The following is a 65,890-nucleotide window of genomic DNA, read 5'->3' on the forward strand; positions in this document are numbered from 1 at the left end:
AAAGAGAATTTTGACCCTTCATTATTAATCTAATGAACGTGGGGGCCAAGCCTAAGTGTCCACAATCCCCATCATCACGTATTATAGTATTCACCATGGTGACATCTCCTCCCACTAATTTCAAAGTATCAGGGTCCCTTTATAATTCTGTTGTCGGCTCTTCTTTAATACTTATACCATGTCAATTTATTTGATCCATTTTGATTTGATATGGAGTTTAAAAAATAAAATAAAAATTTTAATTTTATAATCTTAAGTTAGAAATAAATAAAAATGAATCAAAACACTTTTAATCTTATGGTTCTAACCATATCATTTAAAAATTAGAACTAAGAGTTGCAAAAAAAAGAAAAAAGAAAATCTTTGAAATGAATCAAAAAAAGAAAAAAGCAAGACAAAAGAATTAAAGCCCGAGGGTGTAATGATTTTTCTGTTCAATAGTTTTCTTTATGAATTCCCTATTTCTGATGTCGATTGATTTCATGTTTCTCACCAGATGTGGTCTACAACATTGTTAGTTTATATAACTTAAATCTTTATCGTATACATGGATGTATATGTACACAACATTGCATGCATATCCAAGGGCCAGCAGAGAAGAAAAGAAGATGAAGAAGGAAGTACTATATGAGAATGAAGACGATAAGATTAATATGTAAAAGTAGAAGAAAGTGTGTGTGTGTTTTCAAATAGAAATCAAGAAAAGCAAAATATAGTGGACCAATCGATATGGTTGGTATGAAGCCGTAATGTCTTTTTACAGAAGAATAATTTCTAAAGGCAGTGAAGAATGCTTTAGTAAAGGGAAACACAGAAAAAGGCTGCATCATATATCATATCATATACTTAGGAATGAAGTAATTTACTTTACGTCAAAAGCAGAAAAGATTAGATGGAGAAGACAATTAGACCAGGTTAAAGAGATTCACGTTAAAGTTTAATTAATTAGCACTAATAATAATATTCACACGTTGCCCTAGAAGAAGGGACAAAAGGTGATGAACATACAAATAATACAATCCAGTAGTTGGTGAATCTTCCAGCTGAGTTTTACTGAGACTTGATCATGCATATATATCTTCCCAACTAGCAAGGAATATTGCTCCCAAAAAGTTGCAATGACAAATATATATGCCAAAAGATGATTTTAAAGTGTGCTTGACAAGTTAAATAAAATTGCATCATCGTCATACATAAACGCTATAGCTGTGGCTTTCTCAATATAAGATCAACAACTTAACAACAAGGCACTTTTTGGGACATTTAAAAAATTCGAGTGAAATCGTAATGAAGCTTTAACCTTTTTTTCGACAGTAGAACAGATCAACAAAAGCATGGACTAAAATATATACAATGTTGCAGCCGAGATGGAATCCCAGAGCGAGTCCAAATTTAATCAAACTTCAATGTGGATATCAAACACCTGATGCATGTATGTACATGTACGTATGTACATGTAAGTACATGTATTGTGTGTGTGAGAGAGAAATATGCTAATTATATGTATTGGGATTATCAAGGAAGTCGAGCTAGCTTAATTAGAGTATGTGGGTGAGATATGCCTGGCTAGCACCTTAAACATCTCTTAGTTGAGCTCACTTCTAGAATATAATTTGCGATTATATTAGCAACAACATTATGAATCGAGCTGTGCGTAACTCGAAATTTATGTTAATGGAATTATAGATACATAAAAGGTAGTAATGCTACCAAAAGAGAGAAAGTTTTGTTGCTCGACTACTTGAACTAGATAATATAACATCATAAGACATATGTGAATCGAACTATAATTTATGATTGAAGAACTAACATCTTGATCAGATAGCTGGTTGTATATCATCTAAGAATCAAACAACGTGATAGTAATAGTTGGTGGTGATCGCGCTAAAAACACTAGCACCAAAAAATCTGCATAAGGTAAATTAACATAACTTTGGTGTAAGAAGTGCAAGACAGCAAATTAATCCACTCTAGTCTAAATGAGGGGGGAAATTAAAGATAAAATAAAATGGTAATCGAACGATAGGGAATCAAAGTCCCCCCTAGCTAGCTATTAAAGGGTCAAAAAGGAGAAACTAAACCCCACTACAGAACATATCCATTCATAATTCCACTCACAAGGGTTTTAAAAATAGCTAGGTTGAATTCTCTTTATCTATATGATAATATCCCCTCTTTGAAATCCGGACAAAAGTTAAGATACAAAAAAGTGTTTGTTATTTCTAAAGCTGTAGTAGTCAAAACAAACACATAATATCTCCCTTCATCTTTTTTAATTCCCATCATTTGATCTGGAAAGTAAAGCTAACCCCATTAAAGCCAACACACAAACAACTCAAAAACATTCTTTCTTTCTTGTATGTACTAAAGACACACCTCCAACAAACCAGCTCTAAATTAATTTTCTCTCAGCCTTTCTACCTTTTTTTGTTTTTTTTTTTGTCTTCTCAGATTTATGGAGACTACTCAATGGTCGACGCAGGTGGTATATAGAAATTCATTAATTTATCAGCACGTACTTAATTATCTGCATAAGAAAAATATTTGAAGTTTAGTTTCTTGGTTTTAAATTTTTAAACCTTCTAGTTCATGCTATCCTTTTCCAAATTAAAGTGTGTTCGTTCTCTCTTTACACATCAAAGTTCAGTGCACTTTTTTCTTTCTTCCACTTTCCACATGATATCATATAATTAAAGCATAGGAAATAAAGGCGTTCTTCGTTATTATTATTTGTTTGCTTGCTTTTCACTTTCCTCCAATTCAACTTTTGGAGTTAGAAATTATCCAGTTTGTCATTATTGCTTACCAAAAATGAAATCTTGCATATACTATACATCCTCTTTGCATTTTCTTGATCCTTTTTTTTGGTTAATAATTCTTAGGAAATCGGAGCTGTGAAATCATCGATGGGTGCCGAAATAGGTTCAAGGCCAGGTGGAGAAATAATTAATAAGAAGGCGAGGCCAGTGAAGGATGGAGCAATAAATTGTCCTAGGTGCAATTCAACAAATACAAAGTTTTGTTACTACAACAATTACAGCCTGACTCAACCAAGATATTTCTGCAAGACTTGTAGAAGGTATTGGACTGAAGGTGGAACTCTTAGGAATGTTCCTGTTGGTGGTGGTTCTAGGAAAAACAAAAGATCTTCTTCTTCCCAAAAAGTTCTTGATCTGAACCCTAATTTGAATAGTCATGTTCCAGATCATCAGCTTCATCAAAACCCTAATAAGATTAATATTGTTGGAAGTACTAGCCAAGATCTTAGCCTCGGGTTTCGAACTGTGCCACATGATCATCAGACGTCGTTCCATGGTGTCCTCCCTCAGTTTCTTGAATTGCCAAAGATGGATGCCAGCAACAATCATCTAGGTACTCATCTTTTATGTCTTTGTGGAAACAAACAGACACAGAGCATACCTTTACTTAATTATATTTTCAACAATATAATCGTGAGCTAAGCATGTAAAACTCTTTTTAATAATGATAGTTGCGGCTAGAACTCAGGATCTCTAATGCCTACTGTGATTCATGTATATTGAAGCTAAGTCTGACCTTGCCATATTTTTATTTGTTTAATCATATTTTCAACAAGCTTTTTACTTGGGGGGCTTGATTAATAATCTCTTTAATCGTGAGCCAAGCACGTTAAATTCTCTTTTTAATAATGACAGCTTCTTACTTGAATACATGTAATGATCACCTCATCTATTAAACCTTAACTTGTTAAAGTTAATCGAAATACATACTTTTGTTTACTTAATTATGTATCTTTAACGTCATGTTCAACTTCAGGTAGCACACAAATTTCAGCTCTGGAGCTGCTTAGGACTGGAATTGCTTCAAGAGGGTTCACTTCATTCATCTCCTCACCATCAACACCAGATTTGAATGCTTTATACAGTACTTCAGGATTTCCATTTCAAGAATTAAAGCTTAGTGGTGGTAATACTCATGATCATACAGCTTCTTTGAGTAATTATCCAAGTGGAGGGCCAGGGGTTCAAGAAAATGGAGGTGCAAGAATAATGTTCCCTCTAGGAGGATTGAAGCAACTTTCAAGTACAAATGAAGCTGATCATCACCATCATCAGACAAAGGGACAGGAGAATAATAATTCAAATGCTGGATTATATTGGAATGGGATGTTAGGTGCTGGAGGATCCTGGTAAACCAAAGGAATAATAATGTGCACAAATCTCTTTTTTTTTTTTTTTTGGAACAATTTTTTTCACGTGAGATTACGTTGGGTATGTTGTTGTACGATGCTTTGGTTACCAGTAATTTGTTTGGTGATGTTTAATTAGAACGAAGTACTAACATAGAAGATAGTTGATCTCGTTCCATTGTTGTTAATTTGGTCTATGATTACTTTGAGGAATTAAGCTAAGCTTGATTGAAGTTAGCTTCTAGGGTTTCTGTATTAGTATGTATTTATTATATATATGATCATTATAACTACCTTAATCACCGCCTAATTAATGGCTACATTATATTTGTTCAGTTGATGAACTAATTTGTGGTAAACACCCTTTACCGATCTATAGCTAGAACTATTTATATAGAAAAAAAAAAAAAAAGGAAACAAGAGAAGCTGATTAATATTCTTGTTTGAATAATGTGGTTAATTATTTTTATGCTTCATTACAATTGATAGTGAATTATTTTTAACACAATCAGTGACAATGTGTATATGAAAAAGCTGTAATATATATTCGAATAGTCTGTTATATGACAATGCATAATATCGTTTGTTTCTTCTGTTAATATATACCTTGCTTTTAGTTAATCGATTCTAATTGACATGTTGATATATAACTTACTTTTTCTATATTATATATCAATAAATATAGTCACTATAAACATTTATCTAGTATAATTTTTAAATGACTCAATCGCATAAAAGATCTTTGCACTATCAATGTAGAACTTTATTAATTACTATTTTCAAATTTTCATAGTGTTGCAAAGTTAAGTATCTTAGTTTGACGGAACTTTATGGACATCTAGTGCATATAGGATGGAGTCAAGCAGTACTAGGATCCCTTTTATTCAGAAAGTTATAATGGAAAATCGGAAATATATATATATATATATATATATATATATATATATATATATATATATAAAGAGAGTCAAAACTCATCTTTGTTGAAAAATCACACACAAATCCTGTTAAGAAAGAACCTTTCTAGGAAAAAAAGTATTTCTCTTTGGAAACCTTGCAAAATTGTGTAGAGGGCTACCATCTTACCAACAATACAATAGTTTGAAATTATAGAATTAGTAGATGATCCAGCTATTAATTATTGAAATCAATCTAAGTGCTTTGGTCTAAAATTGAAATAATAATAATGATATTTAACAACGCCACTAAACATATTGTAATTTTCAAACGAAAAAGGAACCTACCTGCCACAACCAATACCTAATCCTTTTCTTTTAATTAATTACCTTTTTTTTCAGTTCCTAACATACCCGATTATTAGGATCGAACGGTTAAAAATGATTTAATTATACACATTTCATAATATGCAATTTTTTATCTGTTAGTGCAAAAAGTTAACAAATTGTGACATTACACTACGTGTCTTCTTTTCTAAGTTATTATACCCAAAAGAAAAATCATTTGTAGCTTGTCTTTTACAAGTTAATAGTGTTAAAGCAATTTTACAATGTCTCTAATAAGGTGTTTATGGGTCGCAATTTTACAATGTCCCTAATAAGGTGTTTATGGGTCGGTTTGAGTCGGTTATCGGTAAAAATTATAACCGAATTAATTTAGTTGGTTTTTAAATTTCTAAAATCAAACCAAATCAAACAAAAAAATAACCGTCGGTTTAGTTCGGTTTGGTTCATTTTTTTGGTTTTTATAACTTTAGCTAATGATAAAAATTGAAAATTTTAAAAAACAGATCCAATCTAACATATGAGATATCAACCGAGTGTTGTATCTCAACCTTGAAACTAAGATGTCATCTGAGTGTTATACTTCCACAAAACCAAGAACAACACCATATTAATGCTTCCAAAAAAAATATTTAAAAACTACATTTAACAGAACGATATGATAAACCCCCAAAAGGTGAACACCTAAACTTCTTGCTCAACAAAGTTCAAAAAGAAAGTTAAAACTAATGATTGTCTATAGTCTAATAAATCTTTGTTGTCAGTATACAACAACATATTATTTTCACAATTACTATCATTTATCATTCAAAGTGCCAAATTCATTTAGAATCTCATAAGGTACTGTCAACTGGATGAAGACATGACTGAATGTGTTACGACTAAAGTTAACTCATGATTAAAATATAAAATGTAATAAATATTTATATTGAATTTATGAATAATAAACAAATAATTATATATATATATATATATATATATATATTTTGTCGGATGTAAAATCAAATCAAATTAATATCAATTTTTTAAAATTCAAAATCAAACTTAACCAAATACGATTTTTTTAATCGATTTAGTTTGGATCGCGGTTCGATTTGGTTAAAAACCAAACTGTGAACACCCCCGTGAACAACCCCCGTCTCTATGTAACAACATAACAATAAGCCCAATATAATCTCACAATTGGAGTCTGAAAAGGGTAGTGTATACGCAATCTTAACTCTACCATAAGGTAGAGTCGGTATGTAAAAATTTAAATTGATTAAAAAATATAATTCCATCCATTTTCCAGCATAATAAGCTCAAAAAAGATGTTGAAAATGATAGTATTGTTCAGAGAGGGATTGAACTAATTATAGTGCTCATATAATGCTTGCTGGGAAAATTACACTGTACAGAAAACTTGTTACATTTATTGCTTCACTATCTAGAGAAGCACTCACTTGTAAAAGCCATTAGCACTAAAGCAGTAGCAAGTATTCTTTTCTGTCCTGACTTCTATACAGAGACGAGCTTCGCTTTACGCAGAACAGCAGGAGGATGAGAAAGCTTAAACTCTGAGAAACAGTCAAACTGGACGCAAAAAAAGAAACATTTACGGATCGCTGTTAATTCCAAAGATTCGGACCTTGTGCATATTCGGGAACTTGGCAATAACCAGCACAGTCACAGCAATGGTATTGAAGAAGAGCATTGGATGTTGGTAATCAGTTGTATGTGAGGCTATCAAGTACCTGTCAGTTAAACAAGTTGGCTAAGAAATCTCTCTAACTGAAAAATGTCATCAATAAAGTAGAAAAGAAAAGAGAGGAAAAAACATAAAATAGCTATAAGGAATGTAGGAGGCATCCCTGATATGACTCACAAACAACTCAATCATAAAGCTTAAGTTATTGCCTATCTTCCCTCATAATTACTCACTGAGAGTTCGCAATGCGTTAAAATACTAAAGATCAAGATTTTGGGCTAGAGCCACCTAGTGTGTGGACTGATCTTTTGCTTAGACAAATACTGCCTTTGCTCAAATTACATTCCGAATGACTTTTACATGCATTATTAATTCAAGTTGAGAACTATCACGGGCTTGGCATGCTACGTTGCATGCATATAGAGTCGGCACTTTGTATTCCACATGTCTCGAAAATGTTAACACCATAAATCTCAAAAACAAGGATGTGTGTGTGTACAACAACAACAACAACAACAAACCCAGTATATTCCCACAAAGTGGGCATATACAGAACATATTTGAGGAAATGCGACATTCAAATAATAAGCCGGTAAAATAAAAAAATCAGAAGTTGACAAATACACATTTACTTAATTAAGAAAAGGTATATAAACCACTAAAGTAGTTGTATTATTACAATATTAATAGCTAATCAACATTAACATACTAGGAAAAACCTATAATATTTCATGATTGCTCATTCCGCAGGTTTTTCCATGCAATGATTAAGAAAATTTAAAACTAATATACGAGTTCTTGTTGGGCAATTAAATATGAGTTTATTAGGAGAATGATTTGCTTCAACGTCTTCTTCTTTCTCCTTTTCTAGTTCTGTTCCTCTGTTTTTATATACTTGCTTTCTCTAAAAAGTAGAGCCCTCTTTTTTAAAAGTTGAACTGAGACTCTTTGAATTCCTTTTCTCCTCTTATTCTCTAATTTTAATAGTTACTCACGTACTTTCCAAATATATGACACATACCCCATGTGTGTCTTAAGGACAACTCTTTCTCGAAAAGCATCAGACTATCGATGGAAACACTTGGAGGCAAATGTTATAGATTCTTGAACTATTTCGGAAATATCAATAGTCCCACTTCATTTAGAAGACTCAGACCTACATATTTGGAACAAAATTTCATTTTCTAAGTACTTTTATATCTGGATTAGTCGAATGCTTGGAATATCGCTGTCAGACTCAAGTTACCTACACACCCCTCTTCTAGTGGATTTGTGCAACCTAGTTAACATGCTAGTTGTTGGAGTGTTAAATTTGAAAAAAAAAAAAAAACAAGAAAAAGCAGAGAGCTCTTCCTTCAAAGGAATACATCAGCAAGGCACAGGTCTTGGTTTTAGCCCCCTTATTAGTAGTTGCCTTTCATATTGCCGCTCAAATCTAAGAATGTGATATAATACATAATCTTCGTGTTTGTCCACAGAAAGATCTCTATTGTTCAATAGGAGTATAGGCTCGCCATTGAATCTAGCCTGTCATTTAACTTTGCTACTTTGTCAACTTTTCAATCCTCGAGTGTGTCATGCACCTCTGCTTTTTTTCTCATTATAGTCAGAAGACAGCTGCTCAAAACAACACGCTATCCCTCTATAACCCGATCATAATGCCTCCCATGTCTTTTTTCTCTTTTTAACAAGACTTCTAAATTCACATTTTTTGTCCTTTATTTAAGTTGATAATAATAACAGCCGGTAGGTTTCATTAATAAAAGAAAACAGAGACCTGCTACAGCATGAGCATGAGATTTGCACAAGAAAAAAAATGGGTTGATAACAGTAACTGGTAGGTTTCATTAATAAATAGAAAGCAGTGCCATAGCATGAAATTTGCATTTAAAAAAAAAACATTCTGGTTTAAGTTTCTTTTCAAGGCATAAATTGGGACAATTTATTCAATTAGCTCGGAAAACAAATTAATTTTAGAAATTAAAATCATACAAATTAACCATCCAACACTCTCTTATTGCACCTAAAACGAAAAAAAGGAAAGAACAAGCATTATCTTAGCACGTCTTATTTTCCCCTTACCTCCCTCTGACGTAGAGGTATGAATTGCGCACACTCTGCCCTTATAGGATGTCATGATGATCTTAACGTTTTCCAAACCAAATTTTGAAAGTCAACGGAAAAGAAAGATGAAACTTACAGGACGACAGGCACAACAGTTAAGAATTTTCGGTTACGAGTGAGCTGCTTCCCATTGTCTATTTGCTCCCACCACGTCAATTGATTGTACATTCCCTGATCATCTGCAAATGGAGTTCCTTTCTTCCAATGGAAGAAGTGATATGTGACCTGCATGTTGAAGCATATTCAGTTACATGTGAAGGTATCATTTGCTTTCCTTTTGTGGATAAATCACGTGAACATATCAAAATAAATTAATCAACCTCATATCAACAGTAACTAAAATAAAAATGAAGATGCAGCCGATCAAAGACCAAATTAAAGGAAAATATCTGGAAATTTGAATTTTAAAACCATATTTGCCCAATTCAGTGTAAAAGTTGAGTGGTTAATTCATCCGCTGTTTCCTTAATAGATCACTCATTTCAAATCTCTGTAGAGCATCACGCAGTTTCTGTAGGTTACAAAAATTCAAGAAAAGTACATTTTTTGCTTCCTGTGTTTTTAGTAAATTGAAATTCATTTTATAATAGTTCAAAAACTACATGCTGAAAGTGTTTGTGATTAATTGGTAATAAATTAAATAGATCTTACTCCGCTGCTATGCCTTCTTTTAATATGAGCTCAAGTATTATATCTTCCAAAGATGTCACAGCTAGCTCAGAAAAAAAGAACCAAATCCTGTCCAGTATCATAGCTCAAAGCAAAAGCCTGAGACTTCAAATTTGAAAATTCAAGTTTTCATCCTGATAATCCAATATAATTGGAATTCTTAAGATGCCTAAGAGAGGTACAAGCTCTTCAATGTCATTAGAAGGAACATACTTTGTGATTCCAAAAAGGTTCTAATATTAGTTTGATCTAAATTGGCTTCAACAACAACAACTAGATCTCAATTCCAAACAAGTAACATGTTTCTTCGTCCGTCCAAAGTATCTTATTATACTTCTTGGGTTGTGCAAACGCATGTAGCCGTGTACATTCCTCAAATAGAAAATCCTCACACACTGCAGTAACTTTTGTACATCTTAAGAAATCCAAATAAGTTAGAACGGACCCACTTTAAGAGACCAAACATTTAAGAGGTCATGGGTACAATTTTAATGTGTAATTAGGTTTTTAATTAAGTGTAAGATTTCTGTGGGTATTTGTTTCATTACTAACATGATACTACCTCCGTTTCAATTTGTTTGCCTTACTTTCCTTTTTAGTCCATTTCAAAAAATGCCTCTTTCCTTTTTTGGCAACTCATTAAGTCAAACTTTCCATGTGACATGTTTAAGACCATCAAATTAAAGGACATTTGGTACATTCTACACATCTTCAGTTTAACACCACAAGATACAAAAATCTTCTTTACTTTCTTAAACTCCATGTCAAGTCAAAACAAAACAAACAGATCGATACGGAGCAAGTAATAGTCTTGACTAATGAAAGAAAAAGGGTACTGCAACAAAGTGGAGGAGGCACAAGTGCAAGATGTGCTAAATATCATAGGACCTACTTATTTTCAAGACAAAGCTAAAACTAGTTCCTAGATATAGAGAACTGTCCCAAACTCAGTTACCCTTAAAGTTGCAAAAGGTCACTAAAATGAAGCACATTGATTTGTTCTTAAGTTGTCCAGACAAAAGTATTCCAAGGTCAAACAACCTTGTAAGTAAGACTGCAGCTTGCATAAAGTTTTCCTGCTATCAATTAAAACTGATTATATCTAGAAAAACCATAGCAATGCTACATTGGAATAGTCAGATGTGCATCAGCAGCTTACTTTGTCAAATAGCAAATAAAAACAGACGGCCAAGAACAGGTAAAAAATAGCTGCTGTTAACGACCTAGGACATTCTTAGGCACAAATTGGCAGGTAAACTTAAGGCACACAAGCGCCTCACATATTATATGAAATACTTGGCTTTTCAATTTCGCTACAAGATGCAAATGTAGCGAAATGGACCATCCATCCGGAGCTCTACATCTTAACACTAGATATTATCCTAATGAACAAAACATGAATTCGTAAAGTTTGACCAATCCATAATGGCTTCAAATGTTGCGTTAACAAGCAATCTTTCTCTAAGAAAATGGCAGCAGAGGTTACTTAATTGTAATTTACCATTATGACGGTTGAAAATTGATTTAGTTACTGCAGTAAATTTTAGTTCATAAGTTGTTTAGAATTAAGATAAGTTTGAATTTTAAATTTTAGGTTTGGTTATTTTAGTTGTTGAGAAATTTTAGGTTTTTGAATTTGAAATTATGCAGATTTGTTGTTTCAAGTTGGCTATTTAAAGCCCTCTTATGCTTAATAAAATTACTGGAAAGCCATTGAAAGTTTATTGAAAGCTTGAAAGTCATTTCAATCCAAAGAAAGTCATTTTAACCTTTTTTCGCTGCCCCATCTTTTTTTTTAAAAAAAACTAATAGTGGTATCAAGAGCCTCACTGATCTTACGGGATCTGTGAGTTCTTCCAAAGCGCTACCATATCATTTTTAACCCGTCAGGGCTACCATTTTCAACCCGTGCTTATTTTCAAAGCATAGGGCTATTTTCAACCAAAAATATGTCAAGCAGCAGTCTCTCTTTGAATGCTCCAAAAATTTTCATCTACAAAAACTGTCTAATTTAGTCGATGAAGAAATCATATTTTGAAACCTATCTTTTATGTGATGTTTTGAGGGGTGAAAAAACTTTACAACAGTTTGCAAAGCCTATAAAAGTACTTTCAAACAATACAAGATTGTTGATGGTGTTTCTCCATCAAAGAATCAAAAGAAAAAAGAGAAAGATCAATATCAAAAAGAAAAAGTGCAAGTTCAAAAAAATTGAAAAATTCAGCATGCACTGCCAGAACAAAAATTGAGGAGGAGCAGTTTTTAAATTGCAGTAACTAAACCAAAGGAGGAGTGTTGAAAATTGATTTAGTTACTGCAGTAAATTTTAGTTCATAAGTTGTTTAGAATTAAGATAAGTTTGAATTTTAAATTTTAGGTTAGGTTGTTTTAGTTGTTGAGAAATTTTAGGTTTTTGAATTTGAAATTATGCAGATTTGTTGTTTCAAGTTACCTATTTAAAGCCCTCTTATGCTTAATAAAATTATTGGAAAGCCATTGAAAGCTTGAAAGTCATTTCAATCCAAAGAGAGTCATTTTAACCCTTTTTCACTGCCCCATCTTTTAAAAAACAAAAAAACCAACAATGACTTTGACAAAAAGAGTTGCAAGAAATTTTCTTCCAGTGTCTTAGAACTTATGAGAATGCAAAACCTGGACTTTGGTCACTCCAAGACATTGACTGAATGATTTTCCCATTCAACTTGATTCTAGCAGTACAAACTAGAAACAAAAAGTGTATAGTTCAAAAGCATGCAAATGTTTACCGACAACAAATGCAAAAAAATTGTAAAGCCCCAAAATCTATCAACGATGAATATGCCGAACTAACTATGTCATTCTCTTCGAAAAGGAAGGAGGAATTTCTTAAACAGATAATTGACAACCCATCTCCATTTCATCCTTGAGTACACCCTGTATATTCCAACTCTATTATTTCATTAAACGTTTCTTCTAGATAGAGTCCCTAGAAGTGAAGTGAACATCACTCACTATGAACTAGAAATCCTTGAGGCAGAGTCAGGAATTTGCGAAGGGTGTGCGAATCTTTTTCCTCAGTTGTGTTTAGGGTAAGCAACATTAAATATGCACTCGAAATAGCTAACATTAAACCTTTATACACCACATAATAGTCCAGCTAAGGGTGTGCACTGAACCACCCTTACCCTATGGTGGATCCCCCCCGTACTACTCTAGCTCAAAAGTTCCAAATCCGAAACAATTTGGGCCAATCTTAACCCATTCAATTTCACCAAAAAACAGCCTCGAACCAAGAACTCTCGAGAAAAAGTAAAGTATACAAACGAAAGACAGACGCATAAAAATCAAAACCGTAATAAGGCTGACTTCTAAGCCATTCAATTTCTCCAACGAAATCAATATCCTGAACCAAAACATCAATTCTTCAACATAAAAGGACTCGCAAAACTCTTACTCCTATAACACAAAGTAAAAGATAACACTTCTATACGATAAACAGAAACGCACATAGTTTAAAACCACAATGTGGGGATAAACTTAAACCAGTCTAAATCACGAAAACAATCCAAAATTCTGAAAGAAGGATCAAATCTTTCAACATAAAGGGCTCACTCGCCCTTACTCCTAAAACACAAGGTTAAAAAACACTTAAATGATAAACAGAAGCACACATAGATCGAAACCACAATGAGGGGTTAATCTTTTTTTTTTTTTTCGTGGAACCCCCTTTGTGGTAAAAGGCTCACTGTGCAATAGCTCGCAAACCACACTGAATATGTACACCGTGCGACGAGCTCATGGCTGATCAGCAGACGGAGGGTGGATTCGATCCAGGTCTCCCACATAGTAGACCCACCCGCCTCCCAACCATGCAACCATGCCCTTGCGAACGAGGGGTTAATCTTAAACCACTCAAAATCACAAAAGACAATCCAAAGTCATCAAAGATCAAATCTTTCAACACAAAGAATCAAACAAAAAAAGAAACTCTTTTCAAAAACCCAACACTAAAACCCACACAAAATCGCAAAGAACTGGGTCAATCAACAACAACAACAACATACCAGAAAGTGACCAAGATTAACAACGGTCCACGCCATGCCAGGTGAGCAACCAAAAAGGGAAAGAACAAGAATCCATGAAAAGAAAAGGATGAGTATATAGGTTGTCCATACACCAGGGTACATGAACCAGTCTGTGTTCCGATTCAGATCCGCCGGTGGCACTGCTTTTACATACAAATTCGCCATTTCCCCTTTTTCTCTTTAGCTCAATTGAACAGTGATTTGATCAAATTTTGTTACTAATTTTTATTTTGGGTTCATCAAAGAATTTGATCACTTTTTTCTTCTTCGGTTTGCTTTGCGACTATTGGAAGGACTATTATTTTGGAAGTACTATAGACCAAAGTTCATAATTATCCACTATTCACTAATAATATCTTTCTAGTTAGCATACTTTATCAAGCTTCCTTTTTTTCTTTTTAATAATACTATCTTTATTTTAATTTGTTTATTTCATTTTAATCTTGATGTAGAATTAAAATATATATATATATATATTTTCTGAATTTTTTAAATTTAAAATAAATTTTATCATCTTAAACATGTCACATAAACGTTAATTAAAAATTATCAACAAAAAATATTAGTTTAAATTTTTTTAAAAAAATTAAGATAAATAAATTAAAATAGGGAGTAATAATGTCCCGCAATTTTTCCTAACAAAAATGATGATCTTTTTTGTAAAAAAAATTGTAATTTTTTTAATATTGTGAGATATAAATTAATTAAATTTAATTTTTTTCTTATTTTTTTAATTATCCCTCCTGCTTCTTTTTGATGATTCGAAATCATATCTCAAAATTAGAATTGAAGTTGATTATCATCCAAGCAATCCATCTTGTCCAAATTTGACTAATTGGCATTTCATTGAATTTTTTTCTTTATGGTATTCATAGAAAAGGAAATGTGTATTTGTTCAATATCGGCCGAAATGTCAACATATATATGTTTTTACTAAATAATATAAACCCATTAACTAAGAGGTCGGTGCTTGGTGGTTGGTTGTTGGCTAGAAAGATAACCATTTATGTATAAGTTGGTACAATTGCTTTTTAATTGTTTTGTATAAGATTTAGTAAATAAAGTACAATATTTGATTATTATTTTATAATCTCACATACGAAAAATGTATAAGTTATGATCGAGTTAATTTATGGATTATTTTGTATAGATTTTTAAAAAAATTAATACATGAGTAATTAAAATTTGTGTAGCTAGAATTAATTTGATTATTAATTAAAATTATTTGTCAATTTGATTCAAAATTCTTAACGATTCAAGTTGTTTTTAGATAAAGAGATTAACAAAAATTTTACGAGTTAATGGATTTACGAGGATATTACTATCTAAAAAAAAAGTTACTTTTATAAAGTAACCAATCCAAATAGTAATTTTGTTTGTGAAATTCATTTGCTAATTTTTTTTTTTTTCAATTAAGAAAAGGATCGAGTTTCTTAAATTAAAATATCTTACTGACACTTAACCATCACAAATCATTAGATTGGAAATTGGTTAGTCATGCAACTTTCATGTTAAAATAAGGATCATCTAAAACTTTCAAATAGCGTTCTTTGATCATACTCTAACAAATGTCCAACTTGCTAATAGCAGATGTGGACGAAATAAATTCTATATCGATGACTTGAGCAACACTCATTTATTTGGGCTAGCTTTTGAGATTACATCAAAGCCAGACCTAATCCGATATGATTCTTAGAATTCCAAATAATTGTGGCTCGTAATCAGATCGGACAGTGAACTCCGAATAAAAAAAAGTATAAATGACATAAATACCAACCTTTTTGAAGTAATTACACTCTCTCCCACTTTTTTTTAATAACTTTACTCTCTCTCCCTATTAATATACATAACATAGCCGATATATACATAGCATTCTGTGTATATGTTAAAATTTTTGTAATATATTTAGAGAGTTGAGATTTTTTGTAATATTGTAAATATAAATTGTGTATTTATATAATTTTTAGTAAAAAATATCTAAATCTATGGAACACCAAATAAGGAATGTCCTGATTTGGGCTGATTCTAGAATAAACTCCTTGCATTTTACGGGCTTACACACGTGGCCATGGCCACTTAATTATAATTGGGCCTGCATGACTAATTACCTCTTTCTAACTCTTTATACAAGCCTACAACGATCTACCATAGCATGAATCGAATTACTCCATTCGTTTAAAATAGAATGATTTAATTTAATTTGATATGAAGTTTTAAAAAATAAAAAGATTTTAAAATATTGTGGTCCTAAATTAGGGTTAGGTCAAATGTATCAAAATGCCTTTTAACCTTGTGGTCTTAAATATAACACGTATAAAATTGAAATTAGAGTATTGTAAAAAAAGGAAAGGAGTCATTTTTTTAAAACAATTAAAAAAAAAAGTAGGTCATTCTTTTTTAAACGGAGGGAGTATATGTTTTTTCACATCTAAACGAACATGACTCGTATTTAAATTTGTCATATGTATTTCTAGTTATGTATCTCGGATGTGAATTAATAACTTCAAGCGTTTAACTTATCACTAGGTAAAAAATGTCACTTTGAAGATATTAATTTACAGGTAACTCTCCATAAAAGAGGACGAACTTATAAATGTAAAAAAAAAATATACTACAGCATGCACAGGCGTAATAGTATAAAAATCGTTTGCACTTTTAATGAATATGAGAAACTCTAAACTTAAAATAGAGATCAGTTTCTATGCATTACTAATAGTGAATTAGTGATCACTCTATTAATTAAGTCACCTGTAAATTAGGCATTACTAATAACTTTTTTGTAGTTAAGTTCCCAATATCAGTTTGACTTTGACAAAATAGGGTAACTACTCATGACCAGCTATAATATGTTAATCAATTACAGTACTATATAAACTTACGATATGTTAATCAATTATAGTACTATATAAGTTTACGATATGCTCAGTATATATAACTTAAAAATTAATTTTAAATATCGATACGATACTACACCCGTCAAGTTGCACAAAAGGAGCCTTCATCAACCATCCACATCGAAACCCCAAGCTGTACAGCACTATTAGAATTTCTGCTTGCATGGTGATGTGCGTGGCCACATATTATATGCACTTACTTGTACGTAACAACTTTTACAGAATTAAGTAAAAAAAAATTATCAAGAGCAAAATATTTTAACCTATAGGTCCTCTAAATATCACTTTTGTGTTTGCCCCCTGTGGTTCCAATGAGCATTACGAGACTGATCCACTGATTAATAAAAATTACATACTAACAAATAGATTTGAGTGATTTAGTTAACTAGTTTAGGTGTAGGCAGCTTGAGCGTGTACCTCACTTTAATGAATTCAAACATTACACTAAATAGGATATTTGTTTAAATAACAAAAATAAATATAATAATTAAATTTATATCTTTTGAGTATGTAAAGATGGAAAATTTATTTATTAAACATAATCTTTATTTAAAATATTTTTAAAAATCGATCGACATTTATCTATCATCCGTAAATTTTAATAAAACAATACAATGATAGAGATATCAAAATAATATAATTAAATCTAATCTTTACACATAAAAAATTCTCAAAGTCGTCCGACACTCATCTACCACCTGTAAACAATAACAAAATAATATTATAATAGAGATATTAAAATAATAACTAAACCTAACCTTTACATAAAAAATAATTCAAAGGTGACCAATATTTATCTATAAACTGCAACAAAACAATACAATAAAAGTGATATCAAAACAATACAATTAAACTTAAATTTTACATACAAAAATTTCTCAAAGCCGGTGAGATATTCATCTAAGAACGGTAAACTACCACAAAATAACAAACTAATAGAGATATTACGATAATACAATTAAACCAAACCTTTACCTAGAAAAAATTTCAAAACCGACCGACATCATCTAGCATCTGTAAATTAAAATAAAACAATAAGATAATAAATATATCAAAACAATACAATTAAACCTAACCTTTACACAACAAATTCTTCAAAGTCAACCGACATTCATCTACGATCCGTAAACTATAAAAAAAATAATATAATAGTGATCACAAAGCTTTGATTTTGATCCAACTAATTTTTGTCTGAGCGGAAATTTTGATCCTAAAGAATGATTTTGAATGAAAACAAAGAAGATATATACATACACATGTTGAATTCTATTATGCTGACAAAGACATTGAAGAAGTTGAGGGTTAGAAAATCAAACATCCACCAATAGACATGCAATCGAATATTCTCCCAATAGGCAAACCGGTTTGTTCTCTAGTTTAACGTACATCTCAATATTTATAGAAGTATATCTTAATATAGTCCTATTTTAGAAGTATTTTTCTAATTGAACATTAGAAAGAAAAATACTAATTAATTTTCCTACCATAGATTTTAAGAGTCCCATATATCTTAGGAACTCTAGTAGAAAGAAAAATATTAATTAATTCTTCTACCATATATTTTAGGAAGTCTAGTTAATATAATGAAAAATAATTAAATAATAAATTAAAAAAAATATATTCTTCCATTCCATATATAGAATGAGATATCTGACGGTCGACATAAATAAAAGAATGATTAAATTTTTACACTCGGTGCAATTTAACTTTCTGTAGAAGGTTAGTACTTGTCTTACTTATTTTTGAGAATAATACAGTTAGTTAATTCCTCTTATTGTATTTAATAATACATAATTTTATCTTTTAAGCGACCTGATTAATCATGTTTGAAAAAATGTAAAATGTGAGATTATATAAAGAAATTAAACTAAAAGTATAAAAAGTTGAACTTATGAACCGACTAATATTTGATACGTAGTTAAGATAGCTTTTCAAATTATATGTTGTTGTTCGTGTAACGTGGAGTTATCATCGTAATTAAAATAGTTTAGCAGACTAATAAGGGGGGATATTCATGAAACTCCATGGCCAGTCATACTTCATGACCTAATTTGAATACATAATTAACTTGACTTTACAGACATAATTAATTAGATCATTTTTTTATGTGACGGTGATGTTTATGGGTGTTAGGCATATTTTAATCGTTTATATCAGGGGCGGAGCTAGCATACAATGAGAGGATTCATTCGAATCCCCTTCGACGAAAAGTTACACTATTTATACATAGTTGAATTATTATTTTTATGTATGTATAGTAGATATTAAACCCTCTTCAATTAATTTATATATACATTTTTTGAACCCTCTCAATAAAATTAACTTTTTGGCTCCATCACTGATTTATATATGTTTTTATATAATAAACTGCGCACTTATTATAACTCACGTAGTGAACATGAAATGATCAAATTTAAATATGATGAGTTAAAGGGCTTTTTTAATTTGAGTTAAAAGGCACTAGCTAATAGTAGTAGTGCTGAATTAGGTTTAGGTCATGTTCTTTCCAACACAAAGGCCTAAATTAGGTAGTATTAACTTACGAAGATGATTTCACTTTACTACAAAGTCATTGGAAGACCTTTTTCCAAATACATTTTTTTTTTCCATTTTAGTTCTATTTCTAGACCATTTACTTTTTTAATTTGAGGAATATGCCAGTACTACTAATACAAAGTTTTTTATACTAGCTATCATGTAGTTTAATATGTCATAACAGGTAAGTTATCATTTTAGTTATCACTAATGCTTATTATAGATAGTTATATTTTTATATATGTAGTTACCGATTTGATTGTGCAAAAATCTTTTAAATTATCAAAGAATTAAACTGAAAAGCCGATTAGTACTCAACCGCATAAATTAAAATAACCCGCTGATGTTAATATATGTGTATAGTCATATATAATTAGTGCTTAGTAAATGTATCCGGTTAGAAAAAGTAAAGAATTTTAGACAATTTTTTTTGTGTGAGACCGTTGTTCCCCACCTTTCTTAATTACCTTGTTTTATGGACTTCAAATTCTATAACTTATGTGTAAAGATCCTTTTATTAGTGAATTGATGAACTTAAACTAGATATAACTTTTTTTTTTTTAGAGTTATGCACAAGTTGTGACGATTTACTTATTTGGTTAAGGGCAAGTTGAAACGATTTCCTAATGTAACTCCTATATCTCTAATTTGTCTAGACATAATGCACTAACCAGACATAAGTAGACGTGAAAGCATATATAAACATCGAAAGTAATATTTAATGCGGAACAGAAAGTTTCTTTAATTTTATTTTCCCTTGTTAATTTGTAAAACTATTAGAATTTAATAATACATAAAATCAAATGCATTTTAATCATATTATTAAGTGCTGTACGTAAGAATTTCATTATCGACTCATAATCTTTGACGAACTCTCCTTTTATTAATTTGATATTTTATTAATCGATGTTGGTGTAATATATACCACAAATTACAATAGCTACAGTTGAAATAATAAAATGAACAAAATGAAGAAAAATTAGATAATCACATATGCACTTAATATATTAATTTAATAATAAAATGCATATATACCAACAACAATCGATCATGTGTATCGGCGTGCTGAAGAATAGGAAAATTTCATTTTTTTTTTTAAAAAAGACGTGTATATAGTACATAAAAAAGGATAAGAAGGACAACAAGGAAACTAAATGGAATCCAATTTTTTGGTTTCCATTTTGTTTGTGGTGGACCGTTAATTGCACTAAAAGCAACTTAAGATAGAATTAGGAAGAAATTAAAGGGGGAAAAGGAGTTAATTTGATTGAATGCGAGCTGAGGGAGAATTCATTACTGCAATTTTCATAATTTTTCCACTTATTATTCTTAAAATTCTGATATATGTAATCAGATGGGAAAAAGATCAGGATTGATTATATACAAATTAAAGGATAACATAATTAAGATATGAAGATAATATTAGTCGATAGATAAACAAAACAAATATCAAATTAATGACGTTTTACATTCGGTTCCACTTTAAAAAGTTTTAGTAATATGTTAGTTTTTAGGCACACTCTTAGAACAAGCACTATGAATAAATATGAATATCAAGCACACTCTTAGAACAAGCACTATGAATAAATATGAATATTCAAATCCAATGCCCACTATTTGTTTAAAATAAAAAATGCCTGAGCTTACCTAACTAAAATATAAAGTTTCCCGTACAATCTCTACAAAGGTACAAATTAAATCTTAGAGCATGAGTATATATATATCTATGTGATGTGTGCATTATTATGACATACTTAACCACCAATTCATGATAACTTATAAAGCTCTACTACAAGTCCTCCAATAAACACATGATAATTGGAATTCTCAAACTCCAACAGTCCTCAAACAACCTTAACCAACTCAATCTTAAAGTACAATAGACAAGAAAGAAGTTTGGAACAAGGTGTTTATTTTTAGCAAATATGGTTAAGGAAAATGAGGTGCCTACAAGTTTGGAATGGAGAGTCAACATGCCTGATGGCTCGTCGCGAATTTTAGCGCCAGAGTCCAGGCAAACAAGCAAGTTTATCAGTAGATTGCAAGGCTTAGTTATGGGGATTGTTTTGAACATCAGGGGTTTTCTTGACAAGGCATGGAGTTTGGCTGTAAATGAACCAAAAAAAGTTGTTCATTGCTTCAAAGTGGGATTGGCTCTTTCCCTTGTGTCAGTGTTTTATTACATGAGGCCTCTTTATGATGGTGTTGGAGGGAATGCTATGTGGGCAGTTATGACAGTTGTTGTAGTTTTTGAGTACACAGTAGGTGAGTATTCATGTGTCAAACCTCTGATGATTCTTTCTTTTATTTAATTCATTATGGTGTTGAATTTTAAACAATTACATTCCTATATGGTAGGTTCTACACTTAGCAAGTGTGTAAATAGAGCTATTGGAACATGTCTTGCTGGATCTTTAGGAATTGGTGTTCACTGGGTTGCAAGTCATGCTGGGGATAAATTTGAACCTGTTATTCTCCAAGCTTCAGTTTTTCTCTTGGGTATGCAACAATTTCCTATATATATACATTTATAAAAACTTTGTTACTAGTTATGGACCTAACATGTTTTATGTCTTTTCTTGCAGCTGCTGCAACAACTTTTTCTCGATTTATACCTACCATAAAAGCACGATTTGATTATGGTGCAATGATCTTCATCCTTACCTTCAGCTTAGTGTCGGTCTCAGGCTATCGTGTTGATAAGTTGGTTGAATTGGCTCATGAAAGGATCTCCACTATTGCTATTGGGACCTCCATTTGTGTTTTCATTACCATGGTTCTCTGCCCTGTATGGGCCGGTACTGAGCTGCACCATCTTATTAGTAACAACCTGGAAAAACTTGCTGATTCCTTGGAAGGTAATATACATTTGATAACTGAATAATGGTATCACAAATATATGCTCTCAATGTCAATGATGGAAGAGATTAATAGTTTTTGGACTTGAATATTCAGGATATGCAGCTGAGAACTTCAGAGTAGTTGGCAGTAAAAATGTACATGAGAAAGATTCCAGTAAAAGATTGCAAGGCTACAAATGTGTACTTAATTCTAAGGTTGCTGAAGAAACCATGGTTTGTAATCAGCTTTCTCTGATACTGATTGATCTAGCATGTTCAGATCTCTCTCCTGTTTAGCTAATAAAAGATAAACTAAACCTCTTACAAATATATATATCAGGCCAATTTTGCTAGATGGGAGCCAGCACATGGAAAATTCAGTTTCCGACATCCATGGAAACAGTACCTCAAGATTGGAGCTTCAATGAGAAGCTGTGCCTATTGCATTGAGACTCTCCATGCTGGCATTAACTCCAATAACGAGGTAAAAAGAACTTATATTAAAAAATTCCTAGCTATCGGAATGAGTCATGCTGATATCTTTTCTGCTAAGATAGCATTTGAATTTAATCATTCTTATTTTGCTTGTGCCACAGACTCCTGAGTTCCTTAAGAAGCCTCTCAACGATGCCTGCATGAGATTAGGTACTAGCTCCTCCAAGGTGCTAAAAGAGCTGTCGAGTATGATAAAAACAATGAAAAATTCAACAAAGCTAGATATACTTGTTGATGAAATGAATTCTTCAGTAGAAGGCCTTCAAAAAGCCCTCAAAACCTTCCCAATTCACCAGCATATACCAACCCCAGATCCTGCAACTGCAGAGGTACCTAGTGGTATAGAAGAGCCTAGTGTGACGCCTACTGTTTTATTGCTCATGAAAATTGTTCAAATGGCCACTCTAACATCACTGTTTGTAGAAATAGCATCAAGAATAGAAGGGATTGTAGAAGAGGTAAAAGAACTGGCCACCCAAGCAGAATTTAGAGATGAAAACAGCAAGAAGTCCAAACAAACTCAAACAAATCCAAATGAAAAAGATGGTAATGAGCATGAAGTAACAATGAAGACTCTGCAAAAAGTCTGAGTTAATTACCATTATATGATGAACCAAACATGGTAAGGTTTTGACAGGCTCTCGCTTTTATGAGACATCTGTTACTATAAACTGCATATTGTATAGAAAACAGGTGACTCGATTGGGTCTTTCATTACTATAGCAGGAACATTTGAGGAACTATAGGATGAACTTTCTTTTTCCTCTTTCGCAGCATCTCTCTCTCTTTCTCCATTTTTCCACTCTTGCAGAGACCTATACAGGACCATGTTTTGACATATTCTGGACTTTTTTGTCGTCATAAATGCATTTGTGCAAGCTTAACTAGTTAGTTGAAATACAAATGATAACAAATAAGCTATTTAAGTTTGTTCCTCCATATTAATCTGTCATGACATTACTATTACCATTACTATTTGAGTTTAGATAACCTAATTCTCTTGATGAGAACATAAATATAGGTGGCACAAGTTCAGCCTCTTATTCTTCCTGCGATTGAGCAGAAATGTGATCCAAAGAATATGTAGATCTGGGCAATTAAATTGCCTGACAGCAGCATGCACCAAACTGCCACGTGTATTCCAAGATCACCAAACCTAAATATTACTACAAATCGTTCCTTGCTTTCGCAAGTGGAACTCACTCAGTGGTGGTGGGACCAAAGCCAATGGCCTATTTAGATATCAGACTTTACAAATTATATTCTGAAGCTACGGATACATATTTTTTCCACTTGACAATTATATCTACTTTTAAGTTTTAACCGTATCTCCGACTCGTCACCAGAAGGCATCCAGATAACGAGGCATGAATTTACTGGTTTCACTTTTACCCTGTCAACTCTAGGTCTCAACATATAGAATTATCAGTTATGTGAACTCCATATAATTCAACTCAACCTAAACAAAGTGACCTTACTCATGTCAAAATCAAATAATAATAAAAATAACAAATCATAAGTAGGTAATCATGTGTAACTAGATATGATGTTATATAAAAGTTCTTTGGAAAGGAAAATCTGTTGTAAGCAGAAATGGATATTCTTGCTCATAGATCAAAGGTGAAATTTGTCATTGATATCAGATGGTCATCCTTTCTACTATGGGAAAGGCCAGGCAGTCCAAGAACTACTTCTTGTCTCTAGGTTTCATCCCGGAATTTCCATGAACCTGACAGAGTTCTTGCCTACCAAATTCAAGGAAATGAGTTTCCCAACCATTTAAGGAAAAGGGGTCGACAAAAGAGGAAGTCTGGTAGGGAAGGAGGGCGTTATTCAGCTAATAATCTACAGGAAGTTCATACTTTCGGCTACATGATTAGAATGAATTGTTCAGAAAATGTAAAGACAGCTTTGTACGCAGGATAAGAAATTAATACCAATAACTTATTTTCAACGTACATTAGATATGGTGGCACACATGAACAGCCAAACGGCAGTTCCTAAACCAGAATGCTTATGATAAGAAGTCTACTACAATTTATCACAAATCAGCACAACATCAACCGCATCTCCTGCGCAATACAATGAGAATGAAATTACCTGTGAATTCTGTTATTAGAATCATCATGTTCCACAATAGCTCCTTCATTGCTGCTTCCCCAGCCAAGGTTTACAGCTAAGTCTTCGACTGCAACTTTTATGACATCACTTCGAACACCAATGTCAGTAGCGTATCTGCTCATACAGTACATTCCTGCTGTAACAGTGGCGACGCCAACAGGACTAGGAATTAGCAACTTCAGGGGGGAGGAAAGAAGCGCAGCTAAAGGAGCACCAACAACAGAAGAAGCTTGTCCACTTCTTCCAACTCCCAATCTATCAAGTGTCAAAAGACCTGTTTTGCAATACAACGCAAAATCCTCACAATTGTTTTGGAACACATCATAGTTGCCAAATCCATTCTGGAGAAGATGCATTGCTCGGTGGATAACCATCTCTGGAGGGTCTGACACAGCAGTAGTGCAAGTTCCCCCTCTCACTTTGGAAAGGAACACGGAAGAGCTTACTCCATATTCAAAGTTGTAGAGTGAACCATTGCGGAGAAAGCAATTCAGACAAGAAAGAACAACACCACTGTTAGGAAGCCTAAATCCACAGTCGGGAAAGAATGGACAGGATGATGAAAGGCCTGATATTTCATCAGCTGCATCAGAAGAGCCATCGACCCATGTAAAATGAACCACTTTGCTTCCACCAACGAAAATACCTACAACACCAAATTGCTTAGAAGCTACAATGTGAAATATGATGACCGTCTCTCAACTAGTTTTTGGGAAGAGAAATGCAACTCACCATTTATCACTAGTCCAAACAGTATAATAAGCTGGATCAATATGAAGTATGAACCAGCAGTGACTCAAGGGTGACTTGTGAACATTTAGAATATTTTATTTTTTTAATTATTATAAGATAAATTAAACTTAAGCCTTACATATAAATAAAGGTCTAAGAGCAATCAATTCAGCACTAACAGTACTAAAAAGAATGTTGCTATTACATTTATGGATTTACAACAACAACAACAAACCCAGTAAATTTCCACATCGTGGGGTCTGGGGAGGGTAGAGTGTACGCAGTCCATACCACTACCTCTAAAGCGGTAGAGAGGCTATTTCCGATAGACCTCCGGCTCAAGACAAAGGACAATATATAAAACATCAAAAGCCTGTAACATGATAAAAATAACATAGGTACGTCATCCACACAAAATTGTACATTGCCAAACAAAGGACACCGAGGCCCTTCTACCTACTGACTACTACTCATCCACCCACCTTAGCCCTCTACCCTAATGTTTTTCCTCCATACCTTCCTATCTAGGGTCATGTACTCAGTCAGTTGTAATCGCTCCAAGTCACGTTTAATCACTTCCCTCCAGTATCTCTTCGGTCTACCCCTACCCCGCTTGAAACCATCCAAGGCCAACCTTTCACACCAACGAACTAGGGGATCCGTGCCCCTCCTCATCACATGACCAAACCATCTCAACCTCGCTTCCCGCATTTTATCCTCCACCAATACCACTCCCACCTTTTCCCGAATAATCTCATTCCTAACCCTGTCAGCCCTAGTAAATCCGCACATCCAACACAACATCCTCATTTCCGCCACCTTCAACTTTTGGATATGAGAATTCTTAATCGGCCAACACTCCGCTCCATAAATCATAGTCGTCCGGATTGCAACTTTATAGAATTTGCCTTTCAGCTTATGGGGCACCTTCTTATCGCATAAGATTCACGAAGCGAGCCTCCATTCATCCAACCTGCCCCAATACGATGAGATACATCCTCATCAATCTCTCCGTTCCCCTGAATCGTAGACCCAAGGTACTTAAAACTATCCCTCTTGCAAACCGCCTGGGAATTCAACTTCACTAACACCTCCTCCTCTTACCTCGAGTCACTAAACTTGTACTCCAAGTACTCCGTCTTGGTCTTACTCAACCGGAACCCTTAGACTCCAGGGCTTGTCTCCAAACGTCCAACTTATCATTAACACCTTGACGCGACTCATCAATCAAAACTACATCATCCGCAAAAAGCATACACCAAGGCACCTTGCCTTGTATACTCCGCGTCAACACATCCATCACCAAGGCGAATAAAACCGAACTAAGAGTTGATCCCTGGTGCAATCCTGTCAAGACCGAAAAATGCTCGGAATCTCCTTCCACTGTTCTTACCCCGCGTCTTCGCCCCCTCATACATGTCCTTAATCGCTCTGATGTACACCACCGGGACCCCCTTGTCTCCAAGCATCTCCAAAGAACCTCCCTAGGGACCTTGTCATACGCCTTTTCTAAGTCAATAAACACCATGTGAAGATCCCTCTTCCTCTCTCTATACTGCTCAACCAGTCTCCGCACCAGGTGAATTGCCTCAGTCGTAGAGCGACTAGGCATAAAATCAAAATGATTCTCTGAAATAGACACAATCTTCCTCAACCTCCGCTCCACCACCCTCTCCCAAATCTTCATCGTGTGACTTAACAACTTTATACCCCGGTAGTTGTTGCAACTCTGAATGTCACCGTTGTTCTTATATAAAGGGATCGTCGTGCTCCATCTCCACGCCTTGGGCATCTTTGCGGACTTGAAAATGTTGTTAAACAAGTTGGTCAACCACCTCAACCATGCCCTGCCAGAGAACTTCCAAAAATCCACCGGGATCTCGTCGGGCCCCGTCGCCTTGCCCCTTCGCATCTTGCGAATAGCCTTACTGACCTCCTCTACCTTAAAGCGCCGACAATAGCCGAAATCGCAACACTCCCCGGAGTGCTTCAACTCCCCTAACACAACACCTCTGTCCCCCTCATCATTTAAGAGCCCACGAAAATACGACTGCCATCTTTTCTTAATGAGGGCATCTTCCACCAATACTCTGTCATTCTCCCCCTTAATACACTTCGTTTGGTCTAGATCCTGACCCTTCCGCTCCCTAAACTTAGCAAGCCTAAACAACCTTTTTTCCCCGTCTTTCTCCTCTAACCCCTTATACAGACTCTCAAAAGTTGTTGTCTTAGCAGCCGTAACTGCTAACTTAGCCTCCTTCTTAGCTAACTTGTACTCCTCCCTGCTCACCCGCTTCTCCTCTTCAACCTTACTCTCAATCCACTTAGCATAAGCCGCCTTCTTCGACTCCACCTTCTTCTTAACATTTTCATTCCACCACCAATCCCCCCGATACCGGCCAGACCAGCCCCTCGAGACACCCAACACCTCTCCAGCAGACTCCTTGATGCATCCAGCAGCCCTATCCCACATACTATCCACGTCCCCACATTTATTTATGGATTTGTATTATAAAATAGACAAGCACACCTATCTAATAAAAGCAAACTCTGAATGCAACATCACGTGATTTGGATAGGATGAAATTTGGTGGTAAGAGAACTGGCTGATGGTGTAAGCGACACCTCAATGCCTATTTTAGTCTAATTTGATCAATGTGATCCCACTATATCCGATTGAAACAGATAAGTTTAGAGTATTTGAAATTATTAGATCAAATGGCCTCTCAAAAGTTTATATGTGTTACTTCCATTACTCTTCGACTTTTCCTTCTTTTAAGCATAGTTTAAGTCCAAAATAAAGTAAATGCACACTATTGAAACCATAAGCCAAAAAAGGCAAGAAAAAAACTTAATGCAGGAAATTTATATACAGTTTGAGAGTGAGAAGAGAGAGGACTCAAATTAACAAGTGGAAGTAAACAAAAACTAGTAAGTACTAGATTAAATAATCACACACACATTGGAGAAATTTGATTTCATAGTGAAAAGACAAATCTTGTGTACAGAGCCAAATCAAAGATTTAAGAGACAAAATGAATGAAACAACTAAATGAAGGATTACACTACAACAACAACATTACCCAGTGTAATCCCACAAAGTGGGATCTGGGATGGTAGAGTGTACGCAAATCTAACCTTACCCCCACGTTGGAGGTAGAGAGACTGTTTCGGGTAGACCCTCAGCAAATCAAGGATTACACTATAAGGAACAAAATAATTGGAAAAAACTTAATAAAATCAGCAGACCAAAAGATTCAAACTTTACACAGCAGCGATTTGCACAATGCAAGAAAAAGGAAGAATGCAACCAAATAGTAAATAAATAGTAGTAGCACTAACAATTTACAAGAACCCACATTTCAGTTTTCTAATATGCATCAAAGATCATCACTTTTGGGACAAAAGAGATGACAAAATTCTCATAAACTTCTTGTTTATGTGTGCTAAAGGGAAGGAGACATTGTGAAATTACCATGGTGGGAGTAAGCAAAGACAGCTCTGTAGGTATAAATATGGTCTCCTGGTTTGATCTCACTCCTCTCCACTCTATTTGTCAACAACCCCATCTTCTCTCCTCTGCAGAATGCAAATGTACTTGGAAATAAAGCTGCAATCTTTAGCAATTCCAAGCTAACCCCACTGCAAAAAATTAATTGATTAGAAGAGAAATGTAGTGCATTTCATAATGGAGACAAAAAATGACGTGGTGGAAGGTGATTGGCTCACCGAAGGATCTACTCGACAAACATTACCGATAAAAATTATTACCGTACAATATATGTAGAACAAATGACGATTATGAATGCTGGGGTCAGAATTGAAATCACCGAGCGCAGTCCATGGATGAAAGGGAAATTTTAGTGACCTATCAAATTATTTGTCCTTTATAACCTGTATCCATTTGCGTAGATATTAAATTATTAAAATACATTCGATTTATATTTATACCATTACAATAACATACCATGTAAATACTGGGTCTGATGACTCGGAGGAGCTTCCACACTTTTTGTTTTCTTGATGACTCAAATTCACACTCACTGTCTCACAATTGAGTAGGAGGCCAGCCATGCCTTAGAAAATAAAGTGACCCTCTTAAGACTGCCAATTTGAGGGGACTTATTTTTTTTAGTAGTAATAAATTTATTATATAGTTCTTTTTTAAAAAAATATTTTGTACTATCCTTCTTTTTAAGTCTATTTCAAAAAACAAAAATGTTTTTGTTAATTTTTTATTTTTATTTTTTCACAAGATATGTTTAAAATCATAATATTAAAGAAAATTTTGATATATTCTATATATTTTTAATAAATACAAGATTCGAAGATTTCTTTACCAAATACCGTGTCAAATAAGAAATAAACATACAAATTAATATGGAAGGAGTACTATTTATAGAAAAAAATATAAAAAGAATCATATAAAAAAAATTTTACATCTCAAAATACTTTTGTTAGAAATACATTAACTTTGCCTCTTAAAGAATAAATTTTAAATATAAAAAAACATTAATTGATTTTCAAAATCTTAAGTCCTCCAATTCATTTTTGGCTTTAGGCGACTAATGAGCTTGAGTTGCCCATGGTTGGAGGTGGTGACTGCTTACTATATGAGTCACCTCTCTCTTGTCCGCAAAGATGAGAGTATATTATTTCATAATATATCATATTGTAATATATTATGTGGTATTATATTATTTTAATGAATATGATCTCAGGAGAGATTTTATGGTTTTCTATCATTACGTAATGTCACACATCAATAATTTAAAGAATAAACCTATAAGGGAGTAGAGTATGGAGTAGATCCATTGTAAAAAAAAAAAGGATAAATAATAAATAAAGACAAAATGAAAAAGGAAAAAAAAGAACGACACATCCCAACAAATCGGTCTTACATAAGCTGAGACATATCACATAATGATGAATTTAGCTATATGATATACTACTAAAATTTAGAGTAAAGCATCTAGTACCTCTACTATAACCAAATTTGCTATGACACATTTCAACTTCACGAGGTCTTATTACCGCTGAATTCAATTTTAGCATATTTTTATCATTTTTTTTAATTGATGTAGCACTTTGATCAACCTTTTCAGCTGACGTTTGATGTGGGCCTCATTTTATGCAATAAAGGTGTCACGTAAGTACAAAAAGGTGACAAAAATTACGCTACAATTAAGTTCAGGAGGTAATAGGACCCTTGTGAAGTTGAAATGTGTCGTAGCAATATTAACCATAGTTCTTCATTATTGAATGTTTATCTTTAAAATGTAAATAACAATTAAAACAAGCATGGTATTTAAACCAACAATACAAAGGTAACAACAATCCAAACATGATGGTGCAATTCCTTGCCCCTTTGACACGGCAAGAATAGTTTCAGATGCAACTAAATGAATACTGCCAAACTAGGAAAGGAAGGAATGGATCCCATCAAAAAACAAAGCATCAGTAAGCTTTTGCTTTCCTTCTAAGAATTTGATTCCTTACTCTTACATCACTCTTTTGACTTCTTTAATTAGAACTAAAATGTATATGTCATTAAGAAAGTAAGTTCACTGTTTTATAACTCGCATTTCAATAGCAGTATGACAGTCCAAGAATTCACAATACATAATTTGGCTGGTGCAAGGATACGTGTTTACATCCTCAAATATACAGATCAAAGAATGAGTAGTGTACTAGTAATCTATGTTGCTCAGAGTCTTCCAAATGTCATCGGGTGCGTGTCGGATCCTTCATAAGTAGTTCATTTTTGCAGGATCCGACACAGGTGCGGAACATTTTTGAAGAGTCCGAGCAACTTAGCTAGTAGTAATTAACTCATAGAATTAACTTCGGCTAGTTCTCCAAGAAGATTTTCCAACCATAGATTTTCACATCAAAATCAGAACTATTCGTGAGTGAACTACTCAGTTCCTCAGCTGACTCGGCACTTTTTGCCAATAACAAGGCGAAACCCCCACCACCTGCACCTACAAGCTTGTAACCACAGCAATAGCGATCGCAAAATGCGAAAAGCTTATCAACAAACTCATTGCTGCAGAAAGGATCAAGCTCCTGATGCAATCTCCATGCCTCCAGCATTATGTCCCCAAGGGCATCAATGTCGCAATTCATTAAAGCTTCTCTAGCAATCTTTGCAAGTTCAGCGAGGCGCTTGATACTCGAAACAAGCAGGTTGTCTCTTTGAAGGTAACGAGTAACCACCTTATGCAGCACTTGGTGTGCAAGTCGGACCTGCATATACAGTCATTGACAATTTGTCAACAGATGAAATTGATAAACTCTAGAACAAAAGTAGTAGTAGTTGGTTTGTAAGGGGTGTAAACTTGGACATGAATTAATTACCAAGAAAATCATGAACACCATGATGAATGCAAACTTGAAACACAAAAACTGACAATTCTAATGAATTTAATTACAGTTCACAACTTACTTGACCAGTGAAAACTACAAGGAGCCGTTGCTGCAACTCCTTTATTAACTGCGAAGAAGCCAAGAGGGGAATGACTTGAAGCCGCAGCGGTATTCCAGGAAAACTTGTAGTAAATTTAATGCCAGCATATAGACCTCCAATTTGATCTTGCCAACCACCTCCTGTGCCCATGAGCTGTTCTAGGACTAAAACAAGTCTTGCGACATTTTCGTTACTTTCGTCTCCATCAGTAATACGTAAAAGCCCTTTAACAACGGCTGCTGCTAAGATGCTGGAAGTTCCCAAGCCACTACCCCTAGGAACATTGGCCCAAGTCCTAATTCGCAAGGCCACTGATTGAAGGATCTTTGCATGGATAACATTGGTTACAAGCAATGCAGATTTTACAAGCCGAAATGGATCACTGGTTTCAAATGGAAGGGAAATAGATGATAGATCTTCAATTGATAACTGGTTTCCAACATCATCACTAACAAATATCCCAGTCCCTTTTTCTGTCTCTATGACTGTGCCAACAGGAAGAGAATTTTCTAATGTTATTGCCATGTTCAGAACACAACCAGCACGCTCTAAACTCCAAGGAGGTGTATCACTCCAACCCCCAACAAAATCCACTCGAACTGGTAGTTCAATCTTCACCGTCTTATGGTGGAAAGATTCACCACAACAACCATTAGTATTACCAGGATTTGCTGTGATAGAAAACCAACTGGAAGACCCTGCTAAGTTTTCTGATAAAGAAATAGCATTTCATTAAAAAATTGTATTTACAGCATATGTGTAAACAATTGAAATAAAGGAAAGAAAAAGAATGGGGGGAAGGGGAGAGGAAGAAGAACAAAGAAGCACTAGACTGTCCTGTCAAAAGAGTACCAGCTGGGAAGATAGATCAAGAAAAATAAGTTAACAGGTCATAGAAAAAACAGTTCTTGGATTTAGTTGGTCATTCTTTGTAACAACTTTCAACATGCCATTTTACCTTTGAACCCGTATCTCACAGCAGAAGCAGTTTCATCAGCAACGGAAGCCCATACTTTTTGCTGAGCTTCAAGTGCCATCTCTTCATTGCCGCATGCTCGTAGAAGATCAGCATGAACTTGATATGCCCTGCTCTTAGGAAGGATTGCTGAATTTTGAGCTTGAAGCTTTGGGCAGCGGGATAGAAATCCTTTGCAAACTTCAATTCCAGTTGATTCCTTTTGAAGAATCTCTTGCAATAACTGACTTAAGTTGCGGCCAAGTAAGCCAAAGTTAAGGCAAGCATTGACAATCCCTGAAGCTAAATCAGCCTGATGATTACTCGAACCTAAACAGATCTGTGGAAAGTTGATGGATCTATGCAACTCCTCCAAACTGATCCGCTGGGACCTCTTCCATGATGAACACAGGGTTTCATTTCTTTGGTTGTCCAAGCCCATTAACCATGATGCCAAAGTGAGCATTTCAAAGTACGGAAGAACAGGGAATATTTTGGCATTCCATAAGCATTTTTCCCGAGTTTTCTCTGAGGTCCACAGATCAGTATCTTGAATGCCTAGATCATCTAAAACCTTCCTCCAGGGTTTCCCACAAAAGGTACCATTTGAGAGTAGAATCTTTGGGTTATCATGGATGCCACAGTACACGATAACTCTCTCTGTGCGTTCCACTAAAGGAACCTCCCAAAAGCAGTGGCGGTCTGGAAGCATAAATCTGAATGGAACCTTTTCTGTCATATCACTGGCTGCTGGCACATGAATACCAACAACAATAGACTGGGAACCAATCTGTATACCACCTGAAATGAAGGAATCATAAATGAGAGAGTCTTCTCCTATAGAGACTCCCGGCTCTATTTTACTGGAAAGGATAATAGCTGAGGCAGCAATATCAGAGACATTGGTTGCGGGAATAGAAGACAGGTGCCTCCGACCAACAAGTCCAGCACCAGTTTCACTCATGTGGTCCAGAACTTCACTAGATGTTCCAAAATGTAAGAATAATAGATCATCTGCATCAAACTCAAGAGAAGAAGATTAGTTTAATTCTAAAAATCAATTTATATGTATCACAAGCATGGTAAATGCACAGTTAAATTTTCCATAGAGTGCAACAGTAGATATTTTATATGAATAATACTGTTTTGATCCATAGTTCTTTAATCAAGTTTGATTCAGTGAAACTCCTCTAGCATTTTCAAATAATAGAGTCCTAAAATATATAGTATTCAGATCTACTTAACTAGTAAGTGACTTCTGAACTATAAATGCAAATAATGACATACAGTTGCTTATGCATTCATGGCTTTTAGTATAGGTACATATGAATCGAGCTCCAAGATGGATAAGCAATCCCATATGTTTCAAGAAATTAAGACCTGGACATTCCCATTTGGATAAATTCGCTATATGATTAAGTGATTTCATTAAGACAACTTCTTAATCAACCCACGACTCCTGTATTTCTGGAATGCATTTCAAACGAGTGCTATTCTTTTTTTTTTTTCTTTAAAAAAAAGGATTAGAACTAACCTTAGTAGTTAAGCAAAAGATCAACATAATATTTTTAAGAAAGAACTGAAAAAATATACTTTACATCCGTCGGCTATTTAGTTAAAGGAGATGGGCGGACGGCTATTTAGGTTAATGCTTCTTTACACACAAGAAACAAGGAAGCAGACTTTGAAAATATGCAATGACTTAGGAAATTACTAACATCATCACACAGTCAACAACATTCAACCTACAAGCACAATAGCTGAACATCTCTTGTTCTCCCAATTTGTTTACAAGTTCATCACCCAAAGGGCGGGATCGCAACCATTCGTGCTTTGCTGGTACCCAAGCAGCTACAAGGTCTTCATACAAACTCATCTGCCCAATAACAGAAGTAAAAAAATTAACTCACCTACATAGATCAAAACCCACTTGAATGGAAATAACAAAACCAAAAGATCACTTTTGGTAACAGGAAGAGTAACTTCTTTTCACTGTGCGAATACAAACAAAGTAGAAGTACAGACACTATTGCAAGAAAGACAAGAATTTTCTGCAATGTATGGAGCCAAGGTATGTCAAACTTAAGATTAATTGAGAAACAACAAAATCAACCCCAATAGGTTTACTGAAATGGTTGTATGTCTAAAGCATCCAGATTAGGGAAACAATGCATAAATTAAGATATATGACAAATGTTAAAATGGAGCTCAAGAAGAAAAAGGTCATTAGGGAATTAACAATACATCAGGATGAAGGAAACAAAAAAAAGTACAGGATGATATAATTTCATTCTATATTAAATTTTTGTTGCTTCACAGGCTGAAATAAAAATCGAGTTAGAGGATATGTCCATGCTATATTAAAACATCCATTACTGCATCTTCAGAAACTAGCCACCAAGAAAATATCCAACTTATATGCGAATAATCCTAGGACAAGATATTAAAAGATTCAAATGCCTCTACACGCAGTTGCTTGAAGAGCTTTTGCTAAAACTACAGAACATTTAACAGAGAGAAGAATGAAAAGTTCAATAATTCACTCTTTGGCCTAACGAAAAGCATGCTTTTGTGAAAAATGCACCTCTGTGCATCAAATGAAGAATCAATTATCTAGTCTGATAAACTTGTTGCAATAAGCGTAGAATACTTCTTCTTAGAGAAGAGTAGACATTTCCAAGTATTAGATACTGGTACATGGAAATACAAAAAAGAGTTGAGTAAAGCCACTAATGAATGATCACTAACCTCTTTTTTCTTTTCCAGAAGTTCTGAGATCATTGATTGGCTCGAACACGCAAGTTTTACCAGATTTAACCATGCCTGACCTCTAACTGCTATTATTCCAGTATCAAGCAATGTTCTACCATCATCCAGAATAGCTTGGTGTCTGACAAGCTCATCCAAGCAAGGTTTCTGAAGCAGATTCTCCACCAAGTTGAGGGAATAGGTATCATTTGAAATCCCAGATTTTGCTGCCACTATAACACCATGATTGGAAGCAATGTCCAGAGTAATAGGGACGGTCACAATACAGGACGCATCCTTTGGCAGAACCATAATTGAGGCGTCAAAACAAGGAAGAACATCTCCGGTCATTGTAAGCATTCCACCTGCAAAAATACTTTAACTCTGCTCAAAGCGGTGTCTCATAAAGAATATAGACTATGTTCTTTAAAAGAAAAAGAATATAAGAAAATTAATCAATTATTTTATTGAAAATAAGTATCACTGGTTATGCATATTGATTATTTGATAGGGCTAAGAACCTTCATTCTCAAAAGCTTGTCTTGCACAAGATGCAATAGCAAGGATGTGATCAAAGAGCAGGGGAACTGGTCCGTCTTGGTCATCAGCTGCCAAATAAGGAAGTGGGAGAAACACTTTCCCCATAGGATTTGCCCATGGTACCCTTTTAGAATCACCTCCAGCATGAAGCAATAAGACGTGTTTTTTGGCAATCAAGTAGATATATGATGAAGAAGGTTCTTTCATCTGAGAACTTCCGCACTGTATCAAAGAGAAGCAAGTGATTTAATTACAAAGTTACACCTGCTCCCTGTTGATGTATGCCAAAATCATATCCAAAAAAGATAGGAAGAAACACTTGTGTGATGGTCTTTAATAGTATGAACCTAAAGTCAAATCTTAATAAGATGTCTCAAGTACATTCAATAAAACTAGCTTTTGTGTGCACCACACGTGCATTCTGTGTGTCGCATGTGCATTCCGTGTGCCGCACGTGCATCTCATATCAATTAATTTTTACAAAAAATTAAATTCACATATATTATATTTTTGTTAAACATGCGTGTGAGTTAGACATCTAGAGTAAAAGGAAACTAAAGTAAGCTTAAAATTATGAAGGATGGTCCTATTCAACAGACTTGATAGTTAAACTCAAACTACCAGACATTGTTTAAATGTTGGGACTTTTGTTTCTTGGAATAGTTTGATGAGCATAAGAGACTATTACTATGAAGTAAATGTTTTTGCATTAGTTTTAATTTGTTGAGTTATGCCTTTTTACTACTTAGATTCAAAACTAAAAGTGCCAAATAATATTCTTGGTAAAATTTGGTCCCCCCAAAATTGGGGACCTAAGGCATATGCCTTATCGGCCTTATATGAAATTAGAACTTGGCTTAGTGATCCATTTAAAATCAAGAATTAGCTTGGGAATTCAAACAACGACATCAAGAACAGTGTTCACCCTTTTTTAATTTAATGGAGATACCTGAAAATCTTCTCAAGTGAAAATAAATTTACCTAATTCTCAAAATTCATGTGCTTATCTTGTATAGACTCATGATTTGCATCGAGTTTATATCAAACTAAGCTTTCTCAACCCACATTCCACAGAGTTTCTGGATGAAGATTGGTGGGATAAAGCGTGCAAAAACTGGTGCAGTATGTCCAATGAGGCAATTATAACTTAAGCATTTGGAGGTGTCACTGGTAAATAACAAAAATGTCGCTCTAATTCAAAATTCATTAGTAATAAACTGTGGAGATGGAGGGATTTCGCCCGATGCATCTCAAATATATAGGCTTAGTGATAAGGCCTGAATAGGACAAGTGTTTTCCAACAACTTTGACTAATACCCGCATTCTGCATACAAACAAGTGTATAAATTATCTGAAATTCACACTGATCATGTGAATAAGGAAAAAATTGAACTTTACATATACATACACCATGCCTTTAAAATCCTGGATCCAAATGCATTGCATCAAATATGTTACCTGAGAATCGAGAGAAATTTCTTGATAATGTTTAGCAAGTTCCAAAATGGCATGAAGAGTTGCAGCACCAGAACCGATTCGCTGGCCATCGGGATCAGGAACAGCAAGGGTAACGGTGGAATCAGCAATCCGACCCATGCGTTTAGCTCGCTTAAGCTGCCATTCATAGAGCTGAGCTTGTTCAGGGCTCGCCGCCGTAAGCACGATTGCGTCCCATGTCGGAACCCTCGCCGGATGTCGTACCGACAACCTTAAATGATACCACGATTTCCGTAATATACCGGCTAAGTCTGCTTTCCCTCGGCTTCTGATATTGTACTTCCTTTCCATATCTATTCCTGCCGGAATTTGAACGGAGAAAGGATAAAAGTAGAATCAAATATTAGTTACAGTTGACTTAAAATGGAAACAAAAGATAGTGATGGAGAACGGATAAAAGTAGAATCAAATATCAGTTACAGTTGCTTAAAATGGAAACTAACATGGAATTCAATTCAAAAGATTGTGATGGAGGAAAAAGAAATACTAATATAGATTAAAGCTAAAATGAAATGGCGTCGCCCGGACTCGAACCGGAGACCTTCAGTGTGTTAGACTGACGTGATAACCAACTACACCACGACACCTGTTCGTTGTTTTCAGCTTATAATTATAGAACTATTTGTTAGTTAGTGATGAGATCAAAGATTTGGCATTCTCTGCCTACTCGTGAGACACTTACCGCTTTTGTCACTGTCACATCACAGATATCAATTAAATTATGTTAATATAACGGTGATAAATCTCTAGTCGAACTTTGGTAGCAATAATTTCCGGAAAAAATACATAAAGTAACATATTTAAATATTAAATTATAAAATATAGTAATATTTTTATCAAATTACATTTTGTAATATATATATTTGTATGTATTTGTATTTTTGTAGTAACAGTTTACAAAAATATAAAATACATATCCTACAAAAATATAAAATACATATCGATTATAAGAACACTAAAAATCATATGTATTTGTATTTTTGTAGCAACAGCTTGCAAAAATACAAAATTTAACTTGTTATATTATGTAATTATATAACTGTACATTGTAGCAATAGTTTGCAAAAATACAAAATTCAACTTACTATATTATGTAATTATGAAACTGTTGCTATGAAACTCATAATTAAGGGGATGGGTATGTTATTTCTGAATTTTGCCCATAATTATTTGTCATTTCATTAAGTATATTATCCAGAAAAGATGATCTCGTTATAATGAAATTTAGTGTAGTAGTTTGATTTTTTTCGAAATTGATTTCTTATATTATATTTTATTTTTCTATGACGGCATTCTAGTTTAAAAGTAATGGTGTTTATTATAGTGGTATACTCTTTGTAAATTAGCTCTTTATAATAGCACATTCGAATATTATGTAATCATATTTTGTACGAAATATATTATGTACAAAATAAAATATCAAAATATTTATGGTGATTATCATTAATGTCATGTACATAGTAGAATTCAAGTACGGATATTTAGCTTTAAAAAAATTATATTTACATAACACACATCAGTTATTTCATATTTCATAATGCCCAAACAAATTTCATATTATGACCATTTCATCATTTAAGTCACTTTGGCACAGGTAATTCAGATACAGTTCATATATTACATTGATACACCATATACCATACTGATACAGTTCGTAAAAAAAAATAAAGCAATGAATTTATGCTTAAAAATTATCTCATTGTTATATAAAATATGTATTTTTTAATATGATGTGCATAAAATTTGTATAAAATAGATATATGTATAAGATATATATAGAAATTGTATCTTTATTGTATAGAAACATATTTGTATAAAATATATATCTAATTTGTATGAGGATTGTATAAAGCTGCCAACAAATGATTAGAAAATAAAAATAAAATTCAGTGGTCATTTTTATCTTTTTCCCAAATAAAAGATACATGTGAAATTCTTGCTACAGACTCATTTAAAAGTAGAATTTAGGTACTCTTCGTATATTTAAAATAAAAATATTAGATATTTCCTGCAAAATTCAAAATATTGTTAAAAATTGCAAACTATATTACTTATATATAGTGATCAGTCATATTTAACCCAGCCAAAATCACGTTTACATAAATTGCTAATAGATCCAGCAAACATTAACGGAACAAGTGTTCGTTGGAGCATTATCTTCTCCCATCTTAAACCAAAATTCCACATATCCCTAAACTCAATACATTTTCTCTTTCTCTTTCCTCTTTTGCTAATTAAAAAAAAAAAAAAAAGTTAAAAAGATTTTACCTCCATGTCTATCCTCATATATTAGCGATCTTCTTCTTATCTATAGTTTTATACTTTTTCTTTTTTCCTCCTATCATCTTTAGCCCTTCTTTATCTTATTATTATTAATAAACTTTCATTTGGAAGGGTTAATTAATTATATTCATGCATAGCTGCATGGAATATTTTGCATGAGGAAGATATATATGTATACATATCATCAAGAAGAAGAAGGAGGTGATAATGGAGTAATGTGAAACTCAGGATGACAACAATTTCAGTACTGTCGTTGTAACGAATTTTATTGGATCTCGATGCATTATTAGCTGTTTAGCCTCGAATTTGAATGCCGATCACGTCGAAGATTGTTCCACACGCGATCGGCATTCTCATTTTACGAGGCATTTATCATCGACATGCAAACTTGTGGTCATCATCTTATCTTTGTCTAGGCAGCAGAAACATTATTTGAATATCCTGATTTCCTCCTCCAATTTCTGCCTGCTTTGGGTTGTCTTTGTTCTTCGTGTTTTTACTTTTCCTTATTCTTCCTTCCTTTTTATTGTTTGGTTGATTACCGGAATGAGTTTCGGGGCTGGATCGGGATCTTCTTATCATTCTGGAAATGGAGTTAGAGTTGAAAGCCCTTTGCGACATTCTTCGAGTAACCACGGTGGATTTTTTGGTTCATCTGCTAATGATCGACCCGTTAACCAAGCCGATTATGTAGAGAAAGACCCTACGGGTCGATATGTTCGGGTAATTCACTTTACTCTCTATTAATTATTTTTAGTGTTACTTATTGCTTCATTTCTAGAGTGTTACTGGAATGCAAACGGTCCAAAATTAAGGATTTATATTGTCATCGGATTAAAGCCCATTTGTTTACATTAATTTATGCTTCGATTTCTTTTCCTTGTTCTGTTTCATAAATTATGTCTAGTTGCAAAACTCATTTCCCGTTTTAGCATAGCACATTATACTCAACATAGATGCTTTGAGGTGGTCTTAGCGCAGAGGTGAACAATCACTTCTCACAATTCGTTTCTTCTTAAGTTGATTTGGATTTTTGGTCCTTCTGCATAATTGTTAAGCCATAAACATAATTATGATTTTCTGTTGCAAGATTTCATCTCCGTGAAACACACAAACTCTACCATCTAGTTTTGCTTCTTGATTAGCGTAGCGAACTTTTGAAGTTTGAAGATGGTTCGATCAGTTTGTGTAATCCCATTTCACTAGCATGGCAACACTCCACTAGATGGATTTGAAGATGTTGATCAATTAGTTGAGGCTGAATTCTATCTTTAGCAACTTAAGTAGCCTTTTTGCTTCCAAACAGAAGATTTAAGAAGTCTGAATATCAAGACAAAATTGTAATCTTTTGCTATTTAGCACTGAAAACTTCCGGTTATTTCACTGACAGTCATTTATATTTGTCACCTGCTTATTTTTCCTCTACAGTACAGTGAGGTGTTGGGCAAGGGAGCATTCAAGACTGTGTATGTTCCTAAACTTTATTGCTGATTTTTATCGTTCCTTTCTCTAGCACTAATTGTGTATTCAGAGCATAAAGCATTTTGTCTTTTTTTTTGGTTACTTTTAAATTGTGTTTCAGCTACAAGGCATTTGACTTACTTGATGGTATTGAAGTTGCATGGAGCCGAGTGAAAGTCGAGGATGTTTTGCAATCACCTAACAATTTGGGAAAGTTATATGCGGAGATGCATCTTCTTAGAAAATTGAAGCATGACAATATAATGAAGTTCTGTGATTCATGGGTTGATGGCAAGAAGAGAACAGTTAACATGATCACTGAACTCTTCACATCTGGGAACTTAAGGCAGTGAGTTTCTCATAGTTCCTCATTTTCTTTGCTTACAAATTGTGTTGTCATACAATAAATATGTAAATTATACTTATCAGATACCGCAAGAAGTATAGAAGCGTTGATATGAAGGCAATAAAGAATTGGGCAAGGCAAATACTTCAAGGGTTAGACTATCTTCACAGTCAGAACCCTCCCATCATTCATAGGGACTTGAAGTGTGACAACATATTTGTCAATGGAAATACTGGAGAAATTAAGATTGGGGACCTTGGATTGGCTACCATTATGGAGCAGCCTACTGTTAAGAGTGTCATTGGTACGGGTACTTCTTGTATCGACATACTTTGAAATAATGTTCCCTATTCAAAAATGCTAACTTTATCTATTCCTCTGAAGGGACCCCGGAATTTATGGCCCCGGAGCTTTACGAAGAAGAATACAATGAACTGGTTGACATATATTCCTTCGGCATGTGTATGTTGGAACTAGTAACCTTTGAATATCCTTACAGTGAATGCAAAAATCCTGCTCAAATTTTTAAGAAAGTTAGCTCAGTAAGTTTGATAAAGTTGTTTCTTTAAGTTGTGTAGGCATTACATGTTTTAGTGAATCTAAGGAACTTTATTTATTCTCAGGGTGTTAAACCTGCTTCCCTCGGCAAAGTTACTGATCCCCAAATCAAAGCATTCATCGAGAAATGCCTGGTTCCTGTTTCTCTGAGGTTGCCTGCCAAGGACCTTCTCAAAGATCCGTTTCTTCAGACTGAGAATTTAAGTGAGCCAACGCATAGTCTTTTGCTTTCACCTTACCAAAGTCCAAGATCATTAAGTTCATTGAAATCTGCACCTCATTCAATGGATGTAGATTCCGAGTATAATCAATCAGTTTATACAGACTCCCATTGTGGAAGTCCTTGTGCTCCGACATTGGAATTTCAGAGGTTTCATCAGAATAATGAATTTAAATTGACAGGTAAGAAGAAGGATGAGAACTCAATTTCACTGACCTTGCGAATTAAAAGCCCTTCAGGTACATAGATGCGTTCTAATTCATTACTTATTTTTCTTCTTTTGACATTTCGGAATAAAATTGGCTCTTTGTTTATCTAAAGCCTTCGAATTTTGCAGGCAGAATAAGGAATATACACTTCAACTTTTATCTTTATACTGACACTGCACTCTTAGTTGCAGCGGAGATGGTTGAACATTTGGAACTAGCTGATCATGATGTAGATTTTATTGCTGACTTCATTGACTATCTAATAATGAAAATTTTGCCTAGTTGGAAGCCTTCTGATTATTTTTCTAGTGGAGGGAGAAGCCAAAGAGAAGAATCTATAGAGAACTACCTCACCTTGTCGCCCATCACTACCACATCTAATGCTCAGCAAGATGATATTCCAGTTCTCAATATGAATAACCAAATTGGTAGTACTCATCGAGCTGATGAAGATAAATTGTATGCGAATTCAAATGGCACTTCTTGTCACGTTACTTTTGCTTCCCCGTCACATTTGGAAAATGTGATAGATGGAGAGTGTCAAGGTTCATCTGCTACTGAAGTAATGGAAAAAGATTCTTCTGCAAAGAATTCATTTGGATTTGGGGACTACTTTACATGTGCAGATATAATCTCTAAAGGTTCTAGTGGAAACTTATCAGAGCTAGAGTTCATGGGCGTGTTTCATGACGATGGAAATGGTGGCGATTATGTAGACTGCATATTATCAAATGAATTTGGAAAGAATCTGAATCTGGAGGTGACCTTGACGGATACAGATAGAGATTCTAAACGCATGAGTTTGTCCAGCAATTGTTCATTTTTATCGTTAGTAGAGAAAGATGATCAAGACAACGAGTTAAAGTTAGAGCTTGATACAATTGAATCACAATATCAACAATGCTTTCAAGAACTCGCAAGAATGAAGCTGGAGGCAATAGACGCGTGCAGAAAAAGATGGACCACAAAGAAAAAGTTGGCAGGTAATTAATTGAAAGAGAATATAGTTGATAACTTCATTGACATTTAAGGTTTTTACTTTCTTTTTTTTTTCTTTTTCTTTTCTTAATTTATGGTCACATATTCGAATTCTGTGATGGATTTTGATTTTTTTTTCTTTCAGACTTAACTTCCTTCATACCCCTTTATTTGTGTGGGTAAAGATTATCTGTACTTTGTATAAAGAGTGTATATAGTCGTTTAGTTTTGCTGGTTTTTAACCTTTAGTAATTTGTTCTTCTTTAGCCCATTGTTTTGCAAGTATGCAAAATGTTTTTGATCATTCAGTTGCAAGGATATTAACTAAGTGAGTTAAAGTCAAATTTTAATAGAAATTCTAGTATTATTAAAATGCATTAAATTTTTTAATACTATTATTATTAATATGCTTATTATTATAAAAGTAAGGATTAATTCTAAATAATAAAATGTTAGTCATTATTTGTTTGCAATATATTAACTTGATGTTGTTGTAAAAACTTTATTTTATTAATATGAAGATTTGAGTTATTTAATTCAAAGTTCTAAAATATTTTTTTATAAAAAGTGGATAATTCTTCTTTATATATTTTTTGAACTTTTATGTTTTACGATCTTCAATATTGTTTTGAGTGAAATTAAAAATCATAAAATTTATTATTAAATTTTTTGGGGCATCAAAATTTTAGAGCCTAAAGCAATCACTTTACTATATATATCTTAGTAATTTTTCCTTTTTAACTGTATATGGATACACATCCATAGCCAAGAGCTTACCTTCAGCCTGAGTGAGAATGACCTTATGAAACACCCAGAAGGGTGTGACCTAGTAGTTAACGAAGTAAATTAAGAATCATGAGGTTTCAGGTTTAATTTTCACTGGTTTCAGGTTCGATTTTCAATGGAGGCAAAAACATCACTGATTTCTTATCATTTGTCCAAGTTTTGATGGATAAAATTATTTGGCACCTTAGTCGAGGCAAGGTAAATTAGGTCAGATCGCCGGACCATGATTGTAAAAAAGAATGACCTTCGATGAAGTTCGATGACAAAAATGTACCTATCCTCTGAACGTGACAATTGTTGAGTGACATTTGCATTATTGTCATACTAGTTAATTTATCCGCACTTCACTCGGTTATAATAATAATAATAATAATAATAATAATAATAATAGTAATAGTAATAGTAATAGTAATAGTAATAGTAATAGTAATAGTAATAGTAATAGTAATAATAATAATAATAATAATAATAGATAGATAGATAGATAGATAGATAGATAGATCTTTACAAGAAAAAAAAAAATTACACCGACTCAATCGCTTCTTAAAATAATAGACGTACAATTCATGGAGTAAATATGTTAACAATATGTAATCATCTACTTTAGAAGGTGAAGAGCAAAATATTCATTCTTGTAATTATAATGATTAAAAATAAATCAGATAATACACTATTTCTCAAAGTTAAAAAGAAATTAAAAAAATAAATAAAAAAAAACATAAAGGTTTTTTTTAAGTGTATAAGTTTTTTTAAAAATAAATTAGATAAATACACTATGTTTTAAAATTAAAAAGAAAAAAAAGAAATGAATAAAACATAAATGGTTCTTTTTTTTGTGTATATAGATTTTTTAGAATTAATTACCTCATTTTCCTCCCTCGCCTCCATGTTTCTTTATATTTCTCAAATTTTATGTCATGCATATTTATTGATAGTCCTAAAACATAATTATAACTAAGACCAAATAACGAATATATTTCAATTATTAAAAGTTATTTAGCTATCAATGGATGTTGGTTGCTTTGTATTGTTTTACATATGATTAATGGAAATAAGCTAGTCAGCTAAAAAAGTCAATTATAAATTAAGAAACTTAATTAATAATTAGTAAATTTTCAACTACAAATTATTCATTTGAACCAAAAGGAATTATAGACTTAAAAATTGAATTTAAGAGGCATCATATATAGATACAGAAATAAGAAAATACACGTATTATTATATTTTTAATCATTAATTTAAAAAAAAAAAGACGAAATCAATGCATAATTATCCAAGCTCTTGCCGATATCCACTTCCACAAGTTTTTCATCATTTAAGAGCATCTTCTTCTTTTTCAATTGAAATAAAAACATAAATATCATAGTGAAAATGAAGGATAACCTTGGGTAAAATCGCATGAAATAAAATATATGAACTTTTATAGAAAGAAAAACGAAATGAATACATTAATGTCTAGGTATGTATGAATACATTAATGTCTAGGTATGTACTTCCACAAACCTAAAAAAAAATCAATTATAAATTAAGAAACTTAATAAATATTAGCAAATTTCCAACTACAAAGTTATTCATTTAACCAAAAGAAATTATAGACTTAAAAACTGAACTTAAGAGGCATCATATATAGATATAGAAATAAGACAATACATATATTATTATATTTTTAATCATTAGTTGAAAAATATAAAAGAAAGCTGAAATCAAATATTCTAACTCTTGTCATATCCACTTCTACAAGACTTTCACCATTTAAGAGCATCTTCTTTTTTTAAAAGTGAAATAAAAACATAAACATTATAGTGAAAATAAAGGGTAAAATTGCATGAAATAAAACATATGAACTTCTATAAAAAGAAAAACGGAATGAATACATAAATGTCTCGATATCTACTTTCACAAGCCTAGTCTTCTTCTTCTTTTCAAGAAAAACAAAAGCATGAATAAAATAGTGAAAATGAAGGATAACTTGGATAGCATCTCATGAAACAAAAAATATGAATTTATATACATAAAAATAAAGGAATACCATAAAGTATCATTGACTTTTGTATTAAATATTTAGGGGTTATAAATATAAAATCATGAATAGCTTGAGAGTTACAAATATTATTAGTAAAAATTAAATAGATGAGTTACCTCAAACATTTTTTTTCTTTTATTACATACTCCCTCCGTCCAAAATTTTCTAATTTGATTTCTCATTTTACTTGTCTTTTTTCATTAATCAAGAAGAGACAAATTTTTTTCATGTGTTTACCCTTTGCATTAATTACTTTGTCTTCAAATTAAAATGTAAACATCATTTAATAGGGGTACTATGGTAAACTAGTTATGTTATTAATTATTTTTCTTAATCAATGTGTCATCTCAATTTGGGACGGATGGAGTAGTAAATTGAGTTTAAATGCATGTGGTGACTTTTGATTTTTCTTTGAACATACAAATATTTCAAATAAGGAGAAAACTCAAAAAATATCTAAAAAAACCATAAAAAAAAAAGATAAATAGGATTGACTATTGATCTCTTATATATATATATATATATATGTTATAAATGTATTTACATTATAGTGAGTGTCTATCAAGATCTAATAAGATCTAATTGATATCTATCAAGATTTGAAGTATCTAACTTTTAGTCAGAAATTAGGAGTATTTTCTCTTATAAATAAAGAGGTTTTGTTCATTGTATTCTCAATCTTATGATCTCTCATCCAATAAAGAAGTCTCCCTTTTCTCTTTCTATTTCTTCTTGTTCCTTCTTTATACTTCATAACATGTTATTAGCACGAGATTCTACCAAACAAGCTGAAGTTATTAATCTAAAGGTAATTTATCTAAAAGTAATTTCAAGCACGAGACTCTACCAAACAAGGTGAGATTATTAATCTAAAGGTAATATCAAGGTTAGTAATTTCTTATGTTATTTGTCTTTTGCTACTAAATGATATAGTTATTATTGGATTTGAGGAAAAAAGAATAATTGGTTTGGAACCATTTATATTTTAAATTTATTTATAAAAACAATATTATCAAAAAAGATGATAATATGTTGGGTTCAATTCCCATGAATTTATGCCTAAGACGTCTTTATATGGATAAGACATTGAGTTTGAACCTCAATGCACCATATTGATGATATTATAATGGCTAAGGCAAAATAATAAGTATTTGGTGAAACATGTCCCATCAAATATGTTCCATTCCTTGAATTGAATGTGGTAGCAATAAATTATATGTATGCCTTAATTTGCTTTTATAGTAGCTATCATAATTTGATACGCTTAAGGCATGATTATATTCCATTCCTGGGGAATGAGAAGCTTATTAATGCAAACGTGCACTTGATTGTGATGGTATCACAACTCACCTCCGAAGAGAAAAGTTGTTGTGAAATCTACTTCTGAAGTAGTAAATCTGAAATTTTTTCATATAATAGTAAATCTAAAATTTACTAAAGAAAAAAGGTATATGTCATGGTAAACTTGGAGTTTACTAGTATAAGAATTCATAAATTGATATGAACGATTGTGATATCCCAAAGATGTGCATAATTAAAAAACTCTTCATTACTTTTAATTTTGTTTGTTCTCATAATAAGTTGGTTGGACCAACTAATATTGAGATTGGATCCCTTAAAATCTGAAAAGTATAAAAGGTGAATATGGGTTTGTTCACCAGTCATGTGATCTATTAAGATGCATCAATATAAAATGATCACATGTGCGTTTATTGTCAACCTACAGTTTGACATTCATAAAGTTGTTTGCTCAATAAAATTGAGTTTAAGAGCAAAACTTTCAAATTGTGCAATCAAGACAATTCATCTTGATGATCATAGTTTAACATCGAATGCCTTCAATAAATAGTTAAACCATTGAGAACAAAAGCTTAATGTGTTGGTTTGAAATATTATATAGAAAAGTACTTGTATGCATCAAACCAATAAATTATGATTAATTTCCCCTCAAAGTTGGTTTTAAGTCAGGAATCACACGTTGTCTATCTAATAGTTAATGTGCGGTATACGATTAATGAATATACCATGATACACAAAGATGGATTCCTCAAAGAAGAAGGAGGATGTATGTTAGTTTTCCTAACATAAGGGGGAGATTATAAGCAGCTAAGAAATATGTTAGGAATTATCATCAGATCGTCATTCAAAAGATAATTCTAGTCAAATGCCGAACGCATCTCATATTTAAGCTGCAAGTGTTCCTATTTTGTGTTCATAAAAGACAAAGCCTATGCAAGCGTGAAGCATGGTAGATCAATCGGTTCCAAATAAAATAATTCTTGAAAAGGATAAGGAGCAAATAATCATAATAAGAAGGCAATGTGCTCTTGAAGAATCCACGCATAATACTTCATGAAACCTTATGAGAGGTTCAGGTACCTGAAAATAATAAAGTGATGAGATCTCAAAATGTTATGTCATACTATGAACCGATACGAAATAATATATCATCAATGATATCTTTGATATAATATTGGCACAATATTGTAAAAGATTACGAGGATCCGAATTCTACGTTTACTTAAGCATGCTGACGTAGAAACATTTATCAAGTGACCTGAAAGAATGCATTTTGGTAAGCGTAAAACTTATTTGATTTGCAGTCCAGACACTTGAAGATGTCACACTTGACATGTATGTTGAATATTGTTACTTGAAAAAAAATCATATGAAAATCCCTAAAGGATTCAAAATGCCTGAAGCATATAAAGTTTCTGGAAAACTTTTTATTATCCTTATAAGATATAATTTGATGATTTGAGTATCATTGAAACTCTTGGACAGTTTTCAAAAGCAATAGAGTATTTGCTTAAATGAGAAACATGCAAAAATTGAATAAGGATCCATTCCGATCTCAAGAAAAGAATGAGGAACTCCTTTGTTATGAAGTACCATATCTTAGTGCAATTGATGCACTAATATATCTTGCAAATACTATAAGGCCTGATATAGCCTTTTTTTTTAGTTGATTTGTTAGTAAATTTGCAGTCCCGATCTTATTGGTCATGCTGATTTTGGGTACTTATCTGACCTACATAAAGCTCGGTCTCAAATAGGCTATATGTTCATATGTGGTAGTACTGCAATATCTTGAAGATATACAAAGCAGTCTATCGTAGCCACTTCATTAAATCATGCTGAGATAATAGCTATTCATGAAGCAAGCCGAGAATGTGTATGCTTGAGGTCCATGATACATCTCATTTGAGAAAAATGTGATGTGAAATATGACAATCTACCCACAATTTTATACGGAGATAATGCATCATGCATATCACATCTTAATGGAGGATTCGTAAAAGGAGATAGAATGAAGCACACTTCATCAAAACTTTTCTACATACATGATTTACAAAAGAATGGTGATATCAACGTGCAACATATTCGCTCAAATGACAATGTGGCTGATTTTTTCATCAAGTCTCCTCCAATTGCAACTTTCAAGAAGATGGTGCACAAGTTCAGGATGCAAAGGTTCAAAGATGTTCTCATTAGGGGAGTTAATACGCGTTATACTCTTTTTCTCTTACGAGGTTTTGTCCCACTGGCTTTCCTTGTAAGGTTTTTAATGAGGCAGCCGATATGCGTATTGTTAGAGATGTGTACCCTTTTTCCTTCACTAGATTTTTTTTCTACTGAGTTTTTTTTCTACTAAGGTTTTAACGAGGCACATTATCTATCTAGACATTCAAGGGAGTGTTATAAATGTACTTATATTATAGTGAATGTCTATCAAGATCTAATAAGATCTAGTTGATATGTATCAGGATTTTCCCCTATAAATAAAGGGATTTTATTCATTGTATTCTGTGATCTCTCACCCATCACGAGAAATAAAGAAGTTTCCCTCTTCTCTCTATTTTTGTTGTTCTTTCTTTATATTTCATAACAATATATATATATATTTGCACCCAAACTATTTTAATGATTTGATACATAACCTCTTGCTTTTGTTTCAAATCCGCAAAACATCCGTCAAACACTGCCAAATATTGCTTGAAGTAAAAATGGAAGTGCTAAGTATATAAGATATTCGTAATCTGAAGAAAAAAGAAGTTTATATTTTTCAATACATATAAAAGTATAAGGATAACATAAGTTAATTCAGTTAAACAAAGTAAAATAAGACATAATACCAACATATAAAGAACAAATTAACCTTGTCCATATTTAAGTTACAAAATAGTTTTATTTCATTAAATATCAAAGGAGAGAGATTTGTGTAATATTCGAAACCATATAAGAGGTATGTATTACAAACTGAAACTTCAGGGGAAGCTTCTCAAAAAATAAACATGCGAAAAAATTGCTAATTTAAATATTTTAGGTAAGATTTTATTTTACAGTAGTTGATAAGATTAGTTACAATAAAGATTCGATCATATCCTCTTTGGTATTCAAATCTTTTGACGTTCATTCTTCCAAGTCTTTAATGCAATTATATATATATATATATATTAACCAAACTGTTATATTTTGGTTGTGACGTTTTGTGAGGACTCCCAACACTGGTGACACGAGACACCAGTGTGGTTGCTCCAGATCTGCTTTCAAATACTACACAAACAATTGCTTAGACATACAAGTTCATTATTTTTCCCTAAAATTGAATATACTAATTCATATCAGATGGAAAAATCACGTGGATTACGAGGGTATTGCTGCTTCAAATGCCGGAATTTTGTAGCAGATCATAATGACATCATTGACAAGTATTATATAGTTAAGTACACATTATTTTGTTTTTGTAATAGTTGTTGGTTTCATCAGTTCAAATATATATATAGAGAGAGAGAATAATAATTTGAGTTTATTATATATGTAGGGGACACATAAATATGGACGTGGTCGAGCTTTCCTTTTTTCTCATGCTAGCAATGTTGTGGAAGAGCCTTCAGTGTTGAGGATATTGATAACTGGTCCATATGTTGTGTCTGACATTTTATGTGCTGAATGTGGCCAGAATTTGGGGTGGAAATACAAGAAAAGTTTTCATGATGTTCACAAGTACAAGGAAGGCAAAGTTGTGATGGCTAAGTACAACATCATCAGGGGGGTTTAATTACTTTTGGATTATGTTAGTTTTATTATTTTTGAAATTTAAACATTGATTACTTCTGAACTAGATTTTTGGTCAATTTGAGATGCTCCATATTGGTTTTGATATAAAGTCTATGAGGTAATCAATGAAGTCACTGAAAAAGGGACCCCTATTAGAGTTTGATATAGAGATGGAAGTCATTCACAATTGTATGACAATTGACAAGGAAAACTATATATTACTACTAGTACTTAACTATTTTATAAAACTTGTCTCCCTCCTCAACTTGGGCTTAGAAAACATCCTCTGCCTATTTTAGCGAGAAAAAATCCAGAAATTCTTTACACTGACGATACAAATAATATTTCAAATAACTCTACTTAAATGCAATGAATATATGATCAAGAACGTAATCCAGATACCTTAACCTCTTTTAGAGAGCTGTATGTAACACCTAGTTTTGAAACCAATCAGTCAAAGCTAATTAAGGGGTATTATAGCTCATCCTTAGACACGTTCGTTCTGATAGTCATCATGAGCTCCTTGACTGACAATTTTTCATAGTTCCTTCGGAATCATAACCTGTTATAAAAGATCAATTACACTGATAATGTTAAATTTCTTTACGTCAATTAAATTCCAACCAATATTATGGGACCAAAACATTTTAAAATGAGAAGATAGGAAGCTTCAAGGAAGGAGACAAAGTAAAAGACAAACTAAGGAAAAATCCTTGTGACAAGTTTGACATGAGTTAGCACATCCCCATCCACTCCACCTCCTACGAATCTTCCTCGAAACCTTAATTTCCTTAAAGAAATGTTCTTATGTTCTTTTGAAAGAATATATCAAATATACATTGCTAAAGCCTGAAAGTATTTAAAAAAACAACCCACGAGATGATGTCCATCTGTACTACTTGGGGGTTGTTATCAATATATATATATATATATTCAGTCGTTTAGTTTACTAATATGGCCGAAATATACACAATATAGATATTGATAGTGTATCTGCTGTATATAGATGCATGTATTATATATACGTTTAGAATAAAGTATATACTATCTATATACTTTGTAATAGTTTCGATCGGAACTATTCTCCCGGCTCCCGCCGTCTATTATTTTTTAATCAGTTGTAATATTCTTCAAGTCTTATAACATTTAGTCTTACTATTGGTTGAGAAAACTACTTGTTAAAACTAATACAAGGTAAATTTATGTTCAAATGAATTTTGAAACTGCATCGCATGTATCTAATAGTGAGCATATACACCATATTTACCTACAAATTCGGAGGGTCCCAAAACATAGGAAATTTGAGGAAGAACTTAGCCTTTATAATGGGTCTTAAGCAGCCATTACTTAGAAAAGTCGATTTTGAATATCAAATTGTCAAATAAAAAAGAGGGAGGGTGGGGGATGGGAGTGGGTGTCCAACACAACCTATCCATTCAATTGGTACAGTAGTACACTGTTAAAATATGGACCATAGCCCGTAGCCTTTCCCCACCCTCTTATATAGACTTTTTAAATTCCAACTTCCCTACCTAGATCAATGATAGTATTAGAAAATTTGTACTACAAAAAGGGATTTTAATTCAACTTTCTAAGTACGCTGAGCTTGAGTTTTCATTTTTACAGTAGAGATAACATAACCAAACACACATTAAGAAGAGAATGGAAAGCAAAGTTGGTGAAGCATCAAGCGAATATCAAGACTTGTTACCGGTGATGGCGGAGAAGCTGGGCGTGGATACCTTTGTTAAGGAGCTAAGTGGAGGATTCCAGCTACTGGCTGACCCGACGATCCAGTTGATCACACCCTCTAGTTTGCAAAAAAACTCTGCGCTTTTGGGAATGGAGGGAATGAGCAGAGAAGATGCAGAAGCTATGGTGAGAGAAGGAGACTTGGATGGTGATGGAGCATTGGATGAAAATGAGTTTTGCATACTCATGGTCAGACTTAGCCCAGAGATGATGCAGGATGCTGAAACATGGCTTGAAAAAGCACTCCAACAACAGTTCAACCCCGGCTGCTTCTGAAGGGCTAAGTTCGTCTAAATACTCTTAATATGGTGTGACATTGTTTATTTTGAACACGATCTGTATTGGTCATTGATAGCTCATTATCCATGTATGATGCAACAAATGCATCAAATAGTTTATTTTGAACACGATCTGTATTGGTCATTGATAGCTCATTATCCATGTATGATGCAACAAATGCATCAAAATTGTACTTGTATGGATTCCTTGTTCATAGATTAAGCTTTGTTATAGCAGATGGGAAATAGATATTACCAGATGATAACTTAATTTCATCATCCAATTAGAACGGTTTGCTGACTCATTCTTGGAAGAATCAATTCAAACTGTAAAATGTAAAAAGTAGTAACCACAGAAGAACCTGTCTCAAGAAAGACCAATGAAACTTGGACATCAGATTTGACATACTATTGTATGATGAGTCCTCTATAGGGGCAACCCCAAAGAATAAGCGTTTTGGCTTCGGCACAGTATCGGGTAAGTGTCACTTGAGATATTCTAAAAACAGAAAAAGAACTTGGTCACTGATCTGAAAAGTTAAATGGGCTGATGATCATAGGATCAGCAACCGTCTCTACTGGGAAACAAAACAATCTGACATCCAGACAAACTTTCCAAGTGTTTTATGGACAATTTTCTGAAAGAGAAGGTTCGTTTTAGAAGTTACAATAGGTGCAAATAACCCAAATCTCAAGATTGTAATATCTGCTGTACTCGTTGAAATATGCTTTGCACAAACCTGAACTCAAAATTTGGGGCAACCATCAAAATAAGAAAGAAAAGGCAGAAGAGAGTATAAGCAATTGGAGCACATGTTAATATTGTCATAAGCTTGCTCAAGTATTTTCTTACATATGTTCCTAATCGTTCAGGCGTCAATTCGTGCCAACTGCTCAGAACAAGCGGAGGCAGTGAATCTACCCATGCAAATGTTTTCCAACACCCAAAATGAACTACCAAACTCTCTATAGTTTAAGAGATACAAAATGCTACAATAAACAATCCATAACACTAATACACAGCATATAGTAATATTACGACACCAGAAAGGAGCCGTGATCTTCGTCCGATAAATTACTGCTTCAAGCTCTTGACCTCCGAACAGGTGATCTGCTGAAGTTATGGAGGAAAAAGAAAGTGAACAAGAAGTAAAAGTGAACAAAAGCCCCCACTTAAGGAAAATTACAGAATTGCATAAGCACTCTAGCTAGATTCAAATAGTAAAAATAAGTTTCTCTGTCAGACACTACGAATCTACCTGCGATACCTCCCATAGTCAGGACTCCTGTACCGATCATATGATGGACCATTGTATTTGTCATAGACTGGGCTACGAGGACGACCATAATCAGGACTAGGCCGACCCCTGCGATACACTGGGTTTGGTGATCTTCGGTAAGGACTATCACCACGCCTGCCATAATCTCTTCTAGGGCTGTCAAACCTGTCCCCTCTCTCGCCATCATCCCTCAAAGCATACTCTACCGTAACGACTCTGTCAAGGATCTCACTGCAAATGCAAAAGCCTCACTTCTTGTCAGGAAACAAGAAAAAATAGCACTGCACAGACAAGAAATTGCCATATCAGTAAATAGAAGAAAATGCAGTGGCAACCTCATGTGTGTACACTCCAAGGCTTTTGTGGCATCTTCCTGATTTTCAAACTGCACAAACGCAAAATTCCGACGAATTCGAATATTAAGGATCTTTCCATACGGTTCAAAGTGCCTTTCTATGTCACGCACCCTAGTGTTAATAGGGTCAAAGTTAATGACAAACAGAGTTCTTGTTGGTCTTTGGTTTGCTGCAACCTTGGAGTCATCACGAGGTCGACCACGTTCACCCTGCCAAAACAAAGATACAAACCATGGTTCTTACATAAACTGTTGACTACAATTTCAATTCTATTGCCTCGTGGAGAAGGTAATGTCTAACAGGATAACATGTACCAAATTTGAGAAGCAAGAGTGCAAAGGAAGTACCTTTGCCCATTCCACTGATAACCGGCGCTTGTCATAACCAAATGGCGTGTTGTCAAGACCACGGATGGCATCAGCTGCATCACGCTCATCCTCAAAGTAGACGAAAGCAAAGCCTATAGTTGTAAAGACTACATTGTAAGGTCGATGAAAAGCAAGACAAGTTTGAAATCTCTTGAGCAGAGTGTACATCAGCTAAATTAAAGTTCTCATCCCCTTTAGGAAATAAAAAAGTACAACACCTGCAAGTATGTGAAGGCCTGATGAAAGTAAGGAGAGAGAGAGGGGCCTTGCATGAACAAAATCATGATGATGATGAAGTCTTATTAAAGGTTAAGCCCAAGAATTCAAGTCTGAGTAGTCATTGCTAAGCATGCTTCACCAATTTCACAGCAAGATTCAGAATATGGAGGCATGGCATGATAGAATTCATTGATCTGCTTATTAGTAGTGGTAGGCATGGCATGAAGAACAAATACATCCCACCACAACCATTCTTGGGAAAAAGGCGACATGGACAGTGAAGTAAGTGAATGACAGAAGATCGGTCTAAGAAATGCAGAAGGGTTCCATCATTGAGAAGGGAGTACAGGAAGACAGATAAGTTGCCTTGCAATAGAAGTTTTTGCAAGTGCTGAGCCATGATATAAGCTCTTTCTCCTTAGGAGATGTTCCTGCGTCAAAAGAAATACTTAAATATGGAGATCCTCCAAATGAATTTCACATTTGACTCCCCACCATGTCTTGCCATGTCACATGTACACACACATACAAAGCTACAACCAAGTATCCAGATAATCACCATTGCAGTATCCATAAAGAAACAAAGAACTATACTCATATGCTGGGAAGGGGGATCTGCATGATAATTAAAATGAACAATAACCCTGATAGAGTTCGTGCAAAACTAATTGGGTTCAGGCGGTCAGCTATATGAAACCTTTGTGTGAGACGTGGGAAACTTATCCTAATTAGACTTATTTTACACTGGTTTGTACCAGCGTACTCTCTTTTCACGGTTTGAACCGGCTGTGGCATTGCGCCGAAAGGCAATAGAATAAAGAAACAAACATTAATAGCTCCATAAAGATCAGCATTCAGCACTGACTAGAGTTTAAGAACAAGAGTCATGACATTCAAGAATCACGTAATTTCTAACAACTAAAGATATAGCAACCTAATGCATTTTAACTTGCAATATAATTGCACAAGTAAAGCAATTTGGGTCTTGTTCTTTTCTCATTAGTCAATTTACGGCATCAAGAATGGATGCATTAAGAAACCAACACTAATAATAGTCTATTTGGCCAAGCTTATTTTAAAAAAAAATGTTTTTTCTTTCTAAAAAATATTTATTTTAAAAAGTGAGGTGTTTCGCATACCTTTTGGAAGAAAATAAGTACTTCTAGATAGTAGCAAAAGTTGTTTTTCATAAGCTAAAAAAATAGCGTTTATCTAAAAGCAATTTTAAGAAAAATACACTTAAAAAACTCAGCCAAACACTAACTGCTGCTCAAAAGTGTACTTGTCAAAGACGAACAGTTTCTCACCAAAAGTACTTTTTTTAAAAGCACTTTACAAAATAAGCTGAGCTATAATCTCAACCCCTCAAACAGGGACGGAGTTGCATTGGGGCAACTGGCAAGAGATTCATCCCCTTTGGCTAAGGCTAAAATTACTTTGTATGTATATACAGTAAATGTTCGAATCACCTAGGCTTTTCCTTGATGAAAATTGTGGTTCCGCAATTGCCCGTCGAATGAACATAAAACTAACTAAATCAACAGATATACGAGAGAGAAAGCAAAAGGAAGATAGATACCAGATTTCATGTCAACACGCTGGATCCTTCCGTACTTGGAGAACAATCGCTCCAGTTCTGATTGACGTGTATCATACCCAACATTCCCCACGAATAAAGGCTTCATATTCGACTCCTTGAAAAAAAAATCAAATCAAATCATCAATAACGCCAAACTATTCCTTATTATCAACCTATGAATTATATTTGGCAATGTTAGCTTTCAACACAGACGATTTCAACAAGAAATTAGGGCTAAGAGGAACGGAAAATTTTACCTGGAAAACCTTAGAACCCAAAGAAAACACTCGTCTTCTATTAAGTTGCAAATGATAATTTTGCCCTAAATAGGGTTACTGGTATTACCTAATTTTGGGCCTATTTCGGGTCTGTTGGACTGTTGCATCACTGCTTGTGGGCCAAAACCCACTTCAACAAAAATTACATTGTTTTCATAGACACTCAGTTAATAAAAGAAAAAGTGAAAATTATCCTACATGTACTTATTAGATTATTTATTGTAACTTGTACCACTATTTTTATATAATTATTGAATTATATTTTTAATTGCTTAGATTATTTATTGTAATTTGTAATACTATTTTTATATAATTATTGAATTGTGTTTTAAATTGTAAGTTGTAGCAGATTTAAGTAAATATTATTTATTTACTTTTATTTTAAAAAATATTTTTAGATATAATTTTATATTTATCCTAATTTTTTTGTATTAATCTCTTTCCATTAGTCTAAATTACTGTGTTGAATTTACATTCTAGATCCACATTTTTTACTTTTTCAGAAAACTTAAATTTTTTCTTCTTTTACTTTCCCAATATCTACACGCCTTTCAATTCTTCTTTTTTAAAATTGATCTTTAAAATTTACACTCCATCAATACAAGTCTTTCTCTCTCTATTATTTCCGCTTTTGAATATTTACACTCCATTGATACATGCCTTCTTCTCTTTATTATCTCAGCTTTTGCATATTTAAAAAAAAAAAATCGTACTGATTGATTCTGCAAATATCATATTCAGAATACTCATTTCATACAAATATGAAATATACAAAACTTCATTAATATCAATTTCATAAGAACTAAAAAGAACATTACTTAAGAATGAAATGAGTATATAAACTGACTTCAACGGAATTTATTAAACTAATTCGTGAATATCATATTATGTATCATTTTCATACACTAAAAATAGTTATACGAATATATTATTTGTAGGTAGAATAAAAAAATTGAAAATCATTTAAAATATGACTTCATTATATATAAACTGATTTCAACTTAATTATTTAAAATAACACATCAATACTAGATTGTATACAATTTCACACGTTACAAATAATTATTAACATATAATATTTATTGGCATCAATTTTCATACTGTAATTCTATCATCAATATTATTGCAAAGTCAAAATTCATAAATTAGAAATTAAGGATATTGTATTGTAATTTGTAATTATAGAAAGAGTGGGTAAGAAATATTGAGAGAGAAGGAAAATATTTTAAAAAATAAAAATAAAATATAAATATAATTGAAGAAATAAGAAAAAATATGTTTCCATAATTTTAGCCCACATAATAACTAACTCCTATTAAAATGGAATTTTTTTTTAACAAAAATATTTTAAAAAACGTTTTTTCTTAATATTTTTTTGTTTTAAATTAGTTATTAATTTTTTTTCTTTTAAAAGTTGTTATTAGTTGCAATTTAAGAAGTACTGCTATGACTTGCAATATATAATCTAATGATGTATATTTTCATTTTTTTTCCAAAGAAAAAAACAACAACATAAACATAAATCTTTAACTTATCATATTTGCATAAATCTCCACCCTTACAAAAGTAATGACAAAATCCTAACTAATTATGTGTCTTCGTTGGATGTTCGGAGCTAATTATTTATTTTGATAGACCCCAGATCAAAAATAAATTATATTATGTATCTTTACAAAAGAAAAAGTGTATCTCCGTTGTATATATTATGTATCTCGACAGACCCAAAATAAAAAAAAATGTATCGAGAACTAATTATATATTTTTACAGGAAAAATAATGTATCTTCGTTGGATGTATCGGTAGCTATTTTTGTATCTCAATAGATCCAAAATTGAAATTTTCATTAATTATACAAAATATTGAAATTTTCTATATCTAAGCCTCAAATTATCTGAATTTATTTTATTTGCCCAGAAATTATACATTATTTTCAATAGACACTCAGTTAATAAAAAAAAAAAAAAAAGAATACAAAAAATAAAAGAAGCTATAATAAAAAATTAATTTGAAGTTAGAAAAAATATAATGAGACCGTAAACTTTGAAAATATTAAGCTCTTAATTAATTAGCTTAGAAATATCTTCATACTACTACTCATTCGTTAATTTTTACTAAGAAATATTTATTCTTTTTAATGTTAAAAGGTTGACTATGATCTTCATTCTACTATCTCAGAGGATGCACATAAATTTTATTTCTACCACAAAGGTAGAATATTTTTTTCTGACAGATTCTTGCCTCATGAAAAATTGCTCAAAATACTCTAAAAATAATACTGTATCATAACAATCACGTGAATATCAAGTTAATAATTTATCTAATTTACTAATTTTAACCTATTTAAATTAAGATTTGCAATTTCATGCATACTGTAACATTCATATTAATTACTATGTTGACAATGACAAACATCTAACACAAATTCTGCTGTAGCACTGGCAATTCCCATCTATAAGGAATCCGGGTTCAAGCCCCGGCAGCGGAAATCTATTTTTGAACATTCAACTTTTTCACTCTAATGAATAACGAGAGACTCGAAAACTTAATATTTTATCCCGAAATTACTTACACTTGACCAATATATTAATAGTAAAAACAATAAAAATGAAAGAAACAATAGTTATATCAAAACTTGCTTCATTTTAGGGAAGAATTCACAATGTTTTCAATAAAAATATATTAAAGAATGGCTTGGTGGACTAAAGTTTTTGCAATGTGCAGGATTCAAGGAAGATTCGGACCACGAGTATTTATTGTACACAAAGTCACTTTACATCACTGCAAGGAATTATTTCCACGACTTAAACGAACAACCTTTTAGTCACATCACGGGTAAAAATATACTCATACATACTAGTAAAAATATCCTAGTAGAAATGTACTTTCTCGTTACTCTCATTCTCGTAGAAGATATAGATAGAAATTTATTGGCCAAATTTATTTAGTTGGATAACATTTACTAGTATTGCGACTTAAATTTGACTATTCTAACTCCAATTTCTTCTTTCTTTCCACTAATAAAGCCGTATCATAGTCTATCATTTTCACTTAGCTTTCTCGTGCGAGAAGAATCTGCAAGGTTTGTGCTTGACTTCTTGTCCCTCACACATCACATCCAGAGAAAAACTTTACTCCTGAATATTGTAAGCATTGGCCCATTTTTTATTTAACTTTCACACGGTCTACAATTCTTATATTGAGATTGACTAAATTCAGATTCACGTACTGTAAAGTTCAATAATTGGAAGCGGCAATCTCAATAAGACTTTTTCATTTCCATGGACTCAAACATAATATTTAAGAATAAAAGGATGTCAATCAATTCACCGTACATCGATTAGAAAACGAAAGCTGTCGATCCATTCCTTATAGTTAGAACACATTAACTTTACCATACTTTCATGAGCTAGGGAAAACAATTATTCATAGTTAGATATTTAAACTAAATGACATGATCAGTTTAGTATATGTTAAAGTATAAAAGTGAGATAAAATAGTATATTTATCAATTTGAGCTTTGAGGTAAACAATCATATCATATGTAAAGACACATGTCATATATTTAGTGGATTTATATAAGCATCCCGTTGAGAGTAAATTTAAACTAAAGTCTATCTTTCTCCCTCTATGGGGTTGTAGTCAACATATCATTGGCGAAGGTATCTTTATCCAATGAGTGTCAATTGACACCCTTTCATTAGAATTGTAGATAAGGTCTTTCGTCATTTTATGTATATACATTATATGTTAAATTTTTTGTATATTTACTTTTTCATATTTTAAATACATTTAATAAAAATTTTGTTATTAGCTAGTTTGTGTAATTAAAGGGGTTTATTGCCTTTAAATATACGTATAGGTTTTTGATCTTCCCTCTGAATGGAAAAGTTCAAGTTTATTGAGCTTAGTTATTAGATAGAATGTGGATTATAGAATTGGTTTTTTCCTAAACCTAAAACCAATCACGGAAACCCTTTAATAAATCTTCACCAAAAACTGATTCAATAACTAAACAAAACCAATAGAGAACTTCATTTGCAAAGTGAACCTGGAGACTTTAATTTGTAACTGTATATTGTTTTTTTATTATTTTTTTTCACTAGACCTGTTCTTTGAGAAACCTCATCATATGTGTTACCTTAATTAGAATTCGCAGAGATAAGAGCAGTTGAAAATATAGCATGTATGAAACTGTTCTGAAAATAATAACCAAACGCAGCACTAATATCTTTTGATTTTTTATTACAAGATCAAGCGTTATTCAATACATAAGCAATATATTTTAGTGGATTTGACTTGACCTTTAACTACTATGTTCATCTTCAATTAACACAAAAGTAATACTGGTTAGAAAAAAAAAATCAATTTAGGTGTAGCAAAGTTTGCTTGACATTTGAATGAAGCGGGGTCCTCCTTCGAAAACCGACTCTCTACTTCACCATAGTAGGAATATGGTCTGTGTACATTGTACCCTCTCAAATCTCGCTTATGAAACTTCATTGAATATATTGTTGTCGTTATTGCTGCTTGACATTTAAAAATCAAGATAAAACATAGTATCTCAATTCACCAATTATACAGTACATCTATACAATTTCAAAAGATTAAAATATTTATAAAGGTCATCATTGCAGGGGGATCATCAACCACTTTGAAGCAGTCTAGGTGCTGATTGCTGACAAATACATAAATTAAAAGACAACATAATCTTTTCAAACATAAAATGACGGAAGGTATTACAACAAACAAACAGAATACGTCTCAATTTATTATTCATCTTGATCAGCTACTTCACCATTATTTTACTAATATGGTTGTCTTCAGAGAATAATGTTTGGTAAATTGATAATAAAATAAAGTACCGCTTATTCCAGATCTATGGTTATCATTATATTAATTAATCTAAGGCAGGTGGTATTACTATAATACAGCACCACAATGATATGTCATGATGGGATTTTCCATCAGGAAGTTGCCAAGAAGATGGTTCAGTTTTGAAAATTATTTGAGCAAATAGTACTAGTAATACTAGTCTGGTGTTAACATCTCTTGTTTCTTTTTCCCTAACTGATGGATAAAGAAATGAATTATTGGGAATATTCTAAGATCTAGGTTTGGTATTAGATTTATATCTTATTTGGTTGAGGGTATAATTTTATTTTGACATTAATATATATATATATATATATATATATATATCGTCAATCAAATATGATATAAATCTAGTACAAAACTTAATTTTAGAATATCTTACCTTATTTCATTCAACTTTCTTATCACCTTATTTCATTCAACTTTCTTATCATGTGCATAATTATAATCTCAGAACTATAAATATTTTAAGACAATTTAGTTTGTATACCAGAAAATCCGTTATAATAATATAATAAAATGAAATAAAGTGATCATGATGAAAGTAAACCGATTTATAGCCTTTTTCCTAACCAACCAATGAAGAGAGTCAAAAAGTCATCTTTTTGAATGTTTTTTTATTACTCATTTTTGCCATTTTCCTAATTAACCAAACAACTTTTCTAATGTTGAAGAATTCTTGGTGATGCTGTCCCACCATAATTCTTTGATCAATTCCCATTTAGTCGTGGACAGCACTATAATCTCATTAACTTCGACAGAAATTCATTCTCTTAATTAAAAACAACAAAAGTAGTCTATATGAAAGCATGCTTTGCGACTGAATGAAGAAAATCTATATAAATTAAAGGGAGAATACTCACAAAAATATGTTGAGCATACAAAACTTTGCGGGGGGTCTATTACCCCTAGACTTCTTTTTTCGTATTTTAATAGTACATATCTGTCACTTAGCACATTGCGTGTTAGTCACGCGTATTAAGCGCGTGAATAGTGCTAAAAACATTTTAAACTCGCTTTTTTGCCAACCAACCCCTTAATTTTATAATTATTTAAAGTTTTATATTTTTATTTATTTAAAGTTTTTCTTTGTTCTTTCACCTTTCTTCTTTATTCTTGAGTTTCAGTTTCTTCTTCCTCTTTGTTGCAGTCCATTTCATTCCGTTTCAGTTTCTATTCTTGAAGATTCTGTCATTGAAACTGAAAACTCAATGGAAGAAAGTTTGAAGTTTTGAGTTTAAGAAAGTTTGTTGAAGAAAGTTTTAAAAGTTTGTTGAAGAAAGTTTTCAAGAAATTTGAGTTTGAATGGACTTAGAATTTGAATCTCAATGGAAGATTCAATTGAGTTGGCGTAATTTGAAAGTGAAATTTGAAAACTTTTGAGGACCCGGATGAAGAAAATTATGTATGTTTGGAAATGGAATTTGGAAATGGAATTCAATGTATGTTTTTTTATACATAAACTGAAATTCAAGTGAATTCATATAATTTCAATGTGCAAGAAAATTAATGTGCAAGAATTTTTTTGATTAAACTCAATGGAATTCAAAGTTTGAAACTAGAAATTGAATTTGAAAACTTGTGTGATAAGAATGGACTTGGAATTTGAAATTGACTAAATGAAATTATTGGGAATTTGATTTATAGGATGAATATGAGTTGTGGAATCTTTAATATGGTTGTAATGGTGAAAAATGTTTAAAAGTGATAAAATGAAAAAGACAAAGCGTGTGTACCACACTTCCCACCTAAAAAACTAGGTATACGTTTTGGGGGGATTAATTCCACTTTCAAAAGGTCCGGAGGGGAATTAATTCCGATTAAAAAAGTATAGGGAGTAATAGGACTCCGCAAAGTTCAATATGCTCCATTGAAAATTTAGTTAAAGTTTAAGTATTTTCGTAGGTATTATCCCTAAATTTAAAGACTTAGTCTTCCTATTTTTTAAGTCTATGACTAGCAATTGTTCTAATGGCTTGATTAGAAACAAATTTATCTGCTAAACTGCTTGCGAAGAGAAGGGACAAAATATAATTCATAAAATGGATGAGTTATTCTTTGTAATTATAAGGCACTTTAATTTTTTTTATTATTTGAGAAATCTCTTGAAAAATTACTTTTTTACACGCATTCTAGATAAGACCGATATCTCTAACATGTGGTTAATCCACTAGTTTTATAAGTTTTGATAACATTATACTCCTATATTTCTTGCAAAAGTAGTAGTAGTACTCTCCAAGTATGAAATCTCAATGCTGTATCAATTGTTACAATTTTTACACACCATAGACAACTGAAAAGTCAAATAAACCAATTTAAATACGAAGTGACAGTATGTATTCAACTTATTTTACAAATTTAAAGATAACACTGAAGTCAAATAAATCAAATTAAAATACATTGCCAAAAAGCACAAAAGAAACACTCGTAGTGGTCAATAAATTTAAGTATCATGAGGTCTCAGATTTAAATTAAATAAAGACAAAAATATTAGGTAATTTTTTATTTATTTTAGCCTTGATAAATAGTGTTATGTGATATCTATAATTGATGAAAGATAATAAACATTTCATAAAATTAATTAAAATAAAAATAAATCAGTCCACACACCATGATTAATTAAAAAAAAAAGCAACAGGGAATACAATGTTGGGTGCATATGTATGAATTACTAGAAGTGCAAGGCCCGCGTCAGCACGGGCCCAACAGTAGAACATGTGGGTTACAGTTTTTAAATTTTAGGATTTATCTTGTAGTAGAAAGTTTGAGCATTAGAATATTTTCATTAGTATGATTGAGCTAAGGGGATCACAATTGAAACTTTTTTTTAACCTTCGTATTGAATTTTGCAATCAGAAATATAAAGAAAGAATAGGCGTAAATCAGATGAAATAGCTTAAATCAAATATCCAGCAGATTATTGATTTTCAATATCGCAAAGATTAAGAATCATGTAAACTTACCCGATAAAGAGAATACATAGCTTAGATTCGCTATTGTTTTGTTTAAGTATTATTTTTAACACACGAAAAGAGTGTTGTTTTTTAATAGAGAAAGAAGAGTCGAGATTTTCTTTTCTTTATTTTATTTTGACAAAATGCTCTATTGGACCCTTGTACTATGTCAGTTTTATAAGTTGAACACTTCTACTTACATGTTTGTCATCTGGATCCTTGAACCAATCAAAAAGCAACATTTCACACC

The 65,890-nt window shown here is 32.8% G+C and overlaps 8 protein-coding genes, 1 long non-coding RNA gene and 1 other non-coding gene across 23 annotated transcripts in view; 5 read left to right on the forward strand and 5 right to left on the reverse strand.

The window, feature by feature from the left end:
* LOC124886407 overlaps positions 1–333 on the forward strand; it is a 5,307-nt gene extending 4,974 nt beyond the window's left edge. The window contains exon 2 of the long non-coding RNA XR_007043552.1: positions 1–333. This exon is cut by the window's left edge and continues 1,307 nt beyond it. This is a non-coding gene — a long non-coding RNA (uncharacterized LOC124886407).
* Positions 334–2,153: 1,820 nt separating this feature from the next.
* On the forward strand, positions 2,154–4,467 carry LOC107839351 (dof zinc finger protein DOF2.5). 2 transcript variants are annotated; one of them, XM_016682797.2, is made up of 3 exons: positions 2,154–2,485; positions 2,883–3,372; positions 3,796–4,467. In XM_016682797.2, the coding sequence occupies exons 1-3, from the start codon at positions 2,456–2,458 to the stop codon at positions 4,170–4,172; spliced, it is 897 nt and encodes a 298-aa protein (XP_016538283.1). In that variant the 5' UTR covers positions 2,154–2,455; the 3' UTR covers positions 4,173–4,467. The 2 variants fall into 2 exon arrangements, with proteins under 2 accessions (XP_016538283.1, XP_016538284.1); XM_016682798.2 differs by having other exon boundaries at positions 2,156–2,482.
* A 2,285-nt stretch (positions 4,468–6,752) lies between these two features.
* LOC107839350 (ORM1-like protein 3) lies at positions 6,753–14,342 on the reverse strand. The gene is made up of 3 exons (XM_016682795.2): positions 13,933–14,342; positions 9,297–9,445; positions 6,753–7,142 (listed from the first exon to the last, which is right to left on the reverse strand). The coding sequence occupies exons 1-3, from the start codon at positions 14,116–14,118 to the stop codon at positions 7,004–7,006; spliced, it is 474 nt and encodes a 157-aa protein (XP_016538281.1). The 5' UTR covers positions 14,119–14,342; the 3' UTR covers positions 6,753–7,003.
* Positions 14,343–21,286: 6,944 nt separating this feature from the next.
* LOC107879271 (aluminum-activated malate transporter 10) lies at positions 21,287–22,519 on the forward strand. The gene is made up of 4 exons (XM_016726341.2): positions 21,287–21,647; positions 21,741–21,881; positions 21,968–22,240; positions 22,338–22,519. The coding sequence occupies exons 1-4, from the start codon at positions 21,308–21,310 to the stop codon at positions 22,517–22,519; spliced, it is 936 nt and encodes a 311-aa protein (XP_016581827.2). The 5' UTR covers positions 21,287–21,307.
* On the reverse strand, positions 22,256–29,693 carry LOC107839348 (protein LEAD-SENSITIVE 1). Of its 7 annotated transcripts, none has more exons than XM_016682794.2 (5): positions 29,538–29,680; positions 29,347–29,464; positions 29,046–29,212; positions 24,818–25,484; positions 22,256–22,896 (listed from the first exon to the last, which is right to left on the reverse strand). In XM_016682794.2, exons 3-5 carry the CDS (start codon positions 29,137–29,139, stop codon positions 22,734–22,736), a joined length of 924 nt encoding a protein of 307 aa, XP_016538280.2. In that variant the 5' UTR covers positions 29,140–29,212; positions 29,347–29,464; positions 29,538–29,680; the 3' UTR covers positions 22,256–22,733. The 7 variants fall into 7 exon arrangements, with proteins under 7 accessions (XP_016538280.2, XP_016538278.2, XP_016538279.2 ...); XM_016682792.2 differs by having other exon boundaries at positions 29,342–29,464; XM_016682793.2 differs by having other exon boundaries at positions 29,300–29,464.
* A 1,407-nt stretch (positions 29,694–31,100) lies between these two features.
* Positions 31,101–38,372, reverse strand: LOC107839347 (bifunctional fucokinase/fucose pyrophosphorylase). Of its 2 annotated transcripts, XM_016682790.2 has the most exons (8): positions 38,223–38,372; positions 37,741–38,078; positions 36,264–36,504; positions 35,743–36,107; positions 34,744–34,870; positions 32,998–34,008; positions 32,019–32,749; positions 31,101–31,819 (listed from the first exon to the last, which is right to left on the reverse strand). In XM_016682790.2, exons 2-8 carry the CDS (start codon positions 38,068–38,070, stop codon positions 31,421–31,423), a joined length of 3,204 nt encoding a protein of 1,067 aa, XP_016538276.1. In that variant the 5' UTR covers positions 38,071–38,078; positions 38,223–38,372; the 3' UTR covers positions 31,101–31,420. The 2 variants fall into 2 exon arrangements, with proteins under 2 accessions (XP_016538276.1, XP_016538275.1); XM_016682789.2 differs by having other exon boundaries at positions 37,741–38,324.
* Positions 38,293–38,366, reverse strand: TRNAV-AAC. The gene has a single exon. It is a non-coding gene; the product is annotated as a tRNA-Val (tRNA).
* Positions 38,373–40,014: 1,642 nt separating the features above from the next.
* On the forward strand, positions 40,015–51,768 carry LOC107839345 (probable serine/threonine-protein kinase WNK10). Of its 5 annotated transcripts, XM_047394524.1 has the most exons (9): positions 40,015–40,785; positions 41,491–41,528; positions 41,645–41,872; positions 41,953–42,173; positions 42,254–42,411; positions 42,493–42,886; positions 42,985–43,839; positions 51,273–51,365; positions 51,469–51,768. In XM_047394524.1, exons 1-8 carry the CDS (start codon positions 40,609–40,611, stop codon positions 51,338–51,340), a joined length of 2,139 nt encoding a protein of 712 aa, XP_047250480.1. In that variant the 5' UTR covers positions 40,015–40,608; the 3' UTR covers positions 51,341–51,365; positions 51,469–51,768. The 5 variants fall into 5 exon arrangements, with proteins under 5 accessions (XP_047250480.1, XP_016538273.1, XP_047250481.1 ...); XM_016682787.2 differs by lacking the exons at positions 51,273–51,365; positions 51,469–51,768 and adding an exon at positions 44,724–44,920; XM_047394525.1 differs by lacking the exons at positions 51,273–51,365; positions 51,469–51,768 and adding an exon at positions 44,724–44,856 and having other exon boundaries at positions 43,048–43,839.
* Positions 51,769–52,563: 795 nt separating this feature from the next.
* Positions 52,564–54,018, forward strand: LOC107839346 (calcium-binding protein KIC). Its single transcript, XM_016682788.2, has 2 exons — positions 52,564–52,898; positions 53,331–54,018. Exon 2 carries the CDS (start codon positions 53,367–53,369, stop codon positions 53,730–53,732), a length of 366 nt encoding a protein of 121 aa, XP_016538274.1. The 5' UTR covers positions 52,564–52,898; positions 53,331–53,366; the 3' UTR covers positions 53,733–54,018.
* A 511-nt stretch (positions 54,019–54,529) lies between these two features.
* On the reverse strand, positions 54,530–57,937 carry LOC107839344 (serine/arginine-rich splicing factor RS31). Of its 2 annotated transcripts, none has more exons than XM_016682786.2 (6): positions 57,794–57,937; positions 57,537–57,651; positions 55,718–55,830; positions 55,350–55,579; positions 54,994–55,245; positions 54,530–54,845 (listed from the first exon to the last, which is right to left on the reverse strand). In XM_016682786.2, exons 2-6 carry the CDS (start codon positions 57,640–57,642, stop codon positions 54,818–54,820), a joined length of 729 nt encoding a protein of 242 aa, XP_016538272.1. In that variant the 5' UTR covers positions 57,643–57,651; positions 57,794–57,937; the 3' UTR covers positions 54,530–54,817. The 2 variants fall into 2 exon arrangements, with proteins under 2 accessions (XP_016538272.1, XP_016538271.1); XM_016682785.2 differs by having other exon boundaries at positions 54,530–54,848.
* Positions 57,938–65,890: the final 7,953 nt, after the last annotated feature.

Source organism: Capsicum annuum, chromosome 8 (assembly GCF_002878395.1).
Source record: "Capsicum annuum cultivar UCD-10X-F1 chromosome 8, UCD10Xv1.1, whole genome shotgun sequence".
Lineage (NCBI taxonomy): Eukaryota > Viridiplantae > Streptophyta > Magnoliopsida > Solanales > Solanaceae > Capsicum > Capsicum annuum.

Excerpts from the sequence above, each read along its gene's own strand:
- LOC107879271 (XM_016726341.2), top strand. The coding sequence starts at position 21,308 with ATGGTTAAGGAAAATGAGGTGCCTACAAGTTTGGAATGGAGAGTCAAC. Across the intron at positions 21,648-21,740 it reads AGTTTTTGAGTACACAGTAG|GTTCTACACTTAGCAAGTGT; the intron begins GTGAGTATTCAT and ends CCTATATGGTAG. Across the intron at positions 21,882-21,967 it reads AGCTTCAGTTTTTCTCTTGG|CTGCTGCAACAACTTTTTCT; the intron begins GTATGCAACAAT and ends CTTTTCTTGCAG.
- LOC107839351 (XM_016682797.2), top strand. The coding sequence starts at position 2,456 with ATGGAGACTACTCAATGGTCGACGCAGGTG. Across the intron at positions 2,486-2,882 it reads CTCAATGGTCGACGCAGGTG|GAAATCGGAGCTGTGAAATC; the intron begins GTATATAGAAAT and ends AATAATTCTTAG. Across the intron at positions 3,373-3,795 it reads TGCCAGCAACAATCATCTAG|GTAGCACACAAATTTCAGCT; the intron begins GTACTCATCTTT and ends GTTCAACTTCAG.
- LOC107839346 (XM_016682788.2), top strand. The coding sequence starts at position 53,367 with ATGGAAAGCAAAGTTGGTGAAGCATCAAGCGAATATCAAGACTTGTTA.
- LOC107839348 (XM_016682791.2), bottom strand. The coding sequence starts at position 29,644 with ATGGCTGGCCTCCTACTCAATTGTGAGACAGTGAGTGTGAATTTGAGT. Across the intron at positions 29,213-29,537 it reads TCAGACCCAGTATTTACATG|TGGGGTTAGCTTGGAATTGC; the intron begins GTATGTTATTGT and ends AATTTTTTGCAG. Across the intron at positions 25,485-29,045 it reads CTTTGCTTACTCCCACCATG|GTATTTTCGTTGGTGGAAGC; the intron begins GTAATTTCACAA and ends TTGGTGTTGTAG.
- LOC107839344 (XM_016682785.2), bottom strand. The coding sequence starts at position 57,642 with ATGAAGCCTTTATTCGTGGGGAATGTTGGGTATGATACACGTCAATCA. Across the intron at positions 55,831-57,536 it reads GCGTGTTGACATGAAATCTG|GCTTTGCTTTCGTCTACTTT; the intron begins GTATCTATCTTC and ends TTACAACTATAG. Across the intron at positions 55,246-55,349 it reads TTGGAGTGTACACACATGAG|TGAGATCCTTGACAGAGTCG; the intron begins GTTGCCACTGCA and ends TTGCATTTGCAG.
- LOC107839345 (XM_016682787.2), top strand. The coding sequence starts at position 40,609 with ATGAGTTTCGGGGCTGGATCGGGATCTTCTTATCATTCTGGAAATGGA. Across the intron at positions 42,174-42,253 it reads TACTGTTAAGAGTGTCATTG|GGACCCCGGAATTTATGGCC; the intron begins GTACGGGTACTT and ends ATTCCTCTGAAG. Across the intron at positions 42,412-42,492 it reads TTTTTAAGAAAGTTAGCTCA|GGTGTTAAACCTGCTTCCCT; the intron begins GTAAGTTTGATA and ends ATTTATTCTCAG.
- LOC107839347 (XM_016682790.2), bottom strand. The coding sequence starts at position 38,070 with ATGGAAAGGAAGTACAATATCAGAAGCCGAGGGAAAGCAGACTTAGCC. Across the intron at positions 36,505-37,740 it reads AAATTTCTCTCGATTCTCAG|TGCGGAAGTTCTCAGATGAA; the intron begins GTAACATATTTG and ends TCTTTGATACAG. Across the intron at positions 34,871-35,742 it reads TTCTGGAAAAGAAAAAAGAG|ATGAGTTTGTATGAAGACCT; the intron begins GTTAGTGATCAT and ends GTTATTGGGCAG.
- LOC107839350 (XM_016682795.2), bottom strand. The coding sequence starts at position 14,118 with ATGGCGAATTTGTATGTAAAAGCAGTGCCACCGGCGGATCTGAATCGG. Across the intron at positions 9,446-13,932 it reads TTAATCTTGGTCACTTTCTG|GTCACATATCACTTCTTCCA; the intron begins GTATGTTGTTGT and ends TTCAACATGCAG. Across the intron at positions 7,143-9,296 it reads ACTGTTGTGCCTGTCGTCCT|GTACTTGATAGCCTCACATA; the intron begins GTAAGTTTCATC and ends TTTAACTGACAG.